The sequence below is a fragment of the Oryctolagus cuniculus genome, chromosome 1 (genome assembly GCF_051225735.1).
Source record: "Oryctolagus cuniculus isolate XC-2025 breed Fujian yellow rabbit chromosome 1, ASM5122573v1, whole genome shotgun sequence".
In the NCBI taxonomy this organism is placed as follows: Eukaryota; Metazoa; Chordata; class Mammalia; order Lagomorpha; family Leporidae; genus Oryctolagus; species Oryctolagus cuniculus.
Window position 1 is genome coordinate 1950159 of NC_142867.1, and position 62327 is coordinate 2012485.

The 62327-nt window shown below is 66.1% G+C and overlaps 2 protein-coding genes across 5 annotated transcripts in view; one reads left to right on the forward strand and one right to left on the reverse strand.

The window, feature by feature from the left end:
• Window positions 1-13939, forward strand: part of TOLLIP (toll interacting protein) — a 22058-nt gene extending 8119 nt beyond the window's left edge. The window contains exons 2-6 of one of the 2 annotated variants that reach the window (XM_070063706.2): window positions 846-995; window positions 3998-4180; window positions 4969-5121; window positions 9425-9515; window positions 11831-12062. In XM_070063706.2, coding sequence (XP_069919807.1) covers window positions 846-995; window positions 3998-4180; window positions 4969-5121; window positions 9425-9515; window positions 11831-11928 — 675 coding nt within the window. In that variant the 3' untranslated portion in view covers window positions 11929-12062. Of the gene's footprint in view, window positions 1-845; window positions 996-3997; window positions 4181-4968; window positions 5122-9424; window positions 9516-11830 lie in introns of both variants that reach the window. The other variant, XM_070063700.2, reaches the window with a different exon arrangement.
• A 4322-nt stretch (window positions 13940-18261) lies between these two features.
• MUC5B (mucin 5B, oligomeric mucus/gel-forming) lies at window positions 18262-51824 on the reverse strand. Of its 3 annotated transcripts, none has more exons than XM_089307021.1 (50): window positions 51690-51824; window positions 50009-50065; window positions 49624-49695; window positions 49199-49460; window positions 48990-49104; window positions 48796-48886; window positions 48543-48649; window positions 47508-47709; window positions 47110-47235; window positions 46739-46856; window positions 46517-46655; window positions 46253-46363; window positions 46051-46120; window positions 45698-45835; window positions 45305-45469; window positions 45101-45195; window positions 44275-44401; window positions 43838-44093; window positions 43403-43458; window positions 43202-43302; window positions 42918-43069; window positions 42519-42657; window positions 42320-42433; window positions 41411-41590; window positions 40653-40892; window positions 39584-39740; window positions 39184-39312; window positions 38897-39041; window positions 38766-38809; window positions 38488-38685; window positions 26372-38155; window positions 26080-26261; window positions 25725-25896; window positions 24854-25107; window positions 24457-24643; window positions 23870-24313; window positions 22504-23674; window positions 22238-22419; window positions 22103-22172; window positions 21867-21967; window positions 21571-21602; window positions 21215-21395; window positions 20923-21027; window positions 20806-20843; window positions 20375-20491; window positions 20022-20108; window positions 19800-19922; window positions 19647-19692; window positions 19378-19486; window positions 18262-18979 (listed from the first exon to the last, which is right to left on the reverse strand). In XM_089307021.1, the coding sequence occupies exons 1-50, from the start codon at window positions 51757-51759 to the stop codon at window positions 18787-18789; spliced, it is 19554 nt and encodes a 6517-aa protein (XP_089163147.1). In that variant the 5' UTR covers window positions 51760-51824; the 3' UTR covers window positions 18262-18786. The 3 variants fall into 3 exon arrangements, with proteins under 3 accessions (XP_089163147.1, XP_089163150.1, XP_089163144.1); XM_089307024.1 differs by having other exon boundaries at window positions 22504-22588; window positions 22853-24313; XM_089307018.1 differs by having other exon boundaries at window positions 22504-24313.
• Window positions 51825-62327: the final 10503 nt, after the last annotated feature.

The window sequence follows — 62327 nt, forward strand, 5'->3', positions numbered from 1 at the left end:
GCCCTCAGCCCTCCTGCCGGGGACCCCAGACACTTGGGTCGTTTCTGGCCGCCATTGCTTTGCCGCGAGTCCCTGCAGTGTGGCCCCGGCGGCTCCCGCACCATCTTCTTTGCTTCTCTCCTGTGTGAACCGCTCCTGGGGTCACTTGCAGGCGTCCCTGCTAATCCTCGCTAAAGTCTACTCCTGAGTGTTTGGGGTCCTTCGAGTTTCTCTGGAATTCATTCCCTGGGGTGTCTTTCTCCTGCCCCAGTAGCTCCTTTGTGTCCCGCCCTCTCCCTGCTCATGGTGGGGGTGCTGGGCGGGGCCCACCTAGCCGCAGGACCCCTGAGAAGGAGGTCAGATGTCCACAGGGCTTTGTCTGGGTCTGTTTACTTCTTGTCTTCTCCCGGGACAGTTCTGCATCTGGACTGTCTCAGGTGTAGGCGTGGCCGCGCGAGCGCACGGGGCTCGCAGATGACCTTGGCCAAAGATCAGATCTCCTCTCGCTCCTGTCTGACCGTGCCGCGCGTTCACTGACCTTGGCTTCAGTGTGGACACGCGGAAGGGAAGCGTGTGGGCGGCAGCCTGCCAGGCCTGCCTGGGGGAGCGGAGCCTGTGTTCAGTGGCAGAGGCGGCAGAAGCTCTCCGGGCGGAGGGACGACGGCCCTTTGCTGATGGTCAGGGTGCAGGCGCTGGGTCTCTCTGGCCTCTGTTTTGTAGATGAAAAAGGGCTGAGCACCGTGTGGGGCTTGGAGAGGAAATGGGTGGGGGTGGGGGCGCAGACTGGGCCCTGGGTGGAGCCCAGAGGCTGCAGTTTGCACCGGGCTCCCGGCATCTGACGCCGTCTCCCGCCCTCGCCCCGGCAGGTGTACATCGGGGAGCTCCCGCAGGACTTCCTCCGCATCACGCCCACGCAGCAGCAGCAGCAGATCCAGCTGGACGCCCAGGCCGCGCAGCAGCTGCAGTACGGAGGGGCGGTGGGCACCGTGGGCCGCCTCAGCGTCACCGTGGTGCAGGTGGGCACTGGCGGTGGGGGGGATTCCTGCTGGACAAAGGGCACCTTGCGTCTGGGTGTGCCGACACTCACATATGATGCTGAGTGACGACCGATTCCGGGATTCTGCCAAAAATAACTCGAGAGTTGGGTGATAACGGTTGCTGGACGTCGGCCCTGTGCCAGACCCTGTTCTTCCATGGGGCAGCCGGGGGTGGGGGGCTCAGAGCAGCCCAGTGCTCCCTCGGCCAGCTGAGGCAGCAGTGTCGTCACTGTTGTGTCCAGCAGTATCGCCGTTGCCGCCGAGCTAAGTCCTATTAAAACGAAGGCAGCTTGGCAGTCGGCGCACAGTGGGGCGTTTAAATGCCCTGCTTACAAGGCGTGCAGGCTGCCGGAGCTGCCGGAGTTGCGGAGGCCAAGGGCCACTGTGTGCTGGGGGCACCGTGAAGACTGGTCACCTCAGTCCCTGACCTGCGCAGGCCCACGGGCTGCAGGTGGACTGCAACACTGAACGTGGCTCGCTCACACCAAGCGCCCTGTGAAGCCGAGCAGACGTGCAGGGCCTCGTGGGTACAGGGGGCTTAGGGGGCCATCATCAGGGGACTCCCGCATGCTGGCCTGGAACTTGCTGCTCACTGGAGCCCTGGGCTGCCACCTCCTGGTGGGGTGCTGCAACTGCAGGTGCTCGGGTCCGAGTGCCTGGCCGGGCTCACAGGGGCCTCCGCGGTGCCCGCTCCCTCGAGCTCACCACAGGCTGCCTGTGTGCTATGGCGGTGCCAGGCCCTGGTTCCTGAAGAGGCCTCCTGGTCGCTTCCCCAGCGTTTCCCTTCCTTTTTGGGAACCCTTCTTCTGTCCAGGCGGCTACACGTCTCCTGGCTGCCTCCCCTGGAGGTCTCCGAGCCCCACGGCTGCCCTGAGAGCAGGTCAAGTCTGTGCCCTTCTCGTGCCCCAGGGCCTGTGAGCGTGTGCAGACCTGGCCCCTGGCGCCACCCCGTGCGGCTGGGACTCCTGCAGAGCACGGCACTCACGCCCTCCCTGGTGTCTGGTCAGCCTTTCAGACGCATGCAGCCAGGTGGCCGTGTGTCGTCTCCTCCTCGCCACCCTGTCTCAGCACAGGCCGCAGCCCGGGCCCCTTCATCTGCCCCCAACCCCATGCCCTGTCTCAGCACAGGCCGCAGCCCGGGCCCCTTCATCTGCCCCCAACCCGTGCCCTGTCTCAGCACAGGCCGCAGCCCGGGCCCCTTCATCTGCCCCCAACCCCATGCCCTGTCTCAGCCCCCCATGCCCACTCTGAGCCCCCCATGCCCACTCTGAGCCCCCGTGCCGTGTCTCAGTGCAGGCCGCAGCTCTGCTGCCTCTGTGCTCAGCTGCTAGAACAAGGCTGGGGCTGGTTGCTCCCCGCATGTTCTTCGCACGCGCCGGCAGGGAGACTCCGCAGGGCTGGGGGAAGTCAGCTGCGGTAGATGTCTGTCACTGGCCCTGGAGGGTGGAGTCATGTGGACCAGAAGCAGGTGTAGGGGAGCAGGTGGACAGGTTAGGGAGGCCAGGGCTGGCAGCGCGGGGCTGAGAGCAGACTCCCAGGTAGGACTGGGCAGGCGTGGCTGTGGGGGCTGGGTGAGGATGGCCTCCGTCCTGACCACGGCAGGCCGGGCTCGCTCACCCTGTGACGTCCTGGAAGGCCCTTCTGTGAGCAGGCCCGAGTGGAAGGGTGCGGGGAGGCCGTGGGGTCCGTGCAGGGCAGAGGCCTCTGCTGGAGTCTGAGGAAGGCGGGCAGCTGGACAGGGCGGTGCCGGCAGCGGGGTCTCTGCCTGCAGGCACCACCGCGTGTCCCTGAGTCCTGACGCGTCACAGGCCCCTCCCTGTGCTGAGGACGGAGGACTCTGCCCGCCCTTCAGAGTCCCTGCGTCAGCAGCTGGCGCCCTGGGCCTGCCGGGCCCTGGTGGGTGCCGTGGGTGGCCTGGTCTTTGTGGAGTTTCAAGGAGGCATCACAGCTGCGCGGGGCTGTCTGAATGTCGGCTGCCTTCCTCGGCCTGGGGCCTGGGGCCTGCCGTGGGAGCCGCCCCCCAGCTTCCAGTGACGGTGCCGCTGTGCTTTACCACGGGGTGCTGAGCCGGCCGGGGCTGGGGCTGGGCTCCGGCTGGATTGGGGGAGCTGTCTGTCTGGTGTGTGGTCTCACTGGAGTGTGGTTTGCACTTCCCTGATGGGGGTGCTCAGCATCTTTGCTTGTTGGTGACCGATATTTCCTCCAGTCTTGGCCTGTTTTCGCTGGGTGCTCTCCCCGTTACTGAGACCTGAGCGTCCTTCGATGTCCTGGCTGCCAGCCCTGCATCACGGGAGACTTTGCAAAGCACTTCTCCCGTCTGTGGTCCCTTCGTGTCCTGCGCGGCCGCTCTGAGCAGCCTCTGAGTTCCGGTGGGAGTGTGGTTTGTCAGGGTCCTCGCCGTGGTCTCTGCTTTTGCTGCCTGTCCTGACCAAGGTCACAGTGTTTTCTCGTGGAGGTTTCTGCCCAGACCTCTGTAGCCGCTTCACCAGCAGTCTTAGCTGCCGGAGCCGCGCGTCTCGCTGGTGCAGTCACCAGCCCAGCGCCGTCGCGCATCTGGGCCCAGCCAGCCTCCTCCTGCCCGACAGCAGGGCCTGCGCTCTGGGAGGTGTGCTCGCGTGCTTCAGCCCCTGCCCCTGCGGCCCACCCCCCGGGGAGGGGAGAGGCTGGGGGCTACTGTCTCTGAAGCGCTCCGGAGCAGGTGTCCTGAGGCCCGGCCTGTGGCCCCTGGAGCCTGTTGCTCTGCACCGTGTCAGCGGTGCCCCCAGCCAGCGGGGGGAGGCCGAGCAGCCCTCCTCGGAGGCTCTGCCTCCTGGCTCTGGTGCCCTGGAGGATGAGGTCCGGCTGTGTCCGGGTGAGTCAGAATGGCTGTAACCCGCACCCCTGGGGCAGGCCGGTGGGAGGGTTCCAGAAGGCACAGTTTGGGTGAGCGTCCGGCTTCTGCCCTGACGCTCGGGGCCTCGTTTTTCTGAACTTGATTTCAGGCAAAGCTGGCGAAGAATTACGGCATGACCCGCATGGACCCGTACTGCCGGCTGCGCCTGGGCTATGCCGTGTATGAGACACCCACGGCCCACAACGGTGCCAAGAACCCACGCTGGAACAAGGTCATCCAGTGCACGGTGCCCCCGGGGGTGGACTCTTTCTACCTGGAGATCTTCGATGAGGTGAGCGGATGCCCGGCTGTGCCGGGGGCAACACTGTGCCGTGCGGGCGCCTCGGCCGCGTGCTGCCGACAGGCGCGCACACCTGCACGCTGTCCCACTGCCTCTGGAAAAGAAGCACCCTTCTCAGCTCCTTGACAGCGTTTGGAAACATTCACCAGTGAGACACACTGGACACTGGGCAGAGTGGACCTGTCCCGTCCCTGGGCTCAGCGAGGTAGCTGGCCGTGTGGGCGAGCTGCACCTCTAGGGAGTCACACGCGTGGCCAGGAGTGCCTCCTGAGTGTCCCTGAGCCGTGTCTGTGCACGCGTGCCTCAGGTGGGATGTGGGGGGCCCTGGTGGAGTCGGGCTCAAGGACAGCAGAAGGGAGGGCGTGTGCAGCTGGCTCTGCCTCTTGCCCCTGCCTGACCCCCTGGCTTTCCCTCCAGTGGCCCCTGGGAAGACAGGGAGCATGTGGGGAGCCTGGCAGGCTGTGGGGACGTCACAGCAGCGTCCCCTCCCGGGACATCGGGGCTCGTGGGTGGCAGCCAGGGGAACAGGGCCAGCTGGAGGGCAGAGGAGGGGCAGCAGGCGTTGCTGGGCTAGGGCAGATGGACTGCAGCCCAGAGGGAGTCTGTCCCCGTCCTCAAGCCTGGCCCTGCCCCCTCTTCCTGTCCTGGGAGGGGAGCCCAGGACCGTTTGCCGGTGGTCCTGAGGCGTGCTGCTGGGGAGGCGGCGGGCTGACAGCCGCGTTTTGGGGACATGAGGCCCGTGGGCCCCCGGGAGCTGACCTCCCTCCTGTCGTCCTCAGCGAGCCTTCTCCATGGACGACCGCATCGCCTGGACGCACATCACCATCCCCGAGTCCCTGAAGCAGGGCAAGGTGGAGGACGAGTGGTACAGCCTGAGCGGGCGGCAGGGCGACGACAAGGAGGGCATGATCAACCTGGTCATGTCCTACACGGTGAGGCTGGGTCACGGGGTCACGTCCTGCACGGGGAGGCCGGGTCACGGGGTCACGTCCTGCACAGGGAGGGAGGGGTCACGGGGTCACGTCCTGCACGGTGAGGCCGGGTCACGGGGTCACGTCCTGCACAGGGAGGCCCGGGTCACGGGGTCACGTCTTACATGGTGAGGCCCGGGTCAGCAGGGTCATGTCCTGCACAGGGAGGGAGGGGTCACAGGGTCACATCCTGCACGGGGAGGGAGGGGTCACGGGGTCACGTCCTGCACGGGGAGGCCCGGGTCACGGGGTCACGTCCTGCACGGGGAGGCCCGGGTCACGGGGTCACATCCTGCACAGGGAGGCCGGGTCATGGGGTCACGTCCTGCACGGGGAGGCCCGGGTCACGGGGTCACGTCCTGCACGGGGAGGCCCGGGTCACGGGGTCACGTCCTGCACGGGGAGGCCCGGGTCACGGGGTCACGTCTTACATGGTGAGGCCCGGGTCAGCAGGGTCATGTCCTGCACGGGGAGGCCCGGGTCACGGGGTCACATCCTGCACAGGGAGGGAGGGGTCACGGGGTCACGTCCTGCACGGGGAGGCCCGGGTCACGGGGTCACGTCTTACATGGTGAGGCCCGGGTCAGCAGGGTCATGTCCTGCACGGGGAGGCCCGGGTCACGGGGTCACATCCTGCACAGGGAGGGAGGGGTCACGGGGTCACGTCCTGCACGGGGAGGCCCGGGTCACGGGGTCACGTCCTGCACGGGGAGGCCCGGGTCATGGGGTCACGTCTTACATGGTGAGGCCCGGGTCACGGGGTCACGTCTTACATGGTGAGGCCGGGTCACAGGTCACGTCCTGCATGGGGAGGGAGGGGTCACAGGGTCACGTCCTGCACGGTGAGGCCGGGTCACGGGGTCATGTCCTGCACGGGGAGGGAGGGGTCATGGGGTCACGTCCTGCACGGGGAGGCCGGGTCACAGGGTCACGTCCTGCACGGGGAGGGAGGGGTCATGGGGTCACGTCCTACACGGGGAGGGAGGGGTCACGGGGTCATGTCTTACATGATGAGGCCTGGGTCACGGGGTCATGTCCTGCACGGGGAGGGAGGGGTCACGGGGTCATGTCCTGCACGGGGAGGGAGGGGTCACGGGGTCACATCCTGCACGGTGAGGCCCGGGTCACGGGGTCACATCTTACATGGTGAGGCCCGGGTCACGGGGTCACGTCCTGCACAGTGAGGCCCGGGTCACGGGGTCACGTCCTACACGGTGAGGCCGGGTCAGCGGGGTCACGTCCTGCACAGTGAGGCCGGGTCAGCGGGGTCATGTCCTGCGTAGGGCTGGAGTCTGCTCGGGGTGTCCTGCTCACACTCTCGGACCCTCTGGGTGGTGCCGAGGCCAGGGGGCAGGATCCCTGCGGTGGCTCCAGGGCAGCCGTTATTCCTGAGGACAAAGACCAGAGGCCAGCAGAGCGCAGCAGCAGGGGAGGACGCAGGCCCTGGGCTGGCTGTGGGCGCTGCCCCTCCCTGCCCCTGCAGCCTGGACAGGCGGCACCCTGTGTTGATCCTGCCCGCAAGCTGTCCCTGCCTGGGGGCTCTCCCAGGGCAGGCAGCGTGTCTTGTCTCGGGCCCTGCTGTTGGTGTCAGGGTCCCCCAGGGCCTGAGACGCGGGCAGAGGGATGGATGGTCCTGGGGCTGCCGCGTGGTCAGGTCTGCTTTTCCCATCAGGCAGTGACGGGCGGTGAAGTGAGGAGGCTGCCCTGGCTGTGCTGGGCGGGGCCCGGTGCCTTGGGCCCCCCCGCCCTGTTCTTTTTTTTTTTTTTGACAGGCAGAGTGGACAGTGAGAGAGAGAGACAGAGAGAAAGGTCTTCCTTTGCCGTTGGTTCACCCTCCAATGGCCACCGCGCTGATCCGATGGCAGGAGCCAGGAGCCAGGTGCTTTTCCTGGTCTCCCATGGGGTGCAGGGCCCAAGCACCTGGGCCATCCTCCACTGCACTCCCGGGCCACAGCAGAGAGCTGGCCTGGAAGAGGGGCAACCGGGACAGAATCCGGCGCCCCGACCGGGACTAGAACCCGGTGTGCCGGCGCCGCAAGGCGGAGGATTAGCCTAGTGAGCTGCGGCGCCGGCCTCCCCCCGCCCCGTTCTTGAGGTAGCTGCGGCTGCTGGGCTCCTCGGGTCCTGGGTCCTGCCACCTCCTTGTAGCATTCAGGGCTTTTTTTTTTTTTTTTTTTTTTTTTGTTCAAAGATTTATTTGAAAGGCAGAGTTATGGAGAGGAAGAGAGGGGTCCTCTGTCTGCTGGCCCAACCCTGACTGGCTGTGACGTTTGAGCTGTGGGTACAGGGTCCTGAACCAGGCCCCTGGCTGTGACGTTTGAGCTGTGGGTACAGGGTCCTGAACCAGGCCCCTGGCTGTGACGTTTGAGCTGTGGGTACAGCGTCCTGAACCAGGCCCCTGGCAGGCAGCATTCACGTGTGCTGCCGTGGCCATGTGGCCGTGTGGGAGGGGCCCTCGGGGAACCTGCTGCCTGGTCCCCAGGGCTCTGCCCCCAGCCCTCCCCTCCTCTGGGTGTGTTTGTCACTCTTGCTGTAAACCACAGCTGTGAGAGTGATGGTGTCTGAGTCCCAGGGACCCCAGCACAGTGGTGTCCTCACGTCCCCATCTACTGCAGAAAAGGCAGCAGCGACGCACGTGTGTGTGTGTGTGTGCGTGTGTGTAGATACCTGCCGCGACAGCGACGTGTGTGTGTGTGTGTGTGTGTGTGTAGACACCTGCCGCGACAGCGACGTGTGTGTGTGTGTGTGTGTGTGTGTAGACACCTGCCGCGACAGCGACGTGTGTGTGTGCGTGTGTAGACACCTGCCATGGCAGCGACGTGTGTGCGCGTGTGTGTGTGTGTGTAGACACCTGCCATGGCAGCGACGTGTGTGCGTGTGTGTGTGTGTGTGTGTGCATGTGGACATCTGCCGTGGCAGTGCGTGGCAGGTGCGCGGCAGCTGGTGGGGCAGTCCCTCCCTTCCTCTCCTCGTGGGAGACCCGTCTACGGCCCCGGGGCCTCTCCCGATACAGCCTTGGCTTCTCTGGGAGGACCAGGCGGCCCGCGAGTCTGCGTTGTCTCCGGGGGAGCAGCGTGCGTGGCACCGGCACCTGGGGAGTGGCGTGGGCGGCTTCTCGGCGTGCTTGGCGCTGGACCTGCTGTCCTGCGTGGAGACTTCGTCCCCTCGGGAGGCGCCGCACTCTTAGACTCCTGTGCTGATTCAGCGCCGCTTCTGCGTCTGAGCCTGCGGCGGGCGCGTCCAGAGCTGGGCCTCCCAGCGCTGACCCCGTCCTTCCCCGCTGCCTGGGGGCTCCCTCGCAGGGGCCTCCCACCAGGCCCCGGGCGAGCGTCTGTCCATGCCTTCCTCCTCCCCTCCCCCCCAGCCAGGGGCTCCTGGAAGTCGGGTCAGACCTGCCGTGTGCTGAGCACAGCTAACACGCTGGGACCTCAGGGTCACCGCCCTGCCCAAGGGTGAAAACTCAAAATAGACCTCAGGAGACTAAACCGGCGCCCTCTCGGGCGTCCAGACAGCTCATTAGTGGAACGTGATCCGTCTCCACGCCAGGCTCGCTGGCGCGCACCGGCGTGCACAGTGAGGGCGCTGGCAGGTAGTCCTCGCTGGGTGTCTTTGTTTCCAATGGTGTTGCTGGCTGGGGCTTGTTCCTGTCACACGTGAGAAGTCGTGATCAATAAGCTCGATGAAGTGTGGAGTTTGGGCTGGGCCAGACCGCAGCCGAGACCCAGGAGCTCCGCCTGCGTCTCCCACAGGAGTGGCAGGAGCCCGAGCGCATGAGCCGTGAGCCGTCGTCTGCTGCCTCCCCGGTTCTGCACTGGGAAGCCGGAGTCGGAGCTGGAGTGCGGCAGGCTTCTCACTCAGGCCTCCCCGTGGCGAACGCCACGGCGCTACAGACGAGCCACGGACGCCAGCGTCACGGACACGGCGCTACAGCAGTGCTGGTGTCGGGGCTTGCGCGTCCGTGGTCCGTACGCACGCAGGGCGGTGCCGCAGTTAGCCGAGGGACCTCCCACGCTTCAGCTGTGCTCACTAAAGCCTGCGCCTCTGCTGGGGCGCTGTGGGTATCGTGGCTTCTGAAATCCACACTCCTGTGTTTCTGGTCTCGCTCTGGGCACACCCCGGCAGCTCAGCCCCGCAGCAGTGCCAGTGTGGCCACCCCGGCGGGATTTGGTGCTGTGAGCTCGGCCTGGCCAGGACCGTGCGCTGGGATGGAGGCTGGGAGGGTGCCGTGGGTCTCCCTGACAGCCGCTCGGCTTTGGTGTTCCAGGCTCTGCCAGCTGCCATGGTGATGCCGCCGCAGCCCGTGGTCCTGATGCCGACCGTGTACCAGCAGGGCGTCGGCTACGTGCCCATTGCAGGTGAGTGACCCCTTCTCTGGGGCTGGGCGGAGCAGGCACGGGGCAGGGAGTCCTCGGGGGAGAGCCCTCCAGAGGTGCTGTGGTGCCCGGAGGAGTCTCGTGCCTGTGAAGATGCTGTGGTTTATTTTACCCCGCAGATACGGTGAGGTGTGGAGATGCAGTTTGTACACGAGCCAGTGAGGGAGCGGCTGCTGTGGGGGAGGCCATCCCCTGTGTGCGCAGCGCCTGGGGCAGCACAGCCGACGTTTCTGTTCCCCTCGGTGAATTCCACTTGTGGCTGTGACGGCGACTGTTGCCTGACCCAGCCTCCCGCCATAACAGGCCCCGGAGCTGGGCAAGTGGACAAGGCCACAGCTGTGTCCAGCAGGCAGGGAGGCTGCGGTCCAAGCAGAGGGAGGAAGGTGGCCAGAACCCCGGGGTAGGGCCACCGGGGCTGTGGGGGAGGCTCCTGGGTCCGTGTGGCCTCGGCACTGAGTGCTCAGAGCACTGCCCAAGGGCAGCGGCAGGACAGGCACTGGGGCGGCAGCCAGGGCACACCAGCACCCCACTGTGACACTGCAAGGCCCTGCGGGAGCCGGGACCCCGTCCGGGGGCAGTAGAGCTGCCCGGGGCCCTGGGGACTCTGGAGCATGCTGGGTAGGAAGCCCAGGTCATGGGAGTGGCCTGAGGTGGCCCAGACACGAGGACAGCTGGACGGAGGGGGAGGTGGAGAGGAGGGAGTCTCGGTAGGGAAACTCAACTCCCCGGACCTGGTGGGAGTTCTTCACAGGGTGCGGTGACCGGAGCTGGGCCCACAGCCCCGAGGGGCTGACTCTACCTGTCAAAAAAAAAAAAAAATGAAGACCACCGAGAGTAGTTTTCTTTTTTTAAATTTGTTTGACAGGCAGAGTTAGAGAGACAGAGAGAAAGGTCTTCCTTCCGTTGGTTCACCCCCCAAATGGCCGCTAAGGCCGACACTGCGCCGATCCAATGGCAGGAGCCAGGTGCTTCTCCTGGTCTCCCATGGGGTGCAGGGCCCAAGGACCTGGGCCATCCTCTACTGCACTCCCGGGCCACAGCAGAGAGCTGGCCTGGAAGAGGGGCAACCAGGACAGAATCTGGCACCCCAACCAGGACTAGAACCCGGTGTGCCGGCGCCGCAGGCGGAGGATTAGCCTAGTGAGCCGTGGCGCCAGACTGGTGTTTTTGTTTGTTGTTTTAAGATTATTTATTGGAAAGAGTTACAGAGGGAAAGAGACAGAGAGAGCCCCCGTCTGCTGGTTCACTCCCCAAATGGCCAGGCTGAGACCAGGAGCCGGGAGCTCCAACCTCGTCTCCCACATGGGCGGCAGGGGCCCAAGTACTGGGGCCACCTGTACTCTCCCGCATGCATTAGTGGGGAGCCGCTGGGACTTGAGCCAGCGCTCATACAGATGCTGGTATCTAAGGCTGTAGCTTACTTTGTGCCACAGTGCCAGCCCCTGTGTGCCGGTGTCTTTGTTAACGTGTGTAGCGTTTGCTCTGGCGGCCGGCGCACAGCTCAGGGCGGGCGGTGACGCCGACGGGCTTTTGAGCTGTGGCGGGCGCCTGGCCCGTGGGCGAGGCTCTGCACGCTGGCTGCTTGGGGTGAGTGGGTGTGGCCTGTGGCTTGCTGGCTCGTCGCCAGGTGAAGAGGTGGCCGTGTGGCTTCTGGGCAGTGGAGGTTAATGTCCATGTTGCGGGCCACGAGTTCTCGAAGCGTGGACCCGGTCCAAGTGCGTGAACACCGTGTCTTCCTCTGCCCCGGGAGCCTTGCACGATGAGCTTGCAGCTTGGTAATTGGGCAGCACGCGTGCGGGAAGTTGTGGGTCCGCTCGCTGCGCCTGTGCCTGAGCCTTGCAGGTTGAGGTCCGCGTGGCCGTGCGCGTGGCCGCCCCTGAGAACGAGCATGCCCGAGCCTTGCTGGTTGAGGTCCGCGTGGCCGTGCGCGTGGCCGCCCCTGAGAACGAGCACGCCCGAGCCTTGCTGGTTGAGGTCCGCGTGGCCGTGCGCGTGGCCGCCCCTGAGAACGAGCACGCCCGAGCCTTGCTGGTTGAGGTCCGCGTGGCCGTGCGCGTGGCCGCCCCTGAGAACGAGCACGCCCGAGCCTTGCTGGTTGAGGTCCGCGTGGCCGTGCGCGTGGCCGCCCCTGAGAACGAGCACGCCCGAGCCTTGCTGGTTGAGGTCCGCGTGGCCGTGCACGTGGCCGCCCCTGAGAACGAGCACGCCCGAGCCTTGCTGGTTGAGGTCCGCGTGGCCGAGCGCGTGGCCGCCCCCGGGAAGGAGCACTGTCCTTTGTGTCCCCGATGTTTTACCAGAGTTGGTGTTCTGCTCCAGGGATGCCCGCCGTCTGCGGCCCCGGCATGGTGCCCGTGGCTGTGCCGCCACCGGCCGTGCGCGCTCAGCCCCGCTGTAGCGAGGAGGACCTGAAGGCCATCCAGGACATGTTCCCCAGCATGGACAAGGAGGTCATCCGCTCCGTGCTCGAAGCCCAGCACGGCAGCAAGGATGCGGCCGTCAACTCCCTGCTGCAGATGGGCGAGGAGTCGTAGGGCCGCCTGCCCGCCCCGCCCCGCCCCGCCTCGCCTCGCCTCGCCACCGCCCGCCCACGGCTTCCCAGGTCGTTGTCCCAACAGGAGTCCCAGCACAGAGCCCCCGTGTGGCCCCTTCCTCGGCCACGTGCCGCCCCTCCGCGCCTGTTCTTGGACACGGGTGGGTTCTCGCTCCCGCAGCCATTCCAGCTGGCCCGTCCGTGAGGGTGGGGCAGCCCCTCTGCCGTGGGTTGGGAGACTGCGGGCCGAGGCCTTGCCGTTCTGCTGCCATCTGGGCGTGTCCCCCCCCCCCCCCCCCGCTGTTCTGGCGACCGTCCTGTGGAAAGCGGCCGTCTCGCCAGGCGTTGGAGCTGTGTGCCCGCTGGCTCCTCGTGTGTCTGTTGGGACACCTGGTGGGCTGAGGCACGTGCAGTCCGTTCACACCGACTTAGGGGGTATTTCTGAACTTGTGTCCCTCCCTTGATGTTCTGTCGTGAACCTGGCCCTGGCCAGCTGAGCGTTGGTTTCCTGTGGGCAGCCGGCAGGCCTCGCCTCTCGCCTGGCTCACCTGGTCACCACCTGGGCGGGCCCCGGGGCAGGTGCCAACAGGAAGCAGAATGAGTCCTGGCACTGGCCAGGGGCATCCTGCTGTGTCACACCGGCCCCTGGGGTGATGTCCTGGGCCTCTGCCGCCCCTGTGGACCCACCTTGGGTGCAGCGCGGGGCCTGCGCTGGCTGGCTTGCTGCCGGCTCCCGCTGTGCAGTTGCGGTTTGAGTGTTAGAAGTGGCGGTTGGTGAACGTTCACGTGTTGGCGCCCCTCGGGCTGGCGGGGCCTGGGTGCAGTGCACGAGCCGTGCAGGGCAGTCAGACGGCTGGGAGGTTTCTGAGAAGCCATGCACTTTACGCCGCTGTGCGTCTGCCCTGCGCGCCGACCTGCAGCTGTCGGGGTCCTCGCCTGTGGACGCGCGCTCCTGCCGTGAAGCCAGCGGCCAGGGCGTCTGGGAAATGCGGAGAGCGGAGTCAGCACTCAGTGTCGGTCTTTCCCCTCCCCGAAAATGCAGGCTTAACGTCCCTAGAAAATACTGCTTCCTGCACCTGCGGGGGCTGGGTCGGATGCGTTGTTCATAAATATTTATTTTTGTAAGGCGATGGGTGAAGGAGGGTGGGAGTGGGGTGATGGCCCGAGTGCTCCTCGTCAGCCGTGGGTCCCACAGGTTTTCAGTCTGGGGGTGGAGGAGGGCCGGTCCGGACCACTCCCCCAGGCTGCTGCTGGGTCCCGGCTGGCGGCCCCGCGCCCGGCTCCTGCCTTCGCGGCAGCTCCCTGTCTGCAGCGGGGAGGGCGCTGGTTTAAGGTGATTCTAGGCTCTCCACCGGCGTTCTCCTGTTCCATGAAAACTTTATTTTTCTAGCAGAGTAAAGAAAGACCTCGTTTTCTGGGGCTTTCGGCTTCACAGGCTCGTGGCCCCTGGCACCCGCTCTGTCCGGTTCAGGGCTTGTGTGAAGCGGCCTGTGCGTCCACGGGAGTGAGAGCCCCCCGAGCCCCAGTGCCCTCCACACTCGTGTCTGGGTGGGTGCGAGGTGGCTGCCGCCACCTGCGAGGGTGTGGACAGGCTCCTCGGGCAGGCTGGGTGGCACGGCCGGGCTACCCCACACAGCAGGGCCTGCCACCGTGACGAGAGAGGCATCCTGTGTGCTTGGCTCCCCCCCGCACCCCCACCCCGCACGCATCTCTTCTGCCCAGCGTCGGCTGGCGCGGTTCCCAGAACTTGCCTTCTGACGATTTTATTGGGGTCCAGTGTCCAGATTTTTCTTTGATTGTAAAATATATTTTTACTTTTCAGCCTTCTAATTTAATAAATGCTCCATATAAAAACAAATAAAGTCCTCTAAGGAAACTGCTTTGTGCCTGAGAGTGTTGGTTACCTGATGAGTCAGATCCATGGCTCACTGGGGCTTGCGCAGCTAGAGGCTGTGTAGTCAGACTCCAGGGTGGTGTGGCAGGTGCAGGGGAGTTCTCCAGTCCCCACCATGGGGACCACCATGCTCCCGGCCTGCTGTGACAGCAGGTGCAGGCTCCGGCTGCCCCGCCCCGTTCCCGCCCCCGCCCCCACCCCTCCCTGGAGCAGTGCAGAATGCAGCCCTGGGATTTGGGGAGCCAAGACTCCCCCTTGGGATGTTGGGTCCCCCCGGGTGATTGGCTCAGCTCAGGGAACAGCAAGATGCCTGCGTGTGGTGCGCTGGGCGGCGGGGGGTCCAGTGCAGCAGGAGCAGCTGGCTGTTCTCTGCCCCCCGCTGGCCTCCTGGAGAGAGCGTGTGTCCGTCCTGAACGTGGTGCAGACAGAGTGCTGGGAAAGCACGCTCTGTTCCCACGGAGCTGAGCCCTCAGAAAAGGGGGCTCCCCGGGGCGGGGAGTGCACGGGACTGTGTCCGCGTGCTGCTGGCGCAGGGGAGCTGCGCTGTCGGCACTGGCTGGCTGCGCTGCGCTGGACGCCCCGGAGCTCTGCTCTGGCCATGGGAGCATGGGCAGCCCTTCCCCCCACACCCATTGCACTGACTTGGGTGCCTGGAGGAGGGTCGGGCAGGGCTGGGGCAGGGGTGCCCGCCCTGTGTGCCTGGCCCCCCTGCGGCTCGCTGAGCCCAGAGCCGGGAGCGGAGACTGAGGCACAGGTGGCTGGGACAGAGCGGGAGCCCTGGGGTAGGAGGAGGGGTGGCCCTCACCCCACCAGAGGCTGCAGGGCACAGCTCGCCCACTGCACCCCAGCCACCAGCCCGTCCCATGGTGTGCAGCCTCTGGGATTGGGTGGTGGTGACAGGTGTCTGCAGGAGACAGGGCGCAGGCGTGGGCCACACGTGAGGGTGGAACGTGCCCCGTTCCCTTGTTGCCCCCAACCCTGCAGGGCCAGGGCTTGCCGCACCCTCCCTGTCGGCTTTTTTTTTTCTTTTTTTTTTTATTTATTTTTTATTTTTTTATTTTTGACAGGCAGAGTGGACAGTGAGAGAGACAGAGAGAAAGGTCTTCCTTTGCCGTTGGTTCACCCTCCAATGGCCGCCGCAGCCAGTGCACTGCGCTGATCCGAAGGCAGGAGTCAAGTGCTTCTCCTGGTCTCCCATGGGGTGCAGGGCCCAAGTACTTGGTCCATCCTCCACTGCACTCCCGGGCCACAGCAGAGAGCTGGCCTGGAAGAGGGGCAACCGGGACAGAATCCGGCACCCCGACCGGGACTAGAACCCGGTGTGCCGGCGCCACAGGCAGAGGATTAGCCAAGTGAGCTGCGGCACTGGCACAGGTGGAGGATTAGCCAAGTGAGCTGCGGCGCCGGCTGGACAGTGCATTTTTAAGTATGGGGATTTTTTAAAAGATGTATCTAGTTATTTGAAAGTCAGTTACAGACGAGAGAGAGGGAAGAGAGAGAGGGGTCTCTCATCTGCTGGTTCACTCCCCAGATGCCCACAACGGCCAGGGCTGAGCCAAACTGAAGCCAGGAGCCAGGAGCTTCATCCGGGTCTCCCACAAGGGTGCAGGGGCCCAAGCACTTGGGTCATCCGCTGCTTTCCCGGGGGAGCAGGACAGGAAGGGGAGCAGCCAGGACTCCTACTGAAGCCCCCCTGGGTGTCAGCACTGCAGGCAGCAGCTTCGCCCGCTACGCCACAGCGCCAGCCCGGAAGTAAGGGGATGGAGACTCCGCAGCGCCCAGGAGACAGCCGGGCCCCCTCCCAGGGACACCAGGGCCAGGACCTGGGCACCGAGCCCCCCACCCCCCGCACCCAGGGCGGCAGCTGCTCCCGGAGCTGCTGGGAAGCTGCTGGAGGAAGCTCAGCTTCTTATTACAAAGGAAAATCGAGGAGGAAGAGGCCCTACTTCAGCGCCGGGGAGAGTGGACCTGGGCCGCAGAATGACAGCTCAGGGGACTGGGAAGGCGTTGAAATAGCGCCGCCGTGCGACCCGGGGAAGCTTGAGCAGGAGTCTGCACAGACGAGGGACAAACACCTGGGCAGGTGCATAAAGGGCCCAGCAGGGGGAAGCGCCACACAGACACCTCCCTCTGCACCTGCTCCTCCGACCACTCCCCTCCACCTCCAGAACCATGGGCAGCTCTGGCTGTTCCGGGGGCTGCGGCTCCAGCTGTGGGGGCTGCGGCTCCAGCTGCTGTGTGCCCGTGTGCTGCTGCAAGCCCGTGTGCTGCTGTGTGCCCGCCTGCTCCTCCAGCTGTGGCTCCTGTGGGGGCTCCAAGGGGGGCTGTGGCTCCATGTGGGGACTCCAAGGGGGGCTGTGGCTCCTGTGGCTGCTGTCAGTCAGCTGCTGTGTGCCCGTGTGCTGCCAGGGCAGGATCTGAGTTACGTGGAACGTCCACGTGTGGTGACACCATTCAGCCACAGGGAGAGGATGAGAGACACGCCACGGCTCGCTGTGGGCGGAGGGCCGACCTTGTTGGTGATGGCAGTCAGCTGCTCCGTGTCCTGAGCTGTCCCGTGGCTTGGAGGGCGCTGGCGTCCGTGCCTCCGTCTGCTCGTTTTCCCCTCTCGGTCTGATTGGGTTTCCGGCCATGGAGTTTGCAGACGTCGGGAACACCTCTGGTGAGGAGCTGTCTCTGTCCCTGCTTTGGGCTGCGCTGATCCGATGGCAGGAGCCAGGAGCCAGGAGCCAGGAGCCAGGTGCTTTTCCTGGTCTCCCATGGGGTGCAGGGCCCAAGCACCTGGGCCATCCTCCGCTGCACTCCCGGGCCACAGCAGAGAGCTGGCCTGGAAGAGGGGTAACCGGGACAAAATCCGGCACCCCAACCGGGACTAGAACCTGGTATGCCGGCGCCGCTAGGCGGAGGATTAGCCTAGTGAGCCGTGGTGCCAGCCCTCCTTGTTTGTTTGTTTTAGCTTTATGTATTTTTTTTTAAAGATTTATTTATTTATTTGAAAGAGTTACGCAGAGAGAGGAGAGGCAGAGAGAGAGAGAGAGAGAGAGAGAGAGGTCTTCCATCCTCTGGTTCACTCCCCAGATGGCCGCAACAGCCGGAGCTGCGCCCATCCGAAGCCAAGAGCTTCTTCCAGGTCTCCCACGCGGGTGCAGGGGCCCAAGGACTTGGGCCGTCCTCTATTGCTATCCCAGGCCATAGCAGAGCTGGATGGTAAGTGGAGCAGCCGGGACGCAAACCGGCGCCATGTGGGATGCTGGCGCTTCAGGCCAGGGTGTTAACCTGCTGCGCCACAGCGCCGGCCCCTGTGTATTTCTTTGAAAGGCAGAGTTTCAGAGTTCACCCTCCAAATGGCCGCAAGGGCCCGGGCCAGGCCAGGCCGAAGCCAGGAGCTGTGAGCTTCGTCAGAGTCTCCCTCGTGGACGGCAGGGGCCCAAGCACTCGGGCTGTCTGTTTTCCCAGGCCGTTAGCAGGGAGCTGGATCAGAAGTGGAGCAGTGTGGGGAGCAACTGAGACTAGACTAAGTTACTGGAATTAAGACTTATTCTGTGCATCTGCTCTCCCACAATATGGCGCTGAGAGGGAGCAAACAACCTCTACACAGCTGCCTCATCAGTTTGACTGATAAGCTGCAGGAGCTGATCCTGCTCCTGATTGGAGGAGAGCAGCGTGCTCGGCATGTGGGCAGCAGAGTTGGGATTGGTGGAAGAGGACTATAAAGGAGGAGAGAGACACCATGCACCAGGAACATCTATCTGAAGGAACACCTGAGCAGCCCCCGAGAGAGCCGGTCGGCCGTGTGCCGCCCCTCCGCGGAGGCCGGGGAGGGGGGGCCGGCAGCTAACCCGGGATGGCGTCGTTCCTCCGCGAGTGAGGGAACGGCAGCTAACCCGGGAAGGGCCGGGCAAAGAGAGCAGCGCAGGGTCTAGTGTCGTTCCTGCGCGAATGGGGGAGCAACAGAGCAGCCAGGACTTGAAGTGGTGCCCCAGTGCACCACAACACCAGCCCCTCCTAAGCCAGTTCTCAGGCCAGCACCTGTGTCTGAAGTGACACCTGGGTGACTTCTGGGACCTTGGTTGACCTTTGGCTTTTGGCCAGTATATCCATAGCCCGAGATGGACCCGGGGGTGCCCAGGGGCCTGTGAGCAATCGGGGGCCTTGCCTCCTGCCTTGCCTGCCCCTCCCGGCAGCTGTCCGGCCCTCAGTCCGCTGCTGTGTCCAGTACGTCCCCTGGGGGCCGCTGGCAGCTGGCCGCAGGAGAGAGCCCGAGGGTGCAGTCGGCGGGAAGGAAGCCAGCACAGGAGACAGCGCAATGCTCAGGATTTATTTGTGACGTTGGAGCTGGGTGGGCAGAGGGTGCGTTGGGCGTTCGGCCCGTCTCTGACCCGCCCTTGGGCTTGGGGACTTCGCCACCTCTCCCGATGCGGCTCCCTGCTGGTGGCTGGCCTTGCCTGGACCGGCCTCTGTCTGCCGGCAGGAAGCCCCCATTCCACAGAGCTCTGTAGGCGGCAGGGGCTCAGAGGCATGCTGGGAGCTGCGCAGCCACGGGCACTGTTCAGCCTGGGCATCCTGATAGCAGCGAGGGAGTGAGGCCAGGGCAGGGGGCTGAGAGAGGCAGTGGCGTCTCGGTGGGCTGGACTCCAGCCCCTCCGACAGCTCTTTGCTGGCCCGGCACCCTCCAGCAGGCCAGTTCACCCCGGGCAGGAGCGGGCGCCGTGGAAAGTTCCAGAGGGTGTAGTGGGGCAGCCCCGCCTGAGACTCGTGTGGGATGCGAGTCCTGGCTCCAGGTGGAGAGGCTCGGGGGCACGAGGCGGAACGTCCTGACTGGGGTCTCCCTAGACGAGGGTGTCCGTGGGGGCTGTGGGCGAGGGCAGGCAGGACGGGGTGCAGACACACTTGTCCACCTGCGTGTAGACGTGCTGGATGGCCGTGCCGTCGGGACACCGCATGGTCACCACCTCCTGGTGGGTGCTCCTCTCCTGGCAGCAGGCGCACCAGCGCTCCATGGCCTGGGCCTCCATGGAGTACCTGTAGACACGGCACCCTCAGGTCACCGCTCGGCCCAGGGGCTTCCCTGAGCACGTGGGGCCCTGGGCACGGAGGGTCCCGTTGTCTTCCGGGGCCCTCCCTGGTCCTCTTGCCCTGAAGCAGTTTCTCCATCTTGCTGGCCCTGTGCAGACCCCTCCCCTGGAGAACCTCCTGGGTCCTGGAGCTGTCCTCCTGCTTCTTCAGGCCATGCCCACCCCTGCAGGCTGCAGCCCAGGGCCCCTGAGGGCCCTAGATCCAGCTCCATGGTACATGTGCCCCGGCCCGCGTGGCCTGGCTGCATGCAGATGGCGTGGACACGGCGGGCAGCACCAGGGAGCATGCGTGTCCCCGCTGGCGCAGGGCAGGGCAGCGGGGGTGGTCACTGCTGGGCCACTCACCTGGACACTCCGGGGCAGGAGCCCTCGCAGAAGGTCACGGTGACCGGTGCCTCGGCCACGCAGCCCCGGTACTGCAGGACAGTTGTGTTGACACGGACGTGGCACGAGTCTGGGGAGGGGAGACGCAGGTGCGGAGCCTGATGCACCCTCACACAGAGGAGGAAGGCCAGCCCGCCACCCCAGCACCTTCCCTGGACTTGGAGTGGGGGCCGGGCCCCCCATGGTGGGCTGGGGAGACGAGGAGCGGGCACAAAGGCACCTCAACTTACCCGCTTCCTCACAGGAGTAGCAGCAGCCCGTCTTCCTGAGGGTGCCCTGCAGGACCAAGGAAGGGGCGCGTCCGTGGGTGGGGCCAGGAGCGTGTGGGCGGAGCCGTGGGGAGGACAGGGGGAGGGGGACAGGGCGGGGCCTCCCTCACACACCTGGCAGCTGGACACATCCGGGCAGGACACAGGCTGTGGGGTCAGCACCGGGAGCCCCTGCTCAGCCTCGCAGCGGTACCGGGTGCAGTTGTCCACGCGGCTGTTGACCCAGGTTTCGTTGGGCTGAAATGCAGGGTGGGAGGCAGCGGTCAGCCTGGGGGTCATCCTGTTGGCCCAGGGGCCTGGGGGTGAGGGTCTCCGGGGAAGGACGTCTCCCGTCACCTGGATGAGCCGGCCCTCTGGCGTGAGGCAGGCAGTCTGCACGCACTCCCCGCAGCACTGCCCGTCGGCCCAGGAGTGCTCGAAGCCCTGCGGGCACAGGTGGGGAGGTCATGCCCTTGGCTGTCCTGGCCACACCCTGCAGTCCCAGTGACCTTGGCAGCACCTGCTGTGGGGGCCGTGTCCCTGCCCGGGCCTTCGTCCACAACGGAGCACCTGCGTCTGGTTATCTGCCTCGGCCTCACCCCCACTTCCGACACCTGCCCTCTGACTCCTGCTGCCCTCTGGATGCCCGATCCTGGGCCTTGGACGCTGCCCCAGGGCTCGGGGACTGGGCTGCGTGGCCTCGGGCTCACCTGGGGGCAGGTGGTGGTGCAGGAGTCCCTCTCACACTGCACGGTTGGGTCCTGGGCGCCCTCCAGGAGGCAGGTGCAGGTGTGGCAGGGGACGACCCCGGAGAAGGTGGCCCCAACCTGCAGTGGACAGGGAGTGCTGCTGGGGCAGAGGGCAGGGCCAGGTGGGGCCAGCGGGGCTCCTCCTCCCTCCGGTGGGGTGTGGCCATGCCCTTGGCCAGCAAAGGCTGGGAGAGGGTGGGACACCAGGCGGGGGCCAGGGCGGGACGCCCTGGAGCAGACCACACAGACAGCACTTCGCATGGCTCTTGGCAGAAAGCCCCGGCGCCCACCCACATCCTGGCCGAGGGGTGCCAGGGCAGGAGGGTGGGGGCTCCAAGGGGCGCGGGCATCACCGGCCGCTCTAGCCCTGGTGGGCGCCGATCCTTCCTCACCCCGTAGACGGTTCCGTTGTAGGTGCACAGCTTAGGTCCTGAAAGGAAGCGGGGCTGAGCTTGTGCCAGTGTGGGGTGCCCCAGCCCTGAGCCCCACCGGCCAGCCCCGGCACTCACGGCAGCTGAAGGTGGGGCAGCAGTCGGCGTCCCCCTGGGTGCTGGTCAGCTCCTGTCCCAGCTCACACTGAGGTGGGCTCTGGGGGCAGGTGGTCCTGTTGCAGACTGCAGGAGGGGTGGGCCTGTCAGGGTGGCCTGCCCTCCTGGCCCCGTGCGTCCACGGCCGGTTCTCAGTGGTTTCCCTGGGCTCCCCCCCTGAGCCCCCTTCTGTCGCCCGCAGGTCCCGGCTGTACCCAGCAGGCCAGGGGACGCCAGCCTGCCCCGCCCCCCACCCCGCGCCTCGGGCGCTCACCGCACAGCCTCTCCAGGCAGCAGGGGTTGTCCGGGCTGGGCCTGGTCCCTGGCACAAAGCCAACCCCGCTGCAGTTCAGGGCCTGGTCCTGGGGTTCACACTGCACCGGCCGGCACTGCACCGACACGGTCGTCGGATCGCACGTGCAGATCTGACAGTCGCTGACCCACCGCTCTCCAGGCTGGAACAGACCAGGTCAGGGTCCCCCAGGGTTCCAGGTGCCTGCCCTCGGCCACAGCGGGCAGCAGGTCAGGCCCAGGCCTCTCAGAGCAGCCCCCGGGGACAGACAAGGGCACCCCTCCCTCCTCCCCACTAGCTAGGGCAGGGCCAGGGGCAGTTGGGGCAGAACCACTCACGAATTTGGGAAACCCATCCGGCCCCACGCAAGCTGGAAGGAAAGGAAGGAGGAGTCAGTGGCTGGGCACCGGGCGGTGGCTACAGGGCCTGCCTGTCTGGCAGGGGCCTCGCTGGGCCATGCCAGGCCACTCCGTGGCCGTCTCGTGCCATTGCCGTATGGAACAGGCCGGCGGTGGGGAGCTGAGGAGAGCGAAGGTAGCCAGACTCGGTGGGGCCACTCTGCGGGTTCCTGTCCACCTGTCCACCTCCCCCCACCCTGTGTGCTCGGGGTGGGCCTGACCGCCGGACGGCTTACGGCACTGGGGCACGCAGATGTCCGTGTGCGTATTGAAGAGGATCTGGTCTTCAGGGCAGAAGCAGCCTTCGGTCAGTTCTGCATCCACCGGGCTCTGGCTCCTGCAAGGCCAGAGGCCAGGCCTGGGACCCGGCCCCCTGGGACAGGTGGTCCCGGGGGAGGGCCAGGCAGATGGATGGACAGAGGCCCGGGGTTGGCAGGGGCTCCTCTAGGCAGGCCTGGGTGCCCACGCTCACCTGGAGTCGCAGGACATGGGCTGCACGGGGCCACACGGCTGGTACACCTTGGGCGGCCGGCAGGGCAGGTCTGTGGGCAGAGGCGGCGGTCAGACGGGCCAACGACAGCAGAGCCCCAGGCTGACCGTGACTCACCGCACAGCCCGCCGGTGGCATTGCGCCAGTCGCTGCACACGCCTCGGGAACGGCACAGCCCCGCGTAGGCCTCCAGGCTCTGGCAGGGCAGGCCGGGGTGGCTGCCGGGCCAGCAGCTGTCGCTGACACAGGCGGTGAAGAACGGGCCGGGAGGGATGAGGCTGTGGCACTCGGCAAAGACCCTGAGGGCACCAGGAGGTCAGTTCCCAGCAGAGGCCAGGCCTGGGCCCAGGCAGGCACGGCCACACCCAAATGCAAGGACTTACGGGCCCAGCAACAGCTCGCAGAGGGGCGCTGGAGGGCAGGGGGTGGAGGTGGACGGGCTGGACATCGGGTGCTGGGTGCTGCTGCCTGGGGCCGGGCTGGACACTGGGTGCTGGGTGCTGCTGCCTGGAGCCGGGCTGGTCGGGGTCACACTGGACACTGGGTGCTGGGTGCTGGTGCCTGGGGCCGGGCTGGTCGGGGTCACACTGGACACTGGGTGCTGGGTGCTGCTGCCTGGGGCCGGGCTGGACACCGGGTGCTGGGTGCTGCTGCCTGGGGCCGGGCTGGACACCAGGTGCTGGGTGCTGCTGCCTGGGGCCGGGCTGGACACCGGGTGCTGGGTGCTGCTGCCTGGGGCCGGGCTGGACACCGGGTGCTGGGTGCTGCTGCCTGGGGCCGGGCTGGACACCGGGTGCTGGGTGCTGCTGCCTGGGGCCGGGCTGGTCGGGGTCACACTGGACACCGGGTGCTGGGTGCTGGTGCCTGGGGCCGGGCTGGACACTGTGTACTGGGTGCTGGTGCCTGGGGCCGGGCTGGTCGGGGTCACACTGGACACCGGGTGCTGGGTGCTGGTGCCTGGGGCCGGGCTGGTCGGGGTCACACTGGACACCGGGTGCTGGGTGCTGGTGCCTGGGGCTGGGCTGGACACTGGGTGCTGGGTGCTGGTGCCTGGGGCCAGGCTGGTCGGGGTCACACTGGACACCGGGTGCTGGGTGCTGGTGCCTGGAGCCGGGCTGGACACTGTGTACTGGGTGCTGGGGCCTGGGGCCTGGCTGGTCGGGGTCACACTGGACACTGGGTGCTGGGTGCTGGTGCCTGGAGCCAGGCTGGACACTGGGTGCTGGGTGCTGGTGCCTGGGGCCGGGCTGGACACCGGGTGCTGGGTGCTGCTGCCTGGGGCTGGGCTGGACACTGGGTGCTGGGTGCTGCTGCCTGGGGCCGGGCTGGACACTGGGTGCTGGGTGCTGGTGCCTGGGGCCGGGCTGGTCGGGGTCACACTGGACACCGGGTGCTGGGTGCTGATGCCTGGGGCCGGGCTGGTCGGGGTCACACTGGACACTGGGTGCTGGGTGCTGGTGCCTGGAGCCAGGCTGGACACTGGGTGCTGGGTGCTGGTGCCTGGGGCCGGGCTGGTCGGGGTCACACTGGACACTGGGTGCTGGGTGCTGGTGCCTGGAGCCAGGCTGGACACTGGGTACTGGGTGCTGCTGCCTGGGGCCGGGCTGGACACCAGGTGCTGGGTGCTGCTGCCTGGGGCCGGGCTGGACACCGGGTGCTGGGTGCTGCTGCCTGGGGCCGGGCTGGACACTGTGTACTGGGTGCTGGTGCCTGGGGCCGGGCTGGACACTGGGTGCTGGGTGCTGCTGCCTGGGGCCGGGCTGGTCGGGGTCACACTGGACACCGGGTGCTGGGTGCTGGTGCCTGGGGCCGGGCTGGTCGGGGTCACACTGGACACTGGGTGCTGGGTGCTGGTGCCTGGAGCCAGGCTGGACACCGGGTGCTGGGTGCTGGTGCCTGGGGCCGGGCTGGACACCAGGTGCTGGGTGCTGCTGCCTGGGGCCGGGCTGGACACTGGGTGCTGGGTGCTGGTGCCTTGGGCCGGGCTGGACACTGGGTGCTGGGTGCTGGTGCCTGGGGCCGGGCTGGACACTGGGTGCTGGGTGCTGGTGCTCGGGGCCGGGCTAGTTGGGGACCAGCAGCCCTCTGTGCTGTTGCTGGGTACCAGCCAGGTCTTGGCCATGTCCCGGCACGAGGAGGCCATGGTCCCGTCTGGCCGGCGGCAGTCGTCCGTCCGGCTGTTGGTGCAGGTGCCTGGGCAGTGAGAGGCAGGATCGTGTGGGGCCGCTGATGTCCCCCTCCCTGCTGCTGCTCCCATTGCTGGGGGCGCCCCAGCCCTGGGAGGCGATATTGCAGGGGACCCTGGGCAGGGTGGAGCGGACAGCTGGTCCACTCACCACACAGGCCCTCTGTGTTGTGGCTGAAGCGGCTGTAGGGCAGCTGGACCTGGAAGAGGTGCCCGTCGAAGGTGATGCTCACGCCGATGGCGGGGATGTCGACGCGCATGGTCGTGGCAGCCCCCACAGTCACGCTCACGCCGTCCTCGTGGAAGCCTCCGCTCATCGGCTTTTGGTTAAACAGGATCTGGGGATGTCCAGGAGACGAGTAGGCAGGGGCAGGGCTGGGCAGCAGTGGGGGCTGCCTCTGGGGGCTCTGCGTCCTGAGCATTGGGCCTCCCTTCTCCGGGGCCCTGGGTCTCCAAGAGCCGTGTGGGGTCTACCAGGTGTGCTCGGGCAGAGGGGGCCCGGCCACGGAGGCTGCACCGGCCCCTGGGTCTGCGCTACACGGACTCACCAGGCTCTCCTCCCTCCCGCTGGCAGTGGTCACGGTGGTGAGGATGATGTCCATGGACTTGTAGTGGACGATGAGGGCGCGGGAGCAGTGGGTGGCCCCGGTGGCCCTGCAGAAGTGGTTGTTCAGGTAGATGCTCAGGTCCCCGTGGCGAGGGTGGATCTCTTTCATGACCACATAGGTACAGGTGCCAGAGAAGGAGTAGGCGGTGCCGTCAAAGGTCAGATAGTGGGCATTGCCCCACGCACTGCAGGAGCCTGCGGGACATCCAGGCGCAGGCTGGGGATGGCCACCTCCTGTGCCGTGTCGCCCCCGAGAGCCCCTCGGCCTCATCTACAAGTGGGCGTCTCTGTCCACCCTGGAACCTGGGGTCTTCCTGGGAACAGGGTCTTTGTGGATGGGGTCAAGTGAGGGGTCTTGAGTGGGTGGACCCTGAATCCAAAGACTGGGTTCACGCAGCAGACAGAAGGGAGCCAGACCCACCAAGGGTCAGCCCCCTGAAGACAGAGGTGGAGATGGAGCCAAGGATGCCTGGAGCCCTCGGGCACTGGGAGAGGCAGGGAGGACGCTGCCCTGGGCCTCTGCAGGGAGCTATGGAGTCAGCCTCATTCTGGGATGCTGAGGGGGCAGGTGGCTGTGCCGTGAGCCTGGGCACAGTTACTTGCTAGAGTGTCCCGTGTGCTTAAGAGCCAGCTGGGCAGCAGCCCAGCTGAGATGTCCACTCCCATCCTTAGCTCTCCCTGGAGCCTGGCCTGCAGACGCACTGCCTGCACCCCACCCCCAGAGGTGCCCATGCACACAGCAAGCCGGGCAGCCCCAGGCTCTGGCTTTGTGCAGCGACAGCTGCCCCGATGGCCCCCCGCCGCCCACTCACACTCGCACTCCTGGTGGTACTCGCAGGGCTGGCTGGGGTCCCACACTTGGATGGGCAGCTGCCCGTTGGCACAGGTGATGTTGGTGACAGGCTTCCGCCCCAGAAGGATGACATGGTTGTTGCCCTCACACTTGGCCACCGTGCAGTTCTCCAGGGTCCAGGACTCGTTCACCTGGGTAGGGACAGCTTGGCTCTCACCTGGGCTGGAGGACCCCAGCACCCCCTGATGGCCCAGACCCCAGAACCTGTGCACCCCTTGACTCAAAGGGGAAGGGTCCCTGACACGAGCCTGAATGTGCCCTGTGGCCCAGAGTTGTGCCCGTTGCACAGGGAGGTGGGGGGAAGGTGGGTGTACCTGTCGTGGAGGGATGGCGTTGTCACAGCCAGGGGGCGATGGGGACGGAGGCGGTGGGTGCGAGGACACAGTGGGTGCAGGTGAGGTACAGGAGTCCTGGAAGCGGACGATGTCACACTGCTGGCTGCAGGTAGCGTAGAAGTGGCAGCCCGCTCTGTCGGTCTTGTTGTAGATGACGTCCCCTGTGAAGAAAAATACCATTGAGGGCCCAGACACCCCCGCTGCCTGCCAGGAGTCGGGCAGGAGGGTGAGGCACTCAGGGCAGACAGACCACAAGGCCAGGCCCACTTACCTGGTGAGAACGGATGTCCATGCACCCAGCACAGGCAGGGGACTGGCGAGTGGGGTGAGCTGGGTGAGGTGGAGGGCTTGACGCTGGAGGGGCCCTCAGTAGACATGGGGGACACACTGAAGGTCAGCTGGCTGCTGGGAGAGGTTGCAGGAGTGCTGGCCCCAGTGGTCAGGGCTGGGGATGTGTAGGTGGTCTCCGGGATGGAAGAAGAGGACACTGTGGATCCAGTGGGCTCAGATGAAGTGGCCGTGGTGGTCAGTGCTGAAGATGTGGGGACAGTGACCACAGTGGAATAGGGAGGCACTGTGGGTCCTATGGCTGTAGATGAAGTGGCCGTGGTGGTCAGCACTGAGGATTTGGGGATGGTGACCACAGTGGTGGAAGGGGGCACTGTGGATCCAGTAGCCATAGATGAGGTGGCCATAGTGGTCAGTGCTGAAGACGTGGGTTCAGTGACCAGAGTGGAAGAGGGAGGCACTGTGGATCCCATGGCTGTAGATGAGGTGGCCATAGTGGTCAGTGCTGAAGACGTGGGTTCAGTGACCAGAGTGGAAGAGGGAGGCACTGTGGATCCTGTGGGTTTAGATGAAGTGGCCGTGGTCGTCAGTGCTGAAGACGTGGTTTCAGTGAGCATTGTGGAAGAGGGAGGCACTGTGGATCCTGTGGGTATAGATGAAGTGGTTGTGGTTGTCAGTGCTGAAGATGTTGGGACAGTAACCAGAGTGGAAGAGGGAGGCACTGTGGATCCTGTGGGGATAGATGAAGTGGCCGTGGTGGTCAGTGCTGAAGACGTGAGAACAGTGACCAGAGTGGAAGAGGGAGGCACTGTGGATATTGTGGGTATAGATGAAGTTGCTGTGGTGGACAATGCTGAAGACGTGGGTTCAGTGACCTTTGTGGAAGAGGGAGGCACTGTGGATCCTGTGGGTATAGATGAAGTGGACGTGGTGGTCAATGCTGAAGAAGTGGGGACAGTGACCACAGTCGAAGAGGGAGGCACTGTTGACCCCGTGGCTATAGATGAAGTGGCTGTGGTGGCCAATGCTGAAGACGTGCGTTCAGTGAGCATTGTGGAGGAGGGAGGCACTGTGGATCCTGTGGGTATAGATGAAGTGGCCGTGGTGGACACTGTTGAAGACGTGGGAACAGTGACAAGAGTGGAAGAGAGAGGCCCTGTGGATCCTGTGGGTATAGATGAAGTGGCCATGGTGGTCAGTGCTGAAGATGTAGGGACAGTGAACAAGGTGGTAGCAGGGGACACTGTGGATCCAGTGGCTGTAATTGAAGTGGCCGTGGTGGTCAGCGCTGAAGACGTGGGGACAGTGACAAGAGTGGAGGAGGGAGACACTGTGGATCCCGTGGGTATAGATGAAGTGGCCGTGGTGGTCAGCGCTGAAGATGTGGGGACAGTGACAAGAGTGGAAGAGGGAGGCACTGTTGATCCCGTGGCTATAGATGAAGTTGCTGTGGTAGTCAGCGCTGAAGACGTGCGTTCGGTGACCTTTGTGGAAGAGGGAGGCACTGTGGATCCTGTGGGTGTAGATGAAGTGGCCGTGGTGGTCAGTGCTGAAGACGTGCGTTCAGTGACCTTTGTGGAAGAGGGAGGCACTGTGGATCCTGTGGGTATAGATGAAGTGGCCATGGTCGTCAGTGCTGAAGACGTGGGGACAGTGACCAAGGTGGTAGCAGGGGACACTGTGGATTCTGTGGGTATAGATGAGGTGGCCGTGGTGGTCAGTGCTGAAGACGTGGGGACAGTGACAAGAGTGGAGGAGGGAGACACTGTGGATCCTGTGGGTATAGATGAAGTGGCCGTGGTGGTCAGCGCTGGAGATGTGGGGACAGTGACCACAGTGGAAGAGGGAGGCCCTGTGGATCCTGTGGGTATAGATGAAGTGGCCGTGGTGGTCATGGCTGAAGACGTGGTTTCAGTGACCAGAGTGGAAGAGGGAGGCGCTGTGGATCCTGTGGGTATAGATGAAGTGGCCGTGGTGGTCAGCGCTGAAGACGTGGGGACAGTGACAAGAGTGGAGGAGGGAGACACTGTGGATCCTGTGGGTATAGATGAAGTGGCCGTGGTCGTCAGTGCTGAAGACGTGGGGACAGTGACCAAGGTGGTAGCAGGGGACACTGTGGATTCTGTGGGTATAGATGAGGTGGCCGTGGTGGTCAGTGCTGAAGACGTGGGGACAGTGACAAGAGTGGAGGAGGGAGACACTGTGGATCCTGTGGGTATAGATGAAGTGGCCGTGGTGGTCAGCGCTGGAGATGTGGGGACAGTGACCACAGTGGAAGAGGGAGGCCCTGTGGATCCTGTGGGTATAGATGAAGTGGCCGTGGTGGTCGTGGCTGAAGACGTGGTTTCAGTGACCAGAGTGGAAGAGGGAGGCGCTGTGGATCCTGTGGGTATAGATGAAGTGGCCGTGGTGGTCAGCGCTGAAGACGTGGGGACAGTGACAAGAGTGGAGGAGGGAGACACTGTGGATCCTGTGGGTATAGATGAAGTGGCCGTGGTGGTCAGCGCTGGAGATGTGGGGACAGTGACCACAGTGGAAGAGGGAGGCCCTGTGGATCCTGTGGGTATAGATGAAGTGGCCGTGGTGGTCGTGGCTGAAGACGTGGTTTCAGTGACCAGAGTGGAAGAGGGAGGCGGTGTGGATCCTGTGGGTATAGATGAAGTGGCCGTGGTGGTCAGCGCTGAAGACGTGGGGACAGTGACAAGAGTGGAGGAGGGAGACACTGTGGATCCTGTGGGTATAGATGAAGTGGCCGTGGTGGTCAGCGCTGGAGATGTGGGGACAGTGACCACAGTGGAAGAGGGAGGCCCTGTGGATCCTGTGGGTATAGATGAAGTGGCCGTGGTGGTCGTGGCTGAAGACGTGGTTTCAGTGACCAGAGTGGAAGAGGGATGCGCTGTGGATCCTGTGGGTATAGATGAAGTGGCCGTGGTGGTCAGCGCTGAAGACGTGGGGACAGTGACAAGAGTGGAGGAGGGAGACACTGTGGATCCTGTGGGTATAGATGAAGTGGCCGTGGTGGTCAGCGCTGGAGATGTGGGGACAGTGACCACAGTGGAAGAGGGAGGCCCTGTGGATCCTGTGGGTATAGATGAAGTGGCCGTGGTGGTCGTGGCTGAAGACGTGGTTTCAGTGACCAGAGTGGAAGAGGGAGGCGCTGTGGATCCTGTGGGTATAGATGAAGTGGCCGTGGTGGTCAGCACTGAAGACGTGGGGACAGTGACAAGAGTGGAGGAGGGAGACACTGTGGATCCTGTGGGTATAGATGAAGTGGCCGTGGTGGTCAGCGCTGGAGATGTGGGGACAGTGACCACAGTGGAAGAGGGAGGCCCTGTGGATCCTGTGGGTATAGATGAAGTGGCCGTGGTGGTCATGGCTGAAGACGTGGTTTCAGTGACCAGAGTGGACGAGGGAGGCGCAGTGGATCCTGTGGGTATAGATGAAGTGGCCGTGGTGGTCAACGCTGAAGACGTGGGGACAGTAACCAGAGTGGAAGAGGGAGGCACTGTGGATCCTGTGGGTATAGATGAAGTGGCCATGGTGGTCAGTGCTGAAGATGTAGGGACAGTGAACAAGGTGGTAGCAGGGGACACTGTGGATCCAGTGGCTGTAATTGAAGTGGCCGTGGTGGTCAGTGCTGAAGACGTGGGGACAGTGACAAGAGTGGAGGAGGGAGACACTGTGGATCCTGTGGGTATAGATGAAGTGGCCGTGGTGGTCAGCGCTGAAGATGTGGGGACAGTGACAAGAGTGGAAGAAGGAGGCACTGTTGATCCCATGGATATAGATGAAGTTGCTGTGGTGGTCAACACTGAAGACGTGTTTTCAGTGACCTTTGTGGAATAGGGAGACACTGTGGATCCTGTGGGTATAGATGAAGTGGCCGTGGTGGTCAGTGCTGAAGACGTGGGTTCAGTGACCAGAGTGGAAGAAGGAGGCACTGTGGATCCTGTGGATATAGATGAGGTGGCCGTGGTGGTCAACACTGAAGCTGTGGGGACAGGGACCCGAGTGGAAGAGGGAGGCACTGTTGATCCTGTGGTTATAGATGACGTTGCTGTGGTGGACAACGCTGAAGATGTGGGTTCAGTGACCAGAGTGGAAGAGGGAGGCACTGTGGATCCTGTGGGTGTAGATGAAGTGGCCGTGGTGGTCAGTGCTGAAGATGTGGGTTCAGTGACCAGAGTGGAAGAAGGAGGCACTGTGGATCCTGTGGATATAGATGAGGTGGCCGTGGTGGTCAACACTGAAGCTGTGGGGACAGGGACCCGAGTGGAAGAGGGAGGCACTGTTGATCCTGTGGTTATAGATGACGTTGCTGTGGTGGACAACGCTGAAGATGTGGGTTCAGTGACCAGAGTGGAAGAGGGAGGCACTGTGGATCCTGTGGGTGTAGATGAAGTGGCCGTGGTGGTCAGTGCTGAAGATGTGGGTTCAGTGACCAGAGTGGAAGAAGGAGGCACTGTGGATCCTGTGGATATAGATGAGGTGGCCGTGGTGGTCAACACTGAAGCTGTGGGGACAGGGACCTGAGTGGAAGAGGGAGGCACTGTTGATCCCTTGGTTATAGATGACGTTGCTGTGGTGGACAATGCTGAAGATGTGGGTTCAGTGAGCATTGTGGAAGAGGGAGGCACTGTGGATCCTGTGGGTATAGATGAAGTGGCCGTGGTGGTCAGTGCTGAAGACGTGGGTTCAGTGACCAGAGTGGAGGAGGGAGACACTGTGGATCCTGTGGGTATAGATGAAGTGGCCGTGGTGGTCAGTGCTGAAGATGTAGGGACAGTGAACAAGGTGGTAGCAGGGGACAGTGTGGATCCTGTGGGTATAGATGAGGTGGCCGTGGTGGTCAGTGCTGAAGACGTGGGGACAGTGACAAGAGTGGAGGAGGGAGACACTGTGGATCCTGTGGGTATAGATGAAGTGGCCGTGGTGGTCAGCGCTGGAGATGTGGGGACAGTGACCACAGTGGAAGAGGGAAGCCCTGTGGATCCTGTGGGTATAGATGAAGTGGCCATGGTGGTCATGGCTGAAGACGTGGTTTCAGTGACCAGAGTGGAAGAGGGAAGCACTGTGGATCCTGTGGGTATAAATGAAGTGGCCGTGGTGGTCAGCGCTGAAGACGTGGGGACAGTGACAAGAGTGGAGGAGGGAGACACTGTGGATCCTGTGGGTATAGATGAGGTGGCCGTGGTGGTCAGAGCTGAAGATGTGGGGACAGTGACAAGAGTGGAAGAGGGAGGCACTGTTGATCCCGTGGCTATAGATGAAGTTGCTGTGGTAGTCAACGCTGAAGACGTGCGTTCAGTGACCTTTGTGGAATAGGGAGGCACTGTGGATCCTGTGGGTATAGATGAAGTGGCCGTGGTGGTCAATGCTGAAGACGTGCGTTCAGTGACCTTTGTGGAAGAGGGAGGCACTGTGGATCCTGTGGGTATAGATGAAGTGGCCGTGGTGGTCAGTGCTGAAGATGTGGGTTCAGTGACCAGAGTGGAAGAAGGAGGCACTGTGGATCCTGTGGATATAGATGAGGTGGCCGTGGTGGTCAACACTGAAGCTGTGGGGACAGGGACCTGAGTGGAAGAGGGAGGCACTGTTGATCCCTTGGTTATAGATGACGTTGCTGTGGTGGACAATGCTGAAGATGTGGGTTCAGTGACCTTTGTGGAAGAGGGAGGCACTGTGGATCCTGTGGGTGTAGATGAAGTGGCCGTGGTTGTCAGTGCTGAAGACGTGGGTTCAGTGACCAGAGTGGAGGAGGGAGACACTGTGGATCCTGTGGGTATAGATGAAGTGGCCGTGGTGGTCAACGCTGAAGACGTGGGGACAGTGACCAGAGTCGAAGAGGGAGGCACTGTTGATCCCGTGGCTATAGATGAAGTGGCCGTGGTGGTCAACGCTGAAGACGTGGGTTCAGTGACCAGAGTGGGTGAGGGAGGCACTGTGGATCGTGTTGGTATAGATGACATTGCTGTGGTGGTCAGTGCTGAAGACGTGGGTTCAGTGAGCACTGTGGAAGAGGGAGGCACTGTGGATCCTGTGGATATAGATGAAGTGGCCGTGGTGGTCAGTGCTGAAGATGTGGGGACAGTTACAAGAGTGGAAGAGGGAGGCACTGTGGATATTGTGGGTATAGATGAAGTGGCCATGGTTGTCAGTGCTGAAGACGTGGGTTCAGTGAGCATTGTGGAGGAGGGAGGCACTTTGGATCCTGTGGGTATAGATGAGGTGGCCGTGGTGGTCAGCGCTGAGGATTTGGGGATGGTGACCGCAGTGGTAGCAGGGGGCACTGTGGACCCAGTGGCTGTAGATGAAGTTGCTGTGGTGATCAGTGCTGAAGATGTGGGGACAGTGACCAGAGTGGAAGAGGGAGGCACTGTGGATCCTGTGGGTATAGATGAAGTGGCTGTGGTAGTCAACGCTGAGGACTGTGGGAGAGTCACTAGAGTGGAGGTATGGAGCACTGTGGATCCCGTGGTCTCAGGTGACGTGGTGGTGGTGGTCAGCACTGAAGGGGTGACTGTTACCACAGTGTGGGATGTGGTTGCTGTGGGTCTTGTGGCTATAGATGAAGTATTCTTGGTGGTCAGTGCTGATGAGGTAGGCCTAGTCCACAGTGTGGAGGAGGGTGGCACTGTGGAGCTGGTGGCTGTAGATGAGGTGGCCTTGGTGGTCAGCACCGGGGAGCTCTGAGTGGTCCCTGGGCTGGAGGAGGGGCGTGTGATGGAGCTGGTCATGCTGGTGGTCAGGCCTGGAGTGGTGTGTGGAGATTCTAGTGTGGTAGCAATGCTGGACGTTACCAGGTGTGCTGTAGCTGGGCTTGAGCTGGCCGTTGTGCTTGTGGTCTGTGCAGTGGGCGTCCCTGTGGTGGCGTTCGTGCTGCTAGTGCGCGTGGGCCCTGGGTGCGTGGTGGCCGTGGTGGTTGTGGTGGCCAGACTCTTGGGGCAGTGGCTGTAGTCGTCACAGCAGAGCACGCGCACATTGTAGTTGAAGCACATGTTGAACCTGCCCTTCTGGTCTTCATTTCTGCAGATGAGCCCTGCCTCCAGGCTGCAGCTGAGCACCTGCCCGATCTGGTCGATGCTGACCTCAGGGTAGTTCTCTGCCCGGCACTCAATCTTCTCTGGCGCTGGGCACATCTTGCCCCCGGCAGCCCTGATGTTCTCGTAGGTCTCCATGTCCCCACCCACAACGCCTGAAACTGGGTAGTCCGCATCAAACCACTCCGTCCACTGGCAGCGGGGCTGGCAGCTGGTGGTGGCCGCTGTCGTGCTGCCTGGTGTTGTCTGTGTCCGTGTGCTGGTCTCCACGTGCAATGTAGACGGCAGGCGTGTGTGTGTTGTCTGTGCCACACTTGTAGTGGCCATTGTAGCCATGGTGCCTGTGCTGGCCGTGGGGCCTGTGCTGGCCGTGGTGGTAGTGCTGGCCATGGCGCCTGTGCTGGCCATGGTGGCAGTGCTGGCCGTGGTGCCTGTGCTGGCCGTGGTGCCTGTGCTGGCTGTGGTGGCAGTGCTGGCCGTGGGGCCTGTGCTGACCTTGGGGGCTGTGCTGGCTGTGGTGGCCGTGGTGGCTGTGCTGACTCTGGGGGCTGTGGTGGCTGTGGTGGCTGTGCTGGCCGTGGTGGCAGTGGTGCCTGTGCTGACTGTGGTGGCTGTGCTGGCCATGGTGCCTGTGCTGGCAGTGGTGGCCGTGGGGGCTGTGGGGGCTGTGCTGGCTGTGGTGCCTGTGCTGGCAGTGGTGGCCGTGGGGGCTGTGCTGGCTGTGGTGACTGTGCTGGCCGTGGTGGCTGTGGTGGCTGTGGTGACTGTGGTGGCTGTGCTGGCCATGGTGGCCGTGGGGGCCGAGGTGGCCGTGGTGGCCGTGGTGGCAGTGGTGGCAGTGGTGGCTGTGCTGGCCGTGGTGGCAGTGCTGGCCGTGGGGGCTAAGGTGGCCGTGGTGGCTGTGGTGGCTGTGGTGGCAGTGGTGGCAGTGGTGGCTGTGCTGGCCGTGGTGGCAGTGCTGGCCGTGCTGGCCGTGGGGGCTGAGGTGGCCGTGCTGGCCGTGGGGGCTGTGGTGGCCGTGCTGGTAGTGCTGGCCGTAGGGGCCGTGGGGCCTGTGCTGACTGCGGTGGCTGTGGTGGCCGTGGTGGCTGTGCTGGCAGTGGTGGCTGTGGGGGCTGTGGGGGCTGTGCTGGCTGTGGGGGCTGTGCTGGCCGTGGTGGCAGTGCTGGCCGTGCTGGCCGTGGGGGCCGAGGTGGCCGTGGTGGCAGTGCTGGCTGTGGGGGCTGTGCTGGCCGTGGTGGCAGTGCTGGCCGTGGTGGCCGTGGGGGCCGTGGTGGCAGTGCTGGCTGTGGTGGCTGTGCTGGCCGTGGTGGCTGTGGTGGCTGTGGTGGCCGTGGTGGCTGTGCTGGCCGTGGTGGCAGTGGTGACCGTGGTGGCCGTGGGGGCCGAGGTGGCCGTGGTGGGCCGAGCCCCGCAGTGGCCGACCCCGCAGCACAGCACACGGATCCTGTAGTTGTAGCACATGCGGAACAGCCCCTCCTGCTCCTGGTTGCGACACACCAGGCCGACACGCACGTCGCAGTGCACACGCTGGCCCACCTGCTCCAGGGGCTGCTGGGGGTAGTTCTCGGCCTCACACTCTATGTCCTGCGGCTGCTCACACACGTCCAGCCCCGCAGCCCAGATGTTCTCGTAGGTCTCTATGTCCCCTCCCACGTCCTCAGACTTGGGGTAGTCCACGTCCAGCCACCCCGTCCACTGGCAGCGGGGTTGGCAGCGGGTTACGCCTTTGCTGGTGGAGGCTTCTGTCGTGCTGCCCGGTGCTGTCTGTGTCTCCACGTGGGAGGTGGGTGGTGGGTGTGTGCGTGTCCTCTGCGTCAGGCTCGTGGTCTGAGTCTCTTTGGGCTTGGTGCTGGCTCCACTTGTCCGTGTTCCTGTCACTGAGACAGTTGGGGAAGTCGGCGTGGTTGTGTAGGCTGGTGTGGGTGGCTGCTGGCTGCTCTGAGTGCTGGATCCCGGGGTTGTCCTGGAGAAGGTTGTGCTGGTCAGAAAGTTTGATGTGGGCCCTCCTGGTGTGCTGGTTTCCGTGGAGCCTGGAGGAATCGTGGGGCTTCCCGTGGTGGCCGTGACAAGGGTTTTCGTGTGGCCAGAGGACGTTGGTCCTTCCGAGATGTAGGGTGTGGTTGTGGTGGTGGCTGAGGGAGCCCAGGTGCTTCCTGGGCTGCTCACTGGCTTAGGCCTTAGGGACGGAGTTTGGGTGGCCAGGGAGGTCATGGGGACTGTGGTGGCTGTGGGGCCTGTGGTAGCTGTGGGGGCCGTGGGGGCTGTGCTAGCCGTGGTGGCTGTGCTGATCGTGGTGACCATGGTGGCTGTGGGACCTGTGGTGGCTGTAGTGGCTGTGGAGGCTGTGTGGGCTGTGGGGCCTGTGGTGGCCGTGCTGGCTGTGCTGGCTGTGGGACCTGTGCTGGCCGTGGTGGCTGTGGAGGCTGTGCTGGCCGTGCTGGCTGTGGTGGCCGTGCTGGCTGTGCTGGCTGTGGGACCTGTGTTGGCCGTGGTGGCTGTGGAGGCTGTGTGGGCTGTGGTGGCTGTAGTGGCCGTGCTGGCTGTGGGACCTGTGGTGGCCGTAGTGGCTATGGAGGCTGTGTGGGCTGTGGTAGCTATAGTGGCCGTACTGGCTGTGCTGGCTGTGGGACCTGTGGTGGCCGTAGTGGCTATGGAGGCTGTGTGGGCTGTGGTAGCTGTAGTGGCCGTGCTGGCTGTGCTGGCTGTGGGACCTGTGGTGGCCGTAGTGGCTGTGGAGGCTGTGTGGGCTGTAGTGGCCGTGCTGGCTGTGCTGGCTGGGGGACCTGTCGTGGCCGTAGTGGCTGTGCTGGTAGTGGTGGCTGTGCTGGACATGGGGGCCATGCTGGCTGTGGTGGCCGTGGGTGCTATGGTGGCCGTGCTGGTAGTGCTGGCCGTAGGGGCCGAGGTGGCTGTGGTGGCTGTGCTGGCCGTGGGGCCTGTGCTGACTGTGGTGGCTGTGGTGACTGTGCTCACCGTGGTGGCTGTGGTGGCTGTGGGGCCTGTGCTGACTATGGTGGCTGTGGTGGCCGTGGTGGCAGTGGTGGCTGTAGTGGCCGTGCTGGCTGTGGGACCTGTGGTGGCCGTAGTGGCTGTGCTGGCTGTGCTGGACATGGGGGCCATGCTGGCTGTGGTGGCCGTGGGTACTGTGGTGGCCGTGCTGGTAGTGCTGGCCGTAGGGGCCGAGGTGGCCGTGGTGGCCGTGCTGGCTGTGGGGCCTGTGCTGACTGTGGTGGCTGTGGTGACTGTGCTGGCCGTGGTGGCTGTGCTGGCCGTGGGGCCTGTGTTGACTGTGCTGACTGTGGGGGCTGTGGGGGCTGTGCTGGGCGTGGTGGCTCTGCTGGCTGTGGTGGCTGTGCTGGTAGTGCTGGCCGTAGGGGCCGTGGGGCCTGTGCTGACTGCGGTGGCTGTGGTGGCCGTGGTGGCTGTGGTGGCTGTGCTGGCAGTGGTGGCTGTGGTGGCAGTGGTGGCAGTGGTGGCTGTGGTGGCTGTGGTGGCAGTGGTGGCTGTGCTGGCCGTGGTGGCAGTGCTGGCAGTGGTGGCCGTGGTGGCCGTGCTGGCCGTGGTGGCTGTGCTGGCTGTGCTGGCTGTGGTGGCTGTGGTGGCCGTGCTGGCCGTGGGGGCCGAGGTGGCCGTGGTGGCTGTGCTGGCTGTGGTGGCCGTGGTGGCTGTGCTGGCTGTGGGGGCTGTGCTGGCTGTGGGGGCTGTGCTGGCCGTGGTGGCAGTGCTGGCTGTGGTGGCTGTGGTGGCCGTGGTGGCTGTGGTGGCTGTGCTGGCCGTGGTGGCTGTGGTGGCCGTGGTGGCCGTGGTGGCTGTGCTGGCCATGGTGGCAGTGGTGACCGTGGTGGCCGTGGGGGCCGAGGTGGCCGTGGTGGGCCGAGCCCCGCAGTGGCCGACCCCGCAGCACAGCACACGGATCCTGTAGTTGTAGCACATGCGGAACAGCCCCTCCTGCTCCTGGTTGCGACACACCAGGCCGACACGCACGTCGCAGTGCACACGCTGGCCCACCTGCTCCAGGGGCTGCTGGGGGTAGTTCTCGGCCTCACACTCTATGTCCTGCGGCTGCTCACACACGTCCAGCCCCGCAGCCCGGATGTTCTCGTAGGTCTCTATGTCCCCTCCCACGTCCTCAGACTTGGGGTAGTCCACGTCCAGCCACCCCGTCCACTGGCAGCGGGGCCGACAGGTGGTCACGGCTGCGGCCGAGGTGCTGCTCACAGTGCGAGAGACCCCTGTGGTGCGCAAAGTGGACGTGGTCTGGGAGCTTGTCGCCAGCGGGGTGGTCTCCACTGCTGAGGTCTGGGTGGGCGTGGACAGGGACCCAGGGGATGCCGTCTCTGGGGTCACTGAGGGGCTCAGGGTGGGCGGAGGCTGGGTCGTGCCGTTGGAGGAGGGGCCACAGGGGATTCGGTCGCAGCACAGCACGCGCAGCTCGTAGTTGTGGCACAGCGGGGGGCTCTGCTCGCTGTTGAAGCAGGTCAGCCCCCGGGCCAGGTCACAGTCCACCCTCTGGCCCAGCTGCTCCAGGGGAGTGCTGGGCAGTTGCTGTGCACGGCACTCGATGTCGGCCGGGGCCCAGCACACCTGGTAGCCCCTCTGTCTCAGGTTTGCGAACGTCTCAAAGTCACCCCCTCCCAGCCCAGGCTCTGGACGGCCTCCGTCATACCAGCTGGACCAGCGGCAGACCTGGCGGACGCACACGGTGGACGCCGTGGGGACAGAGCCTGTGGGAGCGTGGAAGGGTCCTTCAGGCCCCCAGGATGCTGGAGGCAGACCACCCCTTCCCGGGGGCTGGAGCTTGTTCCTCTGTGGGGTGCAGGGGACCCTCCAGGGCCTGCCCTGGGACTCAGGGTTGCTGCTGGCGGAGCCTGGTTTTGGGAACGCCAGCTGGGAGGGGCCCATGCTAAGGGGCAGAATGGAGCCTGGGAAAGTTTTAGGGGGGGCCATGGATCCCCCAGGCGGAGCAGGGTGGACCAGGGTGTGGTCCGTGGCCAGGCCACCTGTGTTCTCTGGGTCCTCCCTCATCCCAGGGAGAGCCCGTTGGGGGGGGGCTTACTTGCTGTGGAGGGAGGGGCAGGGGTGGTGGTGAAGGTGAAAGGTGCCGTGGTCGAGACCCCAGGACAGCCCACTGCCCGCCGTGATATGGTGCCGTTGTCCCCGCAGACGGCGACCAGACAGGCGCCAAGCCCGTCCGTCGTGTTGTAGATGATGTCCCCGTAGCTGAAGGTCCTACTCTCATAGCTGCACGTGCAAGCTGGAGGTGGGCAGATGCCAGCTCACTCGGGGCCTCCCAGCGCCCGGCCCCACCCCAAGCCCACCCACCACCCTTCTCACCTGTGAGGCTGTGCACGCACTGCAGGCCGCCAGCGGTGCAGTTACTGGGGGAGAAGAGGAGAGCTGGGCGCTTGGAAGGTGGCCCCCTGCCCCCCTGTCCCCTGCCCCCTCAGCCCCCACCGCCTACTCACCAGCTCTGGCAGTTCTCCGCCGTGGGGACCCTCTCACCAATGTCATAGTAGTGTCCGTCCTGGTCATAGCAGCCGCACTGGGCCACACACTGCATCTGGTCCTCGCTGAAGAAGGGCTCACTGGGCGGGCACTTAGGGTAGCAGCCTAGGGCAGGCATGGGCACCCACTGGGGCCTCAGCCCTCTCAGCGCAGGTGGCCGGGGCTGCCCTGGGCACCGACCTCCCCACCCCCACCTGTGGCGAAGGCCCCGCGAGAGCCCTCGCCACACCCCAGGGCAGCCCCTCACCTTCCAGGCCAGGCAGGTCCACCAGGCATTGGCCTGTGGGGTTCCGGCAGGTCCTCAGGCAGGGAGCCCCGCATGGCTCATAGTGCCACTCACACTGGCCTTGGGAGTTGTAGTAGTCACAGAACAGGGCTGGGGGACAGACAGCACAGCTGAGCGGGCACCTGCCGCCACCCCCTGGTGTCCCGGGGGTCTTCCCCTGCCACAAGGAGCCATCTTGCCTTTCAGTGGCTTGTCCATTTTGCAGAGACTGGACGTGGACACACGTGTGTGAGTGCACACATGCCGGCTGTCTGCGTGTACTCACACAGGGGTCCCCAGGACTCAGGATGTCACAGCAGTCCCACCCTCCCGCCACCCTTCTGGCCCCGCCCTTCAGCACCACGGACAGCGCCCCACTCACGGCACACGTCGGGGCTCCTCCAGGACACGCACACGCCCACCTCGTGGCAGGCCTGGGCGTAGGCGGCCACGGCCGTGCAGAAGCACTCGCAGTCGCCGCCCGAGTCGCAGGCGCAGGCGTCCTGCACGCAGGCCTCGTAGTACTTGGCAGAGTCGACCTGGGGCAGAGCGGCCAAGGTGTGGCTCAGCAAGAACCCGGGGGACAGCCCTGAGTGGGCAGGCCTGTCCCCAGTGCTCTGTGTGGAGCCCAGCAGCCAGAGTGGGCGGGTCCTGGGGTGCCCAGTGCACGTGCTCTGAGCCGCGCAGGACAGCAGTGGCTCACTGAACCAGACCCTGTGGCCGACCCCGACCCAACCAGGAGAGCCACCTGTGTGGGGGCCCCGGGGAGGGCTCCCAGGTGGCAGACCCAGAGGGGACCCACGTTCTCACTTCTGCCACCATAGAAGCTGAGTGAACCTGGGAAGACCCTAAAGACCTGCCCAGTGCCCCCAGCAGGGTTGCCAGGGGGGCGTCCACCCCTGGCCCGGCAGGATGAGCTACCAAGAGTGGCTGGGGCTCCCGGCACAGGCAAAGGCACCTTGGCAACCACTGCTTCGTCAGGAGCTGCCCTGCCCGGCCACTGCTGACCAGAGGCCCTGATTGAGAAAAGAGCGCCGCTCCCCAGTATGCCCCCAAATCTTTGTGAAAATAGCAGGAGCCTGCTTAGGGCTGGTCTCTCCCCAGCTGGGCTGGAGAAGCACCTGCTTCTGACCTGTTGGTGCTGGGGACTGGGCGGGCCTGTGGCCCCCAGGGATGGGCGGCCCCTCACTGAGAGCCGAGGCTAAGGCTGTGATCCAGGGCCCCGCCAGAAAACCCAGACAGCTGCGTGCCAGGGACTAGGAGTTCAGGTGCTGGCTGGCCTGGTGGGAGACCCTGCCCAGGCCCTGGAGGCCTAGAACCAGGTACATAGCTACAGGCTATGGTCAGGCCTGCCCCCGGGGGCCTGCCACGTGCCCAGGCCTGGCCAGACCCAGCTCCCACCGAGGAGAGAGGGGCAGCCCGGTCTCCGCCAGCCCCAGCCCCAGCCCCACCTGGGCGCGGCAGGCAGCGAAGGTGGCGCTGTGGATGATGCTGCACTGCTTCTGGGCCCAGGACTTGCGGTAGGGGTTGGCGGCGCAGGAGTCCCTGGGTGCCGGCGCGTCCGGGCAGGATGGCGAGAACTTCCAGCTGTTCCCGAACTCCAGCGCGTCGCCCACCACCGACTGGCTCCGCGTGGTGAAGTCGTTCATGGCGTTGTCGTCGAAGTTCCCGCACAGGCCACAGACCCTGCCCTGCGAAGCGCGGAGACTGATGGGCCCTGGGGCCTGGGGCCGCGGGGAGGCCACAGGAGGGACCATGGGGGATGCCACGGGGAGGCCACGGGAGGGACCATGGGGGATGCCACGGGGAGGCCACGGGAGGGGCCACAACAGAGAGGCCATGGAAGGGGCAAGGGAGGCCACGGGAGGCCACAGGGGAGGCCACGGGGAGGCCACAGGAGAGGACACAGGAGGCCACGGGAGGCCACAGGGGAGACCATGGGAGGCCACAGCAGGGGCCACGGCAGGAGGCCGCTGTCTGAGGAACAGGCAGTGCCCCTGTGACCTTGCAGGGGACAAAGTAGGAAGTGGGTCCTGGGGTGTACAGCGGGACAGGTGGGGGGCCCACCCATCTGTGAGGCTGGGAGCGGAGCCTGCTGCCCCGACACCCTTTAGGAAGCTGCCATGCGCATGGCCTCACCCCACCTGCGTTTGTCCAGTGGAGGCCCAGCCCCCAGCAGCCAGGTCCGACAGTAGGAGCCCGTCCCCACCTTATAATCCTGGTGCAGCCAGATGAACACGCTGGTCTTCCGGTCCCAGGCCACCACCAGCCCACGGCGGGTCTCGATGACCAGGAAGAGGCCCATGTGACGGACCCTGTAGGGCGGGTCCCCGGCCAATGCTCTCTCCACCACCTTGAACGTCCCCTCCTGCAGGAGCAGCTCATGGCCCTGCAGGGGCACACACGAGGGGCGGCTGCAAGCGCCGGGGCTGGAAGTCGACCCCGTGGGCCCTCAGGGGCCCGGGAGCGCCCCTCCTGGAAGGGGCCACAGACACCCAGGGACTCGTGGGCGAGAGGCTGGTCTTAGGGGTGGGCCAGGCTCACAAGACTCCCAGTGAAATGGCAGAGGCTGAGCAGAAAGGGGCACGCCAGGGCTGCTGGCCGAGGGGGCTGGGGAGGCTGCACCACGCCGCTTCCACACTCAGACCCCTCTGCCACCCTCAGGGGGATGGCCCCTAGCAGGCAGCTCTGCTCTCTGAGCCCCCGATCACTGGAAGAGGGTGGCGAGGAGAATGGCACCCCACAGAAAAGATCCATGCCTGGGGTCTTCCTGGGAACAGGGTCTTTGCCAGTGGGGTCAAGTGAGGGGTCTTGAGTGGGTGGACCCTGAACCCAAGGACTGGCTCCCCGTGGGAGACAGACCCACCGAGGGGCAGCCCCTGAAGACGGAGCCCCAGGCCAAGCATGCCTGGAGCCAGCAGGCACTGGGAGAGGCAGGGAGGGCTCTGCAGGGGGCCGGGCCCTGCCGGCAGTGGACTCAGACCGGCGTCTGGGATGGCGAGGGAGCAGGCGTCTGTCCCGAGAACCCCGGGCAGCAGCCGCCTGCTGTGCAGCCACAGGAGGAGACGAGGGAGCCCAGGGTCGGGGTGAGGCTGCCTCCTGGACTTTCTCCACGCACCTCCACGAAGAGCTTGATGGCCTTGGAGCAGGCGGTCCCTGTCGTCCCACAGGGGACGTTCTCGGTGACCACACGGAAGGTGCCGTCCGTGCTGGCGTTGCCCCCACAGTAGTCCTGGGACACAAAGAGGCAGGCGCTGCTCAGGGCGCCCGAGCCTGCCGGCCCTCAGCGGGGGCAGGGGCGGGGGGAGAGCACGCACCTGGGCTAGGGTGTACTCGCAGGTGCCTTCGAAGCTGTAGCGCTCGCCGTCGAAGGTGATGAAGTGGCCATCCCCGTAGGAGACGCACGTGCCCAGGCAGGGCCTCTGGCTGCACTCCCACCTGCGGTTCCTGCAGGTGCTGTGGGGGCGGGTGGGGCCTGCTCACGGGGGGATCTCTCCTCCAAGGCCCCTTGCCCCAGGCCCATGCCGGTGCTCACCCCCGAGACCACCCCTGTGTGGAGGGGCCAGACACCTGGCACCCCCGTGCTGCTGGGAGCAGCGAGCTGCCCAGGCACCTCCCAGGACGGGGCACTGGGGTCGCCCCGGTGGGTCTTGTGTGCATCCCTGAGGCCGGCCCAGGCTGCCTGCCCCGAGGGCTGAGGGCCCCCCTGGACCCACCAGGTGTTACAGCCCACGCGGATGGTCTCGCCGGGCTTGTAGGCGGCCTCGTTGTGCAGACAGGGGCAGTCCTCCTCGGCCACGCAGCCGCCACGCCCATCTGACACCAGCCCCAGGGGGCACACGCAGCCGGACACGCAGTGCGTGCTGAACTGTGGGCACAGGCAGCCGGGTCAGGGGCTCCTGCCCAGCGACGCAGGATGGAGCAAACCCCTGGCCCTGGGGGGAGCACCCTTGGCTGCGTCCCCCTCCCCACACAGGGCGCCGTGGCCGGGGAGACTCACGCAGTCCACGTCCAGCGTGTGGCAGCTCCTGAGGCACTCGGCCCCCTGGGTGCCGGCCGAGGAATTGGCACAGTCCAGGTACACCATGGGAGCCACGCAGCCTGGGGAGGCAGCACACGTGGGAGGGGCCCAGGTGAGGGCCCCGAGGCTGCTGGCCCCTCCTGCCCATGGCACAGCCGTGGTGGGGGGCAGGGGTCTTACCCACGCTGTTCTGCAGCAGGGTCCCCAGGCAGCTCAGCTCCCCACTGGCACACGAGCTGTGAGAGACGGATCAGTGCGGGTGGGCTGCTGCCCCGCCCAAGGCCCCGCCTCTGGGCCCCCCTGCCCCTGCCAAGCCCTGGGCCTCCCAGCCTCGTGCCTCTGCCTGAGGCCAGGGTGGCACTGGCCGCTGCAAGGCCCTGAGTCCTGGGAAGGCTGGGGGGGGGGGCGAGAGGCCGCTGGGCGCAGGGGCAGAGGCTCACCCCTCCTGGCCCACAGGAGGCCCTGAGCTCAACACTCACCCCTGCTTCTCAGTGGGTCCTGGGGCCCTCGGAGCAGTCTCACGGCCGGGTGACAGGGTGCCCGCTCCCCAGCCTGCCCGCCCCAGCCTGGGCCCCCTGTGCCCAGCACCCGCCCGCAGCGTGGGCCCGTCCGTACCACACGGCGCCATTGTCATGTACGACCTCTCCGGCGGCCATCACGAGGCCGTGGAAGTAGCAGGGGCACTCCTGGGCGGGCACGCAGGCACCCGCGTCGTCCAGGAAGGTGCCCTCGGGGCAGGTGCAGCCGTCCACGGGCACGAAGCTGACGCCGCAGGTGAGGTCGGGCTCACTCAGGGCGCGGCAGGTGGGCTGGCAGGTGTCTACCACGTACGCGTAGCTCTGGGACTTGGGGCAGCTGCTCATGTACTTGGCTGTGAGTGGGACAGGACGCGGGTCAGCCCTCACCCACCTGGGCCTCGGCGTTCCCGCCTGAGACAGGGGACGGAGGCACCAGACAAGGAAGCGCACGCCTGCTCCGACCCCCAGTGGAGCCTGAGGCTGCGGTGGGGGCCGCCCCAGCCCGGGGAGGGCGCGCGGTTGCGGCACACTCACTGCAGACGCCGTCCCGCCAGCCGCGGAGCAGCACGCCCTTGGCGGCACAGGCGTGCACGTAGGAGGCCAGCGCCGCACACAGGCAGTCCTCAGTCTTCTCACAGTTGCAGGTGTCGAACAGGCAGTTCTGGGGGGCGGGGCGGGCGGCTGTCAGGGAGCCCAGCCCACCCAGGGCCTGTGGCCCTGCCCCCAACCCCAGGGAGGAGCCACTCAAAGGCTTTGTATTAGGGGTGGGGCCAGAGGCCCCAGGCAGGCTGGGTGGGGGCGGCTGGAAGGCTGGCGGCTGGGTAAGGCCAGGTCCAGCTTGCCTGTGAGGTGGGCTCTGGCTGGGCTGCTGTGGGGGCCGCGGGCGATGGGCATGGGGTGGGACTGGGGAGGGGCCTGAGGCGGTGGGAGGGCCGGGAGGAGTGGGTCTGGCTCTGCCACCTGGAGACATGCGCTCCTGGGGCTGTCCTGAGGCTCTGAGCCAAGCGCCATGCTGGGTCCTGACTCTCTTGCCTGAGAGGGACCCACGTGGAAACGTGGCCTTTGTGTGACCAGGCTGGGGGGTGGGGCTTAAATCCAATGCCTGGGGTTTTATAAGACCCCAGCGGCCATGTGCAGGTGGTGGCTGAGATTGGAGCAACGCAGCCACAAACCAAGGGCTGCCGGCCACCGCCACGGGCCAGGAGCAGCCAGGAGGGACCAGGTGTGCCCTGGGCCTCGTCGGCCACCAGTCCATGGCTTGTGTGGCGGCCCTGGGAAGTCCCCCCACCCAGAGCCTGCCGGGGGTCTCCCTGAGCTCTGTCCTCCTTCCCCACGCCCCCCGGCCGTGTCTGACTCTCACCGAGTGGAAGGGCGCGGGGTTGACCGTGGAGTGGCAGGAGGCAAAGGCACCAGCGGGGTCGGTCAGCCGCGAGCACCAGTGCTGGGCGTAGTTCTCTGGGGGCAGAGGACCGAGCCAGGGGGAGGGTCAGCTCGAAGGCGGGGCTCCCCCCGCGTGCCTGTGCTCCTCCAGAGCCCACCCCAGGGGTCCCCAAGGCCGCGCTACCATTCTCTACGCTGAGCGAGCAGGGGTCCTCAATGCTGTTCTTGGCATCCGGGCAGGTGGCCTGGGTCCTCCAGGTGTTGGCGAAGGCGGCACCCGTGCCCTCCACCACGCCGCTGAGGGCCGCGAAGTCATCAGCCTGGTTCTGGTTGAAGTTCCCGCAGAGGCCTGGGGGCCGGGATGCATCACGGACCCTCAGCCCAGCCCCCGCTCCAGGCACTGCCATGCGCAGCCAGCCAGAGACCTCCCCAGGGTCTGCCTCCCAACCAGTTTGGACAGGCCCTGACGGGGGCGGAGCCAGAGCAGGTGCAGCCTGTTCTGGGAGGGCCCCCTAGCCCCCAGCCCCCGCCTGCAGCCCTTGAGTCTGGCCCCGCCCCCAAGCCCCGTGGGCCTCACCACACATCTGGCCGCGGTGGGCGGGGTCCAGCCTGAGGAACACCTGCATGAGTGGCACCAGCTGCACCTGCAGCTGCAGCCCCAAGCCCGTGTGCACCACGATGAAGAAGGAGGAGGGCCTGAACATGGTGATGTTGGCTGCGGAGGAAGGCAGCGTCACCCAGCCAGGCCACCCTGCGGACCTGGAGCGTGGCCGGAGCCCCCAGCCCACGGCCAGCTGCACTGACCCCTCCTGAGAGGGCGGGGCCAGGCCCACAGGCACCAGCTCCCCACACCGGCCTGCGCTCGCAGGTGAGGAGCCTAGAACCGGCCAGGCTCGGCGCTGGGTCCACCCGCTGGGGGCAGCCACACACCTGCGGACACGGGCAGCTGGGTGTAGATGGAGTTCACAAACACTCCCCCGCCAGCCTGGATCCGGATGGTCTGGGGAGAGGGGCACAGGTCAGCGCCTCGTCTCGTGGCTGCGGGAGCTGCTGACCCAGGGCCACTGGCCGCCTGCTCCCCGCCCCCACTCAGAGGCTCCCAGTACAGGGCCCGGGCCCGGGCGGCACTCACCGTATCGCCACCATGCAGGCTGACTGTCACCGTCTTCAGGCAGGTCTCGCTGTCCGTCAGACCACACTTGCGCAGCTCGGCCAGCACGGTGAAGGAGCTGTCGGCACACAGCTGCCGGGAGGGGGCGGGGCTCGTGAGGTAGGGGCCCCCAGGCTTCCCTTTCAGCCCCACCACGGGGGTGTGGTGGGGGATGGGCCCCTTCCCCAGGGACGAAGGAGAGTGGAGGGTCCCCGGGAGGCCCGCAGACCCTGCCCACAGGTGCACCTTGGACAGGACGTAGCTGCAGTCGCCATACACGTCGTACAGCTTCTCGTCGTAGGTGGAGATGTGCGAGCCCCCCCTCACGGAGCAGGTGCCCGGGCACGGCAACTCCTGGCACTGCCACAGGCCCCCGGAGCAGGTGCTGGGGGCGGGGGAGGCGGTGAGCCGGCGGGGCGTGGGCGAGGGGCGCCCTCCCTGCCCTGGGCAGAGGCTGTGGGGACCCACCAGGAGCGGCAGCTGGTTGTGAATGAGGCCCCGGGGGCGTAGGTGCGGCCGCCGTGGGCGCAGGGGCACTGCTCCAGGCGCAGGCAGCCCGAGTGCGTGATGTCATCCAGCACCGTACCTGGGGGCGGGGGAGGGGGGCATGGAGGCAGAGTGGGATCCCCTGCCCAGGGTGTGCAGCCCCTGCTGCCTGCCTCTGGGAAGCCCCCAGCGCGCCGCCCTGCCCCGGCCCCACCTGCTCCTCAGGACCACTGACTCCTCCACCCCCATCCACCCGTGCCCCTGAGTGAGGACGGGTCTGCTCTGGGCCCCCCGGCCGAGGCCGGGATTGCCCGTCACAGGTGACCCCGGAGGCAGCGGTGGAGGGGACCTGCCTGGGGGGCAGAAGCAGCCGTCCGTGCAGTGGTCCTCGCAGAGCTGCGCGTGCTGGGGGTTGGAGCAGGTGTCGGTGCAGGGCGAGCCGCACTCCTGGGGCTGCGTGTTGAGGGGGCACGTGCGGGCTGCAACCAGAGAGGCAGAGCTTGGCCCGGGGCCCCACGCCCGCTGTCTCCTGGCCGCCCCAGGAGATCCCACTCCTGCCTGAGGTTCTGGGGTGACCAGATGTTCCCTTTGGGCCTGGCAGGACCCCTGAGTGCCTCCAGGCCCTGAGCCTCCCCCTCGGTCTCCCCATAGTCCCCTCTCTCGCTGTGGTCCCCAGTTGGCTCCCCCCACCCCTTTCCTTTGGAGGACCCCGTGCGACCACCAGCCCAGATCCTGGAGGTGGGGCGCTCACGGCAGAGGTCGGGGAGCCTCCAGTTCTGCGGCTGGCCCCCAGCGTGGGCGCACTGGCGCGAGTACTCGGCGAAGGTGGCACACGGGCAGGTGGGGCAGCGGCACAGGTCCTGGGCACAGGCGGCCACGTACACGTCGGCGTCCACCAGGGTGTTGCACTCAGCGAAGGCGGGGCCCAGCAGGGTCCGGCGGCAGATGTCCCCCTGGGGAGCACAGTGAGGCTGGGCACCCTGCACCTGCTCAGGGCCAAGGGGCCCCTCGTCCGTCTCAGGGTTCTGCCATCCCTCACCCACCCGGCCGCCCACCCATTGTTCTGCGAGACCACTGTGAACTTGCCCAGAGTTCTGCGTGGCGCTGGGGAGGTGACCTTCGGCCCGGGACTCCCTCCCTCCCAGCCCTGCAGCTCCAGGCTCGCTGGCCCCGTGCTGTGTACACCCAAGAAAGCTGTAGGCCCACCTCTGGGAGGCAGCTCGGGGTGGAGGCGGAGGCGCCAGGCCTCAGCCGCTTGCTGGGGAATGGTCTCCCTCCCCAGACCCCCGCCAGCTGGCTGTGGGCAGCCCCTGCCCCTGCCCTGCCGGGGTCTCCTTCGCATCCGGGTTGACAGCTCAGGGATTCTGCTGGCCTCCGGGGTCCTGGAGCTTCCGTGTCATTTCCAAGGGGGAGCCCTCCCGGCTCACAGGAGGGGCGTCTTGCTCTGGGCTTGCTGGGCGTCCCCCCAGCTCACCCTGGGGCCCAGCCCGCGCAGGTGGGTGTGGCACGCATTTGCTCCACAGCTGGGCAGGGGAGCTGGAGGCACACACGGGCTACACACTTGCAGCAGGTGTGCCTGGCCCACAGGTGGCCCTGTTCCCACTCCCGCCCTGCCCGCTGGTGGGAGCCAGCCCTGCCTGCCCCCTTCCCCTGCACCCGGGCACCACCTTCCAGGACGGGTCCTCAGCCGGGCCAGGGCCGGGCCATTGTCCTTAAACCTCAGCACCAGCTGCCACGGCCCTGCCACTGTCCCCAATGCCCGTGCCCTGTGGAGGAAAAGGCTCACCTCGTCTGTGCAGTTGGGGGCTGGCGAGGGCAGGGGGTCCTCGCACTGCTCGGTGGGACCGTCCAGCTTCTGCAGGTTCCCGAACTGCAGAGGGGTCAGCCTGGCACCTGGCCGACAGAGAGCGCGCTCCACATGGCCGCCAGGGCATCCCTCGGCCTGTGCCAAGACCCCGGCACCGCCTCCCAGCCTCCCAGGGGCCGCCTGGCCCTCGGCTGGGGACGCTCAGCCGCGGTCCCCAACAGGCAGCGCTCACTGTGGGCGTAGAACTCGCCGGCGGCCGGGAGCCCGTTGAAGTCCCCGCAGAGGCCACAGGTCTGGTTCGCGTACTTGGGGTCCAGCTCCAGCTGGGGGCAGGGTGGCATCAGCACCTCTGCCCCCTGCCCCCCAGGCCCGCCCAGCCCTCCTGTGGGGGGCCCTGAAGCTGGGGTGGGGGCCGGGGGTCCTCACCAGGACGCTGTCCTCCTCGTTCCACAGGAGGGTCAGGACTGGCCGGAGGCTGACCTTGACGTAGTGGCTGCTGCGCTCCACCAGGAGGCCGGCTCGGCTGAGGGGCAGGTCCACCCTGTGCGTGCGGGAACGGGGGGCTGTGCCTGGGCAGGGCCCTCCCTGCCCCCAGGGACCCCAGCCCCACCCGAGGACGGCCGGGCCTGGCTCACCGCTGTCCGTCCATGAGGACGGAGGCATTGGTGAGCTCCAGCAGCAGCCCCTGGGCCCTGAGGACCACGCGGGTGACCGTGGGCTGGGTGCCCGCCAGGCTGCGCCGCAGCTGCACGTTGAAGTCCTCGTAGGCGCCGCCGCAGTGCGCAGAGAACACGTAGTTGCAGAGGCCCGGGAAGCGGAAGACGGCGCCGTCGAAGGTCTTGTAGTGGAAGTCGCCCCAGGTGCTGCACACCCGGCCGTTGTGCGCCAGGGTCCGGGCTGCGGGGAGTGGATGATGGGCCCCTGCGCAGCGCCCCGGGCCCCACCCCCAGCTGCCTGCAGCAGAAGCCTGGGGCCAGCCGGCTGCCCAGGCTGAGCCGGCTTCACCCCCAGACCTGGCAAACACCCATGCCCTGGCCAGCAGCGGGAGGCGTCCACTTACAGCTCATGTGGGGGTAGCTGGTGATGGGCGGGATGAAGGTCACGGGCCGGGTCGTGGTGGGTGTGGGGTAGGCTGCAGGGCAAGGGCCGGGTTACCCGGGAGCTGCCCTGCCCCAGTGCCCTCCTTGCCGCCCACCCGGGGACAGCAGGGACCCAGGGGCCAAGCCACCCCTCCCTGCACCCTCCCTGTCTGCCGTGGTGGCTTTGCGGGTGCCCCGTGTGCACAGGTGTGCGTGCCTGAGCCCCTCTGCTCTGCTCCTGGGTCTCTGCTGGCGACTCCGAGACCCCTCCCTGGCACCTGTGCAGCCGCAGGGGACGGCAGCTGCCCCTCCCCACTCAGCCTGGGCAGAAGACCCCTCCCCGACCCCGCAGCTGGGTCTGCGTACCACCATCTTCTATGGGCTCTTGGCCCCCTGGGCTCAGCTCCTCGCCGCCCTGAGTCTCTGTGGGTGAAGAGAAGGAAGCGGTCGCATCAGCCCCCGGCCATGTCCATGCCACGGGGTTGTCCCCATGCCCACCGCCCAGGCCCGAGGCCTCGTCTCCTCCCAGGCCTTCCCCTGCCCCAGCAGGACCAGAGCCGGGTCCCGGCTGTTTCTGGAAGGGAGCCCCGCGCTGGCACCCGGTGAGACCTGCTGCAGCCAGCAGTCCCGCCCTCCTCTCCCGCAGGTCCTGGGGGCTGCTGCTGGCTCCCGCGAGGGAACTGGAATCAGGAAGAGGCGTTGGCCTGGGGACCTCGGCCGCGGCCACAGGGGGTGGGATGGGGCCCGTCGCTCACGTCCTTCAGGGCAGGACAAAGGCGACCTTTGTTGGGGCCGTGGTCAGCGGCTCCCGCGCGTGACTTAGCAGAAACCCGAGACCAGAACCAGCCCAGAACAGAACCCCGAGGGGTGTGCTGTTGGTGCGGGGGTGGCCGTTCAGACACCTGCCCCGGCTTCTGCCTCCAGGCCACACCTCCTCCGCCAGCCTGACCAAGGCCAAGCTCAGGGCACGGCCTGCAAGGGACAGCTTCACCCACCACAGCTCCGGGCTCCTGGACCCTGCCTCCATTAGCCCAACCCACGCCTCACGGGGACCGAGGAGGTTGGGTGGGGCGGGCCTCAGTGGCTCCGGCTGGGGCTCCAAGAGGGGCCGTCCCAAGTCGCCCACTTCCTGCTCTCAGGCTCCAGGTGGGGCTGGGCATCCGCAGTGGGCAGTGGGCGGTCAGAACCGTGGCCGCCAGCCTGCACCTGCCAGCGGTCAGAACCACAGACTTTCCTCTCCAGGGCTCCCTCTGTCACCCAACCCCTGCTGCAGCCTCTCCCTGGGTGTCCCGCCCCAGCCGACGGACCAGGAGACGCCGATCATCGGTGACCCTCCTCCCCAGACCGGGCTTCCACACGCACCCCCCACCCCCAAAAAATGGGCAGTGGGCTCTGGGAGGCCACGTCTCCTCGCAGGTGGAGAGAGCTTGCTGGAGCCCCCACATGCCCAGGCCCCCCAGCTGGAGCAGGAACAGGGAGCGGGGCCCTGCCCAGTGCAGCCAAGGCCTTGGCAGGCACCGGGCAGCAGCCCTGGGGCCCTGTCTTTCTGTGTTGACCATGAGTATTAGCACTGCGGCGCACCCTGGCAGTCGGTGACAGACAGAAGGGACGGCCGGGCGGCAGGTGCCATGAGTACCCCCACTGGCCGCGTGGCCCTGGGCAGCTCATCCATCTACTGCTCCCTTTCCAGCCCCACTACCTGCGGGCTGTGAGCCATGGAGGGCAGCGCCAGGCCTGCGTAGGGGCCGTGTGGGGGCTGAACCCCAGCGAGCACCCCTCACCCCACACCTGCTCCTATCCTGCTCCTATGGGGACCCAACTCCTGCTCCAACACCACCACCCAAGCCGGCCTCTGGGTTCTGACATCATAGTGGTCCACGTGGGGGCTTTGGCTGAGAGTCTGGGGGCCCCATGGGGCCGTGGCTTTGGGGACACTGGGGACGGTGTCCGGGGACAGTGCAGGGGAGAGTCTGTCCCCGGAGAAGCCCCCGTCCCAGCACTGCACCGCGGATTGGTGTCGAGAGGGTCAGAGGGCCTTTGGCCTTACCTGCCGGCCACAGCAGCAGGGCAGCACCGAGGGCCCACACCAGTGCCCGGCTCCCGCTCCTGGTGCCCATCCTGGGTGCTGGCACAGCGGGCAGGCGCTGGCTCCCGGGGGGCCGGGGCTTATGTAGCAGGAAGCCTTGGCCCTGTGCCCGGCTCCTGGGCCACGCGGGGCACGGTCCACCCCCTTTCTAGCGGCCAGTGTTTGCTCTCGGGGAGGGGCCGGGGCAGGACCGCGTCAGGGAAGGAAGGACCGAGGCTCTGGCCCCCGACACAAAGGACGTCCCCCACCCACCCCATGCAGCTTCTGAGAATCGGCCGGGCTGCCCCCGCCCAGCAGGGCCCAGCTCTGCCCAGGAGCCTGGCCTGGGATTCAAGGTGGGAGACCACCGGCCTCCACGGCCCTGGGGAAGCCACCCGGAAGTGCCCCTGACCAGTCCACAGGGAGTGGGCAGAGGCGGTGTGGCAATGCCTGCTGTTCAAAGGCCACGGATGGCCTGGGAAGCTGGGAATGCCCCAGGTGTGTGATCTGGCCATGGGTCCGGGGGGGTCCCAGGAGGAATGTCCACACCCAGAGCCCCTAGCCGAGCTGACCAGAGGCCCTCACAGATGCCGGGAGGGTCAGGCTCAAGGGGAAATGGAGGCCGTGACTTTCTGTCCCCCCTCCCTACTGCCAGCTCAGCCCCACAGTGGACACTGCACACAGTACTGCCCACTGTGCTGACGCGGGAGACCCTGCGCTGCTGGAGGTTTTGCCAGCCCCAGGCACCTGCGCCAGGGGGACCCCCGAGCCCCCAGCCCCCAATTGGTTGGTGCTGCTGGACTTTGGGGGGCTGCAGGGGACTCTGCCCCTCGGCAGCGAAGCCTCCACTAAGGTCCAGGGCTTCCGTCCCCTGCTTGGAGCGCGCTTCAGGTATTGGGTCGCTGCCCGAGACCCACAGCTGCGTGAGTGCATCTGAGAAAGCTCCCGGGAACCAGACAGGGCGCGAGGGTGGTTTCCAGAGCCCGGGGTGCCGCGCCGAGGGCACAGACTCCGGGGGACCCAGCCCATGAGCCTGGGAGCCGCGTGGTCCATCCGGCTGGCTGCTGTGGGAAACACAGAGAACCCAGAGCTGGACGAGGACAAGGAGACACCAGAGCGCCGGCAGCCGGCGCCGCCTGCAGCTCCTAAAGCGAGGCGAGGCACCCCTGCACCCCGAGATTCCACCCAGAGGGGCACCGCTGCACCCCGAGATTCCACCCAGAGGGGCCCCAAACACCCTCAGACCACAGCCTGCCCGGGACACCAGGGCGCACACACCTGCTGCCGTGGGGTGGCTCCCGGGGACAGGAAGTAGCATGGGGGTGCCAGGGGTGGGGAGGGGGAGTCGGTGTTTGCTGGGAGACGAGGACCTTGTGGGGGGAGGCGGTGCCGGCAGCGCCGGCGTGGCAGTGCTCAGTGGCCCCGAGCCCACAGGAGATGCCACGCTTTTCAGCACTGTGGTGAGCGCCAGGCACTCGGACGCCACAAGGCCATGGTGCCTCGGGACCCCCTCCCACCTTCCCCAGGGGTTTCCTGTGGGGGGGTCAGCCTCGGGGGAGGCCTTGGGCTGCTGCACACGGCGCTGTGAGAGTTCTTGCGGCCATCCACTGACCGGTGGACCCCCAGGGACAGGGTGGGGGTGGGGGGCTGGAGCCCCTGCCTGTCTGTGCCCAGGGCCCCTGCAGCAGCAGGCCCCTCCCAGTGGGGAGAGGGTGTGCTCCCCACCCAAATCCCCCAGTGTTAGGGCTTCCTGCCCAGCCTGGGGGCCGGGCCCAACTCGGGGGGCCCCTGTTCAGCCCCTCACACTGTCTGCTCGGGTGTCTGGCGTCCTCCTTGGCAGAGCTGGGGACGCGCCTCGCCCCTGCCTGGAGAGCTCCCCGCCCAGGGTTGGCCGGCACGCGGTGAGTGCCCCATGGGAGCACCAGGCGGAGGGGGAGCTGCGGCCCCATCCTCCCCGTGGAGTGCTGCCCTTGGCTGAGGCTGGGGGCCGGGGGCTCGGGGTCGCGGCGGAGGAGCCGACCCGACCCGGATGCGGTGCAGGGAGCCCCGCCTGTTTGCTCAGCCGGTCTCCGGGAGTTTACCTCTTCACACTTGAGGGAGCTGGAACCAGGAGCTCCAGGAAGCAGCGAGGCCAGCAGGGCGGCCGCTCCCGCTCCCACCCGGCTCCCGCAGGAAGGGGGGCCCGGGAGCGTGAGCGCGGCTGTGCCAGGAGCCGCCCTGTGGCTTTGCCATGTCAGAGCCTGGCCCTGCCCTGGGAGGGTCCCTGTCCCTCATTCCTGCCTCTGAGTGCCGGGCGCCCGGAGAAAGCGGCCAGCCCTGGACATGGAGACCCCCGCGCAGCGTGCGTCCTGTCCCCAGCCACAAGCTGCCGAGGGCGGGGCAGCCGCGTGGGGGTCATCCGCCTCCTCATCACACCCCACCCCGGGTGCAGCCTGGGACATGGCCCCAGGGTCAGGACTGCGTCAGGCGCGCCCTCAGCGCCCTCACTGCCCAGCTCCACATGGGCAGCAGGGGGTGTCCACGGCACAGCCCTGGGGGTCCCCGGCTGGGCGTGGGGGCAGTGACCATGTCGGCTCATAGACGCCGTGTGGTGGCTGCACCTGCAGCTCAGGTCCACGCCCCAGGGGCTCCCATAACTGCTGGACAGTGGGCCCCAAGCCACGGCACAGCACGGAGGGTGGTCCCCGGGGCACTGCAGCCCCACGTGCGAGGGGTGGGCTGTGCCCTCCTGGGCTCTCGGACGGCCAGGCCCTGTCCTCGCCTGGCCCACTCGGAGCTTTCCAGAAAGATGCACTGACGCCTCCCTCCAGAGGCGTGGCCAGGGGCTGCGGAGGTCACCTCCTGGCATCCGGGCCCCCTGAGCTGCCCCTGCTGTGAGGAGGGCCGTGCCCGCCCCCAGCCCGGGCCGCAGGGACGTGGAGGCCTAGGGTGTGACTCCCGCCCCACCCCCCACCTCCCCCACCATCTCCACCCCCACCTACACCTCCACCCCCGCCCCGCCACGTCTCCTGCTCTCCTGGTAACCACATGGTCTGTGCCTTTGACGCCTCCTCCTCATCCCTCCCCCTCCCCCACCCTTGCTCTCCCCCCTTCCCGTTCTCCCCCTCCCTCCCTGCCTCTCCCCCCTCCCCCTCCTTCCCTGTCATCCTTCCCCTCCCCCTCTCCCAGCAAGTGCTGCCACGGGGGGTTGGCAGCCCCTTCAAAGCTGCACCTCACAGTCTTTGGACTCAAACAGCAAGAAGCCCTCCCTCTTGGGGAACAGAAATAGACACCTGTGGGGGACACCCGTGGGCAGCACCTGTGGGGGACACCTGTGGGGGACACCTGTGGGCAGCACCTGGGGGGGAACACCTGTGGGGGACACCTGTGGGGGACACCCGTGGGCAGCACCTGTGGGGGACACCCGAGGGGGACACCTGTAGGGGACACCCGTGGACAGCACCTGTGGGGGACACCCGTGGACAGCACCTGTGGGGGACACCCGTGGGCGACACCTGTAGGGGACACCCGTGGGCAGCACCTGTGGGGGACACCCGTGGGGGGCACCGTGGGGGACACCCGTGGGCAGCACCTGTGGGGGACACCCGTGGGCGACACCTGTAGGGGACACCCGTGGGCAACACCTGGGGGGGACACCCGTGGGGGACACCTGTGGGGGACACCCGAGGGGGACACCTGTGGGCAACACCTGTGGGGGACACCTGTGGCGATGCCCGTGGGCAACACCTGGGGGGGACACCCGTGGGGGACACCTGGGGGGGACACCCGTGGGCGGCACCTGTGGGGGACACCCGTGGGGGGCACCGTGGGGGACACCCGTGGGCGGCACCTGTGGGGGACACCCGTGGGCAGCACCTGTGGGGGACACCCGTGGGCAACACCTGGGGGGGACACCTGTGGGCAGTGCCCGTGGGGGACACCTGTAGGTGACACCTGTGGGCAACACCCGTGGTTACACCTGTGGGGGACCCCCAGTGCCTTCTGAGACCCACATCAGCCAGGGCAGAGTGGGAACAGCAGCCGCAAAGGCCCCGGGCAGACAGGCGCTCGGCCCACGGCGCCCCCTCGTGGGGGCGGGGACGAGGCAGGGCTGTGGAGCGGGGTGTTGACCGGCGCACTTGGGGCACTGGAGGGCTTGTGTACTTGTTTTTTAAGTCGCGGTGAGGGGCGCAGAGCAGAACCGCTGTTTCCACCGCGTTTAAGTCGCTGCGCCTCCAGAGGGCGCTCACCTGGCAGGCGCGCTCTGTCCCCTCGGACACGGACTCCCGGCCTGCTGCCGTCTGGGGTCTCACAGCCGGCGGTGGAACCACGCTAGCTTTGTCCTCGGTCGGTGTTGCTCGCTCTTCTCGTGGGGCCGGCCAGTTCCGGGGCATGAGCTGCTTGGGGGCGGATTCCGGGGCGCAGCTGGGTGGAGCTCCCGGCGAATCCTCCGGTGTCTGGGGCTTGCTGGGAGCACGTGGTCGCGGGGTCACCCTGCTGGCTCTCCCGTGGCTGTTTGTCCAGAGGCGGGGGATTGTGGGAGCGCGTCTGCCCACCCCGGCCGCCGGGTCCGTGGCAGGTGACTGTCCGGGGAAGGTCCCCCTCCCGCGCCCGGGTGTCAGCAGTCTGACGGGCTCTCTGCTCATGACGTCTCGGTCGCGTGGGTCTTTCCGCAGCGCCGGCGTTGGTTCCGAGTTGTCTCCGTGGGCTCCTTCATTGCTTCCTCCCTCCCCCACCCAGGTGATGGGGACCTCTCCCCATTGTCCCGGGGGGGCTGAGGCCACAGGGCCCCTGTGCTGGGCTTCTGCTCCCATTCAGCCTCCCGGAGGTCCCCGCTGCCCCGCGGCCGGGGTCCATGGGAGTCTTCGTGGATTTCCCTCTGCACTCCTGTGCGGCCCGGTTCCCTGTGGTTGGAGAAGACTCCGTGGAGCTCAGTTGTCCAAAGCTGATAAGACTTTCCTGGGAATCCTAACACACAGACTATCCAGGAGAGAGTTCCCTGCTGTGTAGACCAGTATCATGCTGTGTAGACACGAGCGTGCAGTCAGGGGGTGTGTTCTGTGTGTGTGCCCTGCTGTGTAGGCACGTGTGCTGTCGGGTGGAGTGTCTGTGTGTGCTGTGTAGACATGTGTGCTGAGAGCTGGCATGTCCTATATGTGCTGTGCTGTGCTGTGTAGACGTGTACCGTTGGGTGGCGTGTTGGTCCGTGTGTGCCGTGTAGTCACATGTGCCGTCGGGTGCCGTGTTGGTGCGTGTGTCCATCACGTGGGCTCACACCCACAGAGCTCTGAGCCCTGTGTTTCTCGCCGGCCGTCGGCCTGTGTCCGGTTGGGTCCGAGCAGCGGCTGTAGGTCTGTCTGTCCACACCTGCGCTGTGCGTGTTGGGCTCTGGTGTGCGGTGCGTTGTGTTTACGGTTGTGACGTCCTGTTGTTGAATCCTCTCTTCTCTTGATTCGCGCCGTCTGAGCAATTGCCCGGTCTGGCGGGAGGCCCGCCCCTGCTGGAATCCCCTTCCCCCTCCCCCCGGCCCACCTGCGGGGCTGCGGGGCCTCTGGGTGTGTCTCCCACCGCGCTCGGGCGGCCCAGCCGACTGCCGTGTCGCTCGGCTTCCTCCCTTCCTCCGCGCCTGCCCCGTGTTTGTCTGACTGTTTCCCTCTCCTGTGTGTGTTGTCGGCTTTTTGCCGTCCGAATCCACAGCAGCTTAACTGCAGCAGCACGGAGAACTCCACCCGCGGGGGCTGCGGGGGCTGGAGCGCGAGTCCCGGCTGCTCCGCTCCCATCCAGCTCCCTGCTGATGCCCCTGGAGGACAGCGGAAGACGGCCCCGTGCCTGGGCCCCTGCACCCAGGTGGGTGACCTGGAAGAAGCTCCTGGCTCAGCCCTGGCCGTTGTGGCCATCTGGGAAGTGAACCGGCAGACGCAAGACCTTTCTCTTTCTCTCTCTGTAACTTTCAAATCAGTCAATCAATCTTTAAAAACCGCCTGCTTCTAGGCAGTCCCACCAATGCTCTTGGTGTCACAAGCCACCTGTGCTTCGCGTACCTGGGATCGTGGGTCTGCGACGGTTCCGATGCACGAGTCAGTTTTCGTGGCCGAGTCACGCTTGTCCCCTGTCTGTCCGCACAGCTGGAGTCCCGCGGGGCCGTCCACTGTAACCTTCATTCCTCGTGGGGCAGGTCCAGTCTCCACGAGCTCCCTCGGCTGTTGTTTGTCTGGGAATGGGTTCATTTCAGCTTAATCTTTAAAAAAGATTTATTTGAAAGGCGAGAGAGAGAGCGAGCGAGCGGCAGGGGCCCGAGCGCCAGGGCCGTTACCTGCTGCCTCCCCAGGCACAGTGGCGGGGAGCAGGGGCTGGGCACACAGAAACAGAGACGCCGGGGCTGGACGTGGCGCCGGACACAGATGCCGGCGTCCCTGGCTGTGGCCTAGCCCCAGCACCACAGTGCCGGCCCCTCTGCCTAATTTCTGGAGCACAGTTTGGGCAGATGCGGAATTCCTGGTGGACAGTTCTTTTCGGCACTTCAAACAAACAGGGCACCCACCGCCTCCCTGGCGCAGGATTCCCGGTCTCCAGCTGAGAATCCCTTGATGGGACAGGTGCTCCTGCCCTGTGCCTCTCTCTCCCGACAGTCGGGCGTCGGCGCGCCTCCCGGCGGCTGCGGGCTGCGTCCTCCTGGGATCTGTGGCTCCAGGCCTTGCGGTTACCTCTTGAGGAGTTCCTCCTGCACGGCGCCCCGGCTCCTCGCCTCCAATTTATGATTAAAAAAAAAAGAAAGAAAGAATTTTTGGTCTTTTGCTATGAATGATATTTTGCTAAGAAGGTTTTATTATTTTTTTTTTTTAGTGATTTTTTTTTGACAGGCAGAGTGGACAGTGAGAGAGAGAGACAGAGAGAAAGGTCTTCCTTTGCCGTTGGTTCACCCTCCAATGGCCGCCATGGCCGGCGCACCGCGCTGATCCGATGGCAGGAGCCAGGTGCTTCTCCTGGTCTCCCATGGGGTGCAGGGCCCAAGCACTTGGGCCATCTTCCACTGCACTCCCGGGCCACAGCAGAGAGCTGGCCTGGAAGAGGGGCAACTGGGACAGAATCTGGCGCCCCGACCGGGACTAGAACCCGGTGTGCCGGCGCCGCAATGTGGAGGATTAGCCTAGTGAGCTGCGGCGCCGGCCCGCTAAGAAGGTTTTATTTTTTGTTAGATTTTATTTATTTATTTGAAAGTCAGAGTTACAGAGAGAGAGACACACAGAGAGAGAGAGAGAGAGAGGTCTTCCATCTGCTGGTTCACTGCCCAGATGGCCACAACAGCCGGAGCTGCGCCGATCCGGAGCCAGGAGCCAGGAGATGCTTCTGGGTCTCTTGCTTAGGTGCAGGGCCCAAGCACTTGGCCCATCGTCCACTGCTTTCCCAGGTGCATTAGGAGGGAGCCGGATCGGGAGTGGAGCAGCCGGGACTCGAACCGGCGCCACATGGGATGCGGGCGCTGCAGGCCCCAGCTGTGTGATGTCTCCAGTGGATTTGCCGTCTGTGATGTGGTCCTGGGAGCCGGGCCCTGCGCTCTTAGCGCCTGCTCTTCTCTCCTTTCCTCTGTTTTACTGAGGAAGACGGCAGTGCTGTTTCCTCCAGATGTTTCCAAGCTAATTCCGCAAAGACCTCCGCTCGCCACGTGTGGTCACGTTAGACTGCGTACAGCCGGGCGCGAGGCCAGGGGCTCCCCAGCTGTGCTGCACGATGGGCACGGGAGCCGGCGCCTGCGCCCACCCTTGCCTGGGTGTGGCCCTGCCCAGCCTCTGGGGACACGGCAGAGCGGAGGGGTGGCAACAGCGCCCCCCACAGCTCTGCCTGCCCTGCCCTGCCGCCCACCTTTCCACTCCAAACCACAGCAAGACGCCACGTTCCCGGGAGAGCCCTGTGCACCAAAGACTGACCAGAGGAGGCCGCAGAGGGGCCGTGGGCATCCCAGGGAGGCGAGACAGGCACAGCAGGGACACACGGGGTGCGGGGGAAAGAGGTAGAATGTGGGGTCGGGGACGGGGCCAGCCTGGGCCGACACAGATGGCAGGACCAGGCCCCAGGCCGGCGCTCCAGGCGGCCCAGCTCCCGGGGAACAGCAAACTCAGGGCCCGGGTGCGGGCGGGGGTGGGGCAGGTGTGGGGCAAGAGGGTGGTCAAGGGCAGGCCCGAGCCCGTTTGCTCAGGATTAGGACGACACAGGGTGAGCAAACAGGAGCAGGGGCCACAGCGTCCGTCCTGACCGGAGATTACCAAGTGTCGGAGGCAAACAGCACCTCCCCTTCCTCCAGGAACCCCAGTGTTGACTTAACACCTGCAGGCTTGGCAGTCGGGCCCCCGGGCCCCATGGGGAGAGGCCCAGGTGCAGCCCACCCTGCGGTGCCTGTCCCTTGGGGGGCCCAGACCCCAGTGGGAGCCCCGCGGCTGTGGCAGGAGGCCTGGGGGGGGTCCTTCCTGTCCACGCAGAGCTCCGACCGCGGCCCTCCAGGTGGAGAGGTGTGCGTGTGCGTGTGTGTGCCGGTGCCGGGAGCCAGCCCTGGTGATACCAAGGCCCCAGGGCGGCAGTGGAACTACGAACTGTAACCCGGTTCAGTGGGCGCGGGGTCAGAGGGCACAGGAGAGAGGCTGCAGCTGCGCCCCCCTGGCCAAGACCCAAAGCCTCGGAGCCCAGCTGATCACTGCCAGAACTGGGGTCTCTCGGGACCCCGAGTCACTGCCCAGGAGTGGGCAGGGCTGGCCTGCAGGCAGCAGCAGCGGCCGCGTCTCTGGAGGCGTCGTGCGGGCCCCCCTTCCACCAGTGCCGAGGGAGGGGCAAGGGGCCCGGTGTGCAGCTGGCCTGGGACTGCAGGAGATGTTTCTGAGCCCGCGTGGGCACACTGGGGCACCAGGCTCAGGCCCACGGCCACACTCGTAGCTGGCCTCATCCCGCCAGGAACAGAGTTTGCGAGGCCAGCTCGGTCAGCACGGCTGACCTGGCTGGAAGTGTGGACGCCGCCCCAGGCCACCGTCTGTGACACCCGGGGAATGGGCCGGGTCTAGGCGGAGGAGCCAGGGCCCACCACGGTGGCCAGGGTGCCAGGAACAAGGCCACGGCCACACAGCGCCCCTGCACCGGCACCTTCTTACTGGACACCTCGGCGGGGTAACCTGTGGGCTGCTCCGAGCAGGACACAGATTCCAGGCTTTTGTTCACAAAATCCTGAGGGCTCCAGAGCCATCTGCCGAGGCTAGGGTGAGAAATACAGACCCTGCCCCACTGAGGACCCCAGGCCCGGCTCTGGGATCGGCAGAAGGGACGCAGGCCTGCAGCCGGGGTGGGACGCCCTCTCCTGCCCTCTGCGCTCCTGGCCTGGGGAGTGGACGTGCCTGCCCGGGGACGTCTCGGACAGGGCTGGCGCCATGCAGGGCAGAGCCGGCCTCCTGGAGTGAGTGTGGGGGAGGGGCTGCCCTGGGTGGGTGCCCTGGGGATGTCTGTGCCCCTCGTGGCGTCCCTTTGCTCAGACTCGGTCCCTGAGTGTTTGTTTGTCAGGCTGGGCCCTGGGGCTGCAGCCCTGCCGGCTCCTTCCTGGACAGGGCACGGCACGAGGGACCGTCCAGCTTGGTGGCCGCTCTGCTCACTGGATGAAGGGAGGGCTTGGGTGAGCTGCGGCAGCTGGGGCCCTGTCTCAGGACCTTCCCTGGAGCCCCCGGGGGCGGGTGCTACACGAGGAGGGGGTCCTGAACCTCCAGGGCCTGGCAGAGGTGGGGTCAGGGACAGGCTCACTCCAGAGGGACAGGCCAAAGTTTTATTAGCAGCAGTGGGCGTTGGGGGTGAGGCCCGCACGGAGGCCTGGGCCGCTGGGCCCTGGAATGGCCCTGTCCACCCTTGCAGCTTCTGTGGGGTCTGCAAGGTGCATGCGGTGGTCAGCCTGGGCTCAACCACAGGCACTGGGCACCCCACCATCCAGGGGCCCAAACCCGCACAGGAGCCCCAAGCTCGCCGGCACGGCCAGGCTGCTAAGGCTGGGGCCATGGGAGCTCTGAGTGCAGGGGTGGGTGGGCCGGCAGGGGGTGGGGTGAGGCTGAGGGAAGGGCCCGTCCCCGTCAGGTAAACTGAGTCGCTCTGCATGGGTGTGGAAGTGGAGCTCGAGGGGCCCGCGCCAGGGCTGCTGGGCACCGGGAGCCCTGCTGTGCCGGGCCCCTCCCTGGGCCCCTCCCCTGAGGCCCTGCTGCGCCGGGACCCCCCAGACTCCGCCCCCAGGCCTGTGTTCCCCCCGCCCCCCAGCCGCCCCTCCTTGCTGGCCGAGTCTTTTCCCAACTGCGCAGCAGTCGCTCCTTCCCGGGCCCCCTGGCCACCCAAGACCTGGCCCCCTGCTGCTGTCGTCGGCATCTGGGGTCAGCCCTGGGCCCCCATCCTCCACGGCAGCCGGAAGCTCCACCTTGGGGGCCCCTTACTCAGCCGCCCTGGGTGACCGCCGTGTCCCCTTCCCTGCAGGGGGAACGCCATCCGCCCAAGCTGAGCTCCCACGGCTGGGCTTGGGGCTGGGGTCTCCCAACGCCCCCAGTGGGCTCCTGGCCTGGGTGCAGCCCCTGGGCAGCCGCCCCCACCCCCAGCTTCCAGGCAGCCCCTCCCTGCTGTCCGAATCACCCGGAT

Coding starts and splice junctions, on each gene's coding strand:
- MUC5B (XM_089307018.1), bottom strand. CDS start 51,759: ATGGGCACCAGGAGCGGGAGCCGGGCACTGGTGTGGGCCCTCGGTGCT. Junction 24,314..24,456: donor CAACACAGAGGGCCTGTGTG/GTGAGTGGACCA, acceptor CTCACTGCCCAG/GCACCTGCACCAACAGCCGG. Junction 21,028..21,214: donor CTGCCTGGAGAGGCTGTGCG/GTGAGCGCCCGA, acceptor CCCCTCCTGCAG/TCTGCAACAGGACCACCTGC.